This window comes from Littorina saxatilis, linkage group LG7, assembly GCF_037325665.1.
Source record: "Littorina saxatilis isolate snail1 linkage group LG7, US_GU_Lsax_2.0, whole genome shotgun sequence".
Lineage (NCBI taxonomy): Eukaryota > Metazoa > Mollusca > Gastropoda > Littorinimorpha > Littorinidae > Littorina > Littorina saxatilis.
This window is the reverse complement of record NC_090251.1, coordinates 636450-701449: the sequence shown is the minus strand read 5'-3', so window position 1 is coordinate 701449 and position 65000 is coordinate 636450. Positions and strand designations below refer to the sequence as shown.

At 43.7% G+C, this 65000-nt stretch overlaps 1 protein-coding gene across 1 annotated transcript; it reads left to right on the top strand.

The window, feature by feature from the left end:
* Window positions 1-21065: 21065 nt before the first annotated feature.
* Window positions 21066-60717, top strand: LOC138972015 (mucin-21-like). Its single transcript, XM_070344857.1, has 3 exons — window positions 21066-21075; window positions 59624-59799; window positions 59887-60717. Exons 1-3 carry the CDS (start codon window positions 21066-21068, stop codon window positions 60715-60717), a joined length of 1017 nt encoding a protein of 338 aa, XP_070200958.1.
* The last annotated feature ends 4283 nt before the right edge of the window (window positions 60718-65000 follow it).

Sequence of the window (65000 nt, the reverse complement as noted above, 5' to 3'; positions counted from 1 at the left end):
AAGTCAAGTCAAACTGTACTGACCAAAGTGTCAGATGCTCAAGTTTCAGCATTAAAGTCAAGTCAAACTGTACTGACCAAAGTGTCAGATGCTCAAGTTTCAGCATTAAAGTCAAGTCAAACTGTACTGACCAAAGTGTCAGATGCTCAAGTTTCAGCATTAAAGTCAAGTCAAACTGTACTGACCAAAGTGTCAGATGCTCAAGTTTCAGCATTAAAGTCAAGTCAAACTGTACTGACCAAAGTGTCAGATGCTCAAGTTTCAGCATTAAAGTCAAGTCAAACTGTACTGACCAAAGTGTCAGATGCTCAAGTTTCAGCATTAAAGTCAAGTCAAACTGTACTGACCAAAGTGTCAGATGCTCAAGTTTCAGCATTAAAGTCAAGTCAAACTGTACTGACCAAAGTGTCAGATGCTCAAGTTTCAGCATTAAAGTCAAGTCAAACTGCACTGACCAAAGTGTCAGATGCTTAAGTTTCAGCATTAAAGTCAAGTCAAACTGTACTGACCAAAGTGTCAGATGCTCAAGTTTCAGCATTAAAGTCAAGTCAAACTGTACTGACCAAAGTGTCAGATGCTCAAGTTTCAGCATTAAAGTCAAGTCAAACTGTACTGACCAAAGTGTCAGATGCTTAAGTTTCAGCATTAAAGTCAAGTCAAACTGTACTGACCAAAGTGTCAGATGCTTAAGTTTCAGCATCAAAGTCCTACGGTCAACCCCCCCCTCCCCCCTTGCTCTCTTCAGAGGGAAGGGCAGACAGCTGCCAATGAGCTTTGCTACGATCGATCATTGAGACAAACAGTGGGTGAAACAAGTATCCCAGACCGACACATCTATCACTGTAATACCCTCAGTTGCTTAGATAAGTGGACTTTAGAAACAGGAGACTATAGTCGTCCTGGCTGCCACGTTTCAACCAAGGGGAAAACAGAACTACATTTTGACAGCTGCATGCACGCAGAAGAATAACAATGTTTGATAATTGTACATGTCGACAAAATGATATCCGGTCACTGAGAACCTTAAGTAAATGGACAACTGTACACACTTGGACATTTTGTCTGCTGCTCATCAACACAATTGGCGACTGGGGGTCATCCTGGGGGTCATCCTGGGGGTCATCCTGACTCCAAGGGAAGGGACCAGCGGGACACGCCAAGGGAAGGGACCAGCGGGACACGCCAAGGGAAGGGACCAGCGGGACACGCCAAGGTCACTGCCGCACATCCCTGGAAAGCAACAACACTGAAAGAGGCCTTCTTGACAAATGAACCTTCTCAAACAACACTGAAAGAGGCCTTCTTGACAAATGAACCTTCTCAAACAACACTGAAAGAGGCCTTCTTGACAAATGAACCTTCTCAAACAACACTGATGCACTGTTCAAATGCCATCGGATTTTGAATACAGAAAAAGCGCAAAATGTAAATAATTAAACGCAATCCATAAGACAGAGAGCAAAACTCGATTTCGGGGGTATATGGGAGTGGAGTGGGGGGGGTGGGGGGTGGGGGGTGTGGGGAGTGGGGGGTGTGGGGAGTGGGGTGTGGGGAGTGGGGTGGGGGGAGGTAAAGCTGCTGACAAAGCACAACGTGAAATTGAAAAGAGGTGAAGTCACGTCAGACGGTACTGTAGACATGTGATAAATCAGCCAGAAGGGAACGAGGCGTCTTAATGAACAGCCAGGGTGGATGGTCTTAATGAACAGCCAGGGTGGATGGTCTTAATGAACAGCCAGGGTGGATGGTCTTAATGAACAGCCAGGGTGGATGGCATGTCAGCCAACAACACGGACACGAAGTGCTGCCCACACAATAGTCGGAGGATTGGTCAAGGGGGCGGAGGCTTGAAATAGTTCAGCAAAACGTTAAATATAAAAAAAAGTTCTGAAGAAGTGAATATGATGATGGTGGGGGTGGTGATGGTGGTGATGGTGATGGTGATGGTGATGGAGATGATGATGGTGATGGTGATGATGATGATGATGATGATGATGATGATGGTGATGATGATGATGATGATGATGATGATGATGATGGTGATGGTGATGATGATGATGATGATGATGATGATGATGATGATGGTGATGGTGGAAACGATTGGTGTACTTTGGGATACAGGGAGTGGAGGTGGGTAACACTAACATGGCGCGTGGTAACAGACTAACTCCCCAAACTTCGCTACGGGTGGTAACAGACTGCATGTGTGTGTTTGTCTTGTTAGAAATGCGATGTGGTGCCAACAGAACAATGTCCATGTTTGTGTAAAATGAAAATGGACATTAAAGTTTTCTCATCTCATCTCATCTCATCTCATCTCATCTCATCTCATCTCATCTCATCTCATCTCATCTCATCTCATCTTATCTTATCTTATCTTATCTTATGTCATCTCATCTCATCTCATCTCATCTCATCTCATCTTATCTTATCTTATCTTATCTTATCTTATGTCATCTCATCTCATCTCATCTCATCTCATCTCATCTCATCTCATCTCATCTCATCTCATCTCATCTCATCTCATCTTATCTTATCTTATCTTATCTCATCTTATCTTATCTTAAACACTGTACATAACTTGATACGGAAGGGCTGCCCCATATCTATACCTCATAGTCTTGTCGTTGAGATTGACACAGCAATTGCTTTGTTCATTTTAATTATGGAGCAATTTGTCAGAGAATTGACATTCACGTCACCAAGCATTGCCAGGACTGTTGTGATAACAAGGAATATTTGGGCATCAGGTGTGCTGAAAAGCGAGCCAAGAGAACCAGAAGACCGTTGTGACGACAAGGAATATTTGGACACCACGTGTGCTGAAGGACGAGCCAAGAGAACCAGAAGACCGTTGTGACGACAAGGAATATTTGGACATCACGTGTGCTGAAGGGCGAGCCAAGAGAACCAGAAGACCGTTGTGACGACAAGGAATATTTGGACATCACGTGTGCTGAAAAGCGAGCCAAGAGAACCAGAAGACCGTTGTGACGACAAGGAATATTTGGACATCACGTGTGCTGAAGGGCGAGCCAAGAGAACCAGAAGACCGTTGTGACGACAAAGAATATTTGGGCATCAGGTGTGCTGAAGGGCGAGCCAAGAGAAGCAGAAGACCGTTGTGACGACAAGGAATATTTGGGCATCAGGTGTGCTGAAGGGCGAGCCAAGAGAACCAGAAGACCGTTGTGACGACAAGGAATATTTGGACATCACGTGTGCTGAAGGACGAGCCAAGAGAACCAGAAGACCGTTGTGACGACAAGGAATATTTGGACATCACGTGTGCTGAAGGGCGAGCCAAAGGAACCAGAAGACCGTTGTGACGACAAGGAATATTTGGACATCACGTGTGCTGAAAAGCGAGCCAAGAGAACCAGAAGACCGTTGTGACGACAAGGAATATTTGGACATCACGTGTGCTGAAGGGCGAGCCAAGAGAACCAGAAGACCGTTGTGACGACAAGGAATATTTGGACATCACGTGTGCTGAAGGACGAGCCAAGAGAACCAGAAGACCGTTGTGACGACAAGGAATATTTGGACACCACGTGTGCTGAAGGGCGAGCCAAGAGAACCAGAAGACCGTTGTGACGACAAGGAATATTTGGACATCACGTGTGCTGAAAAGCGAGCCAAGAGAACCAGAAGACCGTTGTGACGACAAGGAATATTTGGACATCACGTGTGCTGAAGGACGAGCCAAGAGAAGCAGAATGACAAGAAGACTGGCACGGGAGGGGCAGCAGAGGAGGCACAGGGCCAAGTTAGGGGGTACATGTATTATCAAGGCAGTTGGTAGGAAATCAGTCTCCCACTCTACCGATCAGCATCCAAGTTTTGATTTGTCGACGTGAAGCGACATGCACGGTATTTTTGTTTTACTGTTTTTGGTGTGGGGTAGGGGGGTAGGGGGGTACATAACTTCTTTTTTTATAAACAACTCACTTGAAATGTTGATACAAATGTTGTTCCTTCTCCTGTATTGAGCGGATGATAATCATGAAGGGAAGCAGAGGAGAGTTCAGAATAACGGAGAACTTCATTTCTGAGTATAAAGATGACAAATAATAGCAATGAGAACCAATCGTGTCAGAGTTCAAAGCTCAATACGAGCGTATAGGTGGTGACATAGGACTTGTGCACCACGTATAGGGTGGTGACGTAGGACTTGTGCACCACGTATAGGGTGGTGATGTAGGACTTGTGCACCACGTATAGGGTGGTGATGTAGGACTTGTGCACCACGTATAGGGTGGTGATGTAGGACTTGTGCACCACGTATAGGGTGGTGACGTAGGACTTGTGCACCACGTATAGGGTGGTGACGTAGGACTTGTGCACCACGTATAGGGTGGTGACGTAGGACTTGTGCACCACGTATAGGGTGGTGACGTAGGACTTGTGCACCACGTATAGGGTGGTGACGTAGGACTTGTGCACCACGTATAGGGTGGTGACGTAGGACTTGTGCACCACGTATAGGGTGGTGATGTAGGACTTGTGCACCTCGTATAGGGTGGTGATGTAGGACTTGTGCACCACGTATAGGGTGGTGATGTAGGACTTGTGCACCACGTATAGGGTGGTGATGTAGGACTTGTGCACCACGTATAGAGTGGTGATGTAGGACTTGTGCACCAAGAATAGAACAATGAGGTAGAATAAGTGCATAAGTAGAAATTGCTTGCAGTGTCTCCCCCAGTCGTGATGAAACGTTTAGCGTTCAGAACAGGATAACAAGCCACAAAGTCGCGATGTGTGCTGACCGCCATGATCATGATGAAGACGTTTAGCGCTCAGAACAGGATAGCAAGTCGCGATGTGTGCTGACCGCCATGATCATGATGAAACGTTTAGCGCTCAGAACAGGATAGCAAGTCGCGATGTGTGCTGATCGCCATGATCATGATGAAGACGTTTAGTGCTCAGAACAGGATAGCAAGTCGCGATGTGAGCTGACCGCCATGATCATGATGAAGACGTTTAGCGCTCAGAACAGGATAGCAAGTCGCGATGTGTGCTGATCACCATGATCATGATGAAGACGTTTAGCGCTCAGAACAGGATAGCAAGTCGCGATGTGTGCTGATCGCCATGATCATGATGAAACGTTTAGTGCTCAGAACAGGATAGCAAGTCGCGATGTGTGCTGATCGCCATGATCATGATGAAACGTTTAGTGCTCAGAACAGGATAGCAAGTCGCGATGTGAACTGATCGCCATGATCATGATGAAACGTTTAGCGTTCAGAACAGGATAGCAAGTCGCGATGTGTGCTGACCGCCATGATCATGATGAAGGCGTTTAGTGCTCAGAACAGGATAGCAAGTCGCGATGTGTGCTGATCGCCATGATCATGATGAAGACGTTTAGTGCTCAGAACAGGATAGCAAGTCGCGATGTGTGCTGACCGCCATGATCATGATGAAGACGTTTAGTGCTCAGAACAGGATAGCAAGTCGCGATGTGAACTGATCGCCATGATCATGATGAAACGTTTAGCGTTCAGAACAGGATAGCAAGTCGCGATGTGTGCTGACCGCCATGATCATGATGAAGACGTTTAGTGCTCAGAACAGGATAGCAAGTCGCGATGTGTGCTGACCGCCATGATCATGATGAAGACGTTTAGTGCTCAGAACAGGATAGCAAGTCGCGATGTGTGCTGACCGCCATGATCATGATGAAGACGTTTAGTGCTCAGAACAGGATAGCAAGTCGCGATGTGTGCTGACCGCCATGATCATGATGAAGACGTTTAGTGCTCAGAACAGGATAGCAAGTCGCGATGTGTGCTGACCGCCATGATCATGATGAAGGCGTTTAGTGCTCAGAACAGGATAGCAAGTCGCGATGTGTGCTGATCGCCATGATCATGATGAAGATGTTTAGCGCTCAGAACAGGATAGCAAGTCGCGATGTGTACATGTGCTGACCGCCATGATCATGATGAAGACGTTTAGCGTTCAGAACAGGATAGCAAGTCGCGATGTGTGCTGACCGCCATGATCATGATGAAGACGTTTAGCGCTCAGAACAGGATAGCAAGTCGCGATGTGTGCTGATCGCCATGATCATGATGAAGGCGTTTAGTGCTCAGAACAGGATAGCAAGTCGCGATGTGTGCTGACCGCCATGATCATGATGAAGACGTTTAGCGCTCAGAACAGGATAGCAAGTCGCGATGTGTGCTGATCGCCATGATCATGATGAAGATGTTTAGCGCTCAGAACAGGATAGCAAGTCGCGATGTGTGCTGACCGCCATGATCATGATGAAGACGTTTAGCGCTCAGAACAGGATAGCAAGTCGCGATGTGTGCTGACCGCCATGATCATGATGAAACGTTTAGCGCTCAGAACAGGATAGCAAGTCGCGATGTGTGCTGACCGCCATGATCATGATGAAGACGTTTAGCGTTCAGAACAGGATAGCAAGTCGCGATGTGTGCTGACCGCCATGATCATGATGAAACGTTTAGCGCTCAGAACAGGATAGCAAGTCGCGATGTGTGCTGACCGCCATGATCATGATGAAGACGTTTAGCGCTCAGAACAGGATAGCAAGTCGCGATGTGTGCTGACCGCCATGATCATGATGAAACGTTTAGCGTTCAGAACAGGATAGCAAGTCGCGATGTGTGCTGACCGCCAGCCAGGGGGATTGTGCGCGGTCAGTGTTTATCTGACCATTCGCATTCCGGGCACGCGCTGCGCGAGACAGTCCCCCCACCCACACACACACGCACACACACACGCACACACACGCACACTCACACACACACGCATACACACACACACACACACACACACCCTTTCCACATCACCCCCCTCCCACCCCCACCCCCTTAATTTGAGAGCCAAACGCTGCACAAAACGTAAGAAGAAGGTTTCTTGTGATTACAGGGCGACTTGCACAACGCAGCACGGAGTCAACTCCAATCAATATGACATTAAGGGCCATCAAGACATCTACACAGGCACAGATTCGAGTGGAGAGCAATCTCCTCCTCATCGCTGCAGACGGCAAAATTAGTCCTGAGGCCTAAAAGGGGGCTCGTCTGAACTCATTTGTCATTTCGAAGATTTGAAACGACGGCATGACGAGGGCAGCGATCGGAGTGAACTCTACAGACAGCCCTCTCCCAGCGGCCAGCTGAGCGGCATGCGAGTGATCGTGCGGTGATGCCGGCAGTGGGGCTTTTACTTCTTAACGACAAGGAGGGAACTCCAAAATATCAACCGATTAGCATTTTTGCTCGCAACTATTTATTCTGACAGATTTAGATTGGGTTGTCACTATGCCCAATGTTTCTTTAGCCTGTACATACATGAATGTTGCTTCTGCTTATACATGGATGTTGCTTCTGCTTATACATGGATGTTGCTTCTGCTTATACATGGATGTTGCTTCTGCTTATACATGGATGTTTCTTCTGCTTATACATGGATGTTTCTTCTGCTTATACATGGATGTTGCTTCTGCTTATACATGGATGTTGCTTCTGCTTATACATGGATGTTGCTTCTGCTTATACATGGATGTTGCTTCTGCTTATGTATGGATGTTGCTTCTGCTTATACATGGATGTTGCTTCTGCTTATACATGGATGTTGCTTCTGCTTATACATGGATGTTGCTTCTGCTTATACATGGATGTTGCTTCTGCTTATACATGGATGTTGCTTCTGCTTATACATGGATGTTGCTTCTGCTTATACATGGATGTTGCTTCTGCTTATACATGGATGTTGCTTCTGCTTGTTGCTTCTGCTTATGTATGGATGTTGCTTCTGCTTATGTATGGATGTTGCTTCTGCTTGTTGCTTCTGCTTATACATGGATGTTGCTTCTGCTTATACATGGATGTTGCTTGATGTTGCTTCTGCTTGTTGCTTCTGCTTGTACATGGATGTTGCTTCTGCTTGTTGCTTCTGCTTATGTATGGATGTTGCTTCTGCTTATGTATGGATGTTGCTTCTGCTTGTTGCTTCTGCTTATGTATGGATGTTGCTTCTGCTTATACATGGATGTTGCTTCTGCTTATACTTGGATGTTTCTTTTGCCTGTAAATACATGGGTGTTTTTCCCGCCAGTCTCTACTGTCGTGGCAAATCATCATATCTTCTGATGAACAATACAAGCATGCATGTTTCTCGTGCCACTGTGTGTGTGTGTGTGTGTGTGTGTGAATCCACAGAGAAGGGAACCCATACATCACGTGATTTGTTGACAAACGGCCACTTGGTGTAACGGGGCCGCGCCGTGGAGGACAAAGCAAACAGCGGGAGCTTACCCTGCCAATCATTACCCTGCCAATCATTACCTGCTTTAGTTAGTGTAACCTCAAGGCTTTGCTAATGGTACGCTATTCGCGGGAATCAAAGCAGGCATCCGTCAGTGTAAAGGAAGCCCTGGGATTGCATTGTTCGCGCTCTATAATTATTGCGATCTTCCTGAACGTTTTTCGGCATAGCGGGCACTGTTTTGCTTTTCAGAAGAAGTGTTGACAAAAGAAATGGTAGGGCAATTGATGACCATTTAAACCCCCACAAAGACAATGACAATGACAACGACAAAGACAATGACAATAACCAAGACAATGACAAAGACAATGACAAAGACAATGACAATGACAATGATCAAGACAATGACAACGACAAAAAATTGACAAAGACAATGACAAAGACAATAATAATAATAATAACGATTACTTATATAGCGCGTAAACCTCGTGGTGACGAGCCCAGAGCGCTTTACACTTACATAATCATAATACAAACAAGGAAAGAGAACTAAATCCGAATAAATTCAAACATGGTCACACACACCCACACACGCACGCACACACACGCACACACACACACACACACACACACGCGCGCGCGCGCACACACACACACAATCTTTCTTTCGTCATTGTCAATGTTCAGGTAACCCGCAATGTCATTCCATGTACGCATACGTTATTCTGGTACAACACACACAGGCACATACACATCCTCATGAACGCCACACTTTAGTAGATAATACACGTGGCAGCGCCGATGACTCACCGATCATGGGATCTCCTTCAGAGGTCTAACTTAAACATGTGTGTTTTGAGGGCTGTTCTAAAGGCAGATGGTGACTGGGAATCCCTAATGCTCCGGGGGATTTTCTCCCAGACAAGAGGTCCCTGGTACTTGAAGGATCTCTCAAATCCATAGTTAGTTGATTTTCTGTTTCTTTTTGGTTTACTAAGTACATTGGTATCTGTTGCAGAGCGAAGAGAGGAGAGGTTTGAATATTTTGATAACATCTCAGAGAGATAAGCAGGTCCTGTACCATGAAAGAAAGAGAAACAAATGCATGCAATTTTGTATTGAATACGACTTCTTACAGGCAGCCAGTGAAGGGATCTCAAAACAGGTGTGATGTGGTGTCTTTTAGGGGTCTTTGTGATTAATCTAGCGGAGTTGTTCTGTACTTTCTGCAGTTTTTCAATGAGATAGTCAAATGAACCAGAAAGAAGGGCGTTTCCGTAATCTAGCCTTGAAAGAACGAGAGAGCAAATGAGGGTTTTTGTAGCATCGGAAGAAAGGCAGTGGCGGATGGAGCTAATTTTTCTCAGTTCATAGTAGGCATTTCTACAGACAGTGGAGACTTGTTGTTTGAAGCAGAGAGTTTCGTCGAAGATGACACCGAGGTTTCGTACTTGAGAAGCCAACTGAATATCAGTTCCAGCTATAGAGATTTGGGCAGGAAGGGATGGTTCTTTTTTAAGAGAAGGGGGTACAACTAGCATGATCTCGGTCTTGTCGTCATTAAGTTTCAATTTATTTTCGGTCATCCACAATTTCAAGTCAGAGATGCAGTTCTTAGTTGTCTCGATTGTGTTGGGGAGGTCAGTAATAGGGCCAGATTTTTGTAACTGAGTGTCATCAGCAAAGCTTTCATAGGAAACAGAGTGGCGAGAGATGACATTAGATATTGGTTTCGTGTACATGATGAATAGCACCGGGCCAAGTACAGATCCTTGGGGGACACCGAAAGTCAACGGGGATGGAGCAGATTGGAAGCCGTCAATGGAGACTATCTGAGAGCGGTCTGTGAGGTAGGACTTAAACCAAGCTAAGGCAGTGTGGCAAATACCAAAAGAATTGTGAAGTCTTGTCAGGAGAACGGAATGGTCAATAGTGTCAAATGCTGCCGAGAGATCTAATAGAGAAAGGACAGACACATGCTTTTGATCGAGAGCTAAGAGAAGGTCATTTGCAACTTTGATGAGAGCGGTTTCTGTTGAGTGGCCAGCCCTATACGCGGACTGATGGGGGTCGAGGAGCTTGTTCTGGGTGAGGTGCCCAATGATCTGAGAGAGAACTATCTTTTCAAGTAATTTCGAGAAAAAAGGAAGATTTGAGACGGGTCTGAAGTTTTTTAGGCAGTTAGGGTCTAGGGAAGGTTTTTTAAGCAGAGGGCGGACTACCGCCGATTTGTATACAGATGGGAAGATCCCGGTGGCCAGCGAGTCATTGACGATACCGGTAATGCATGGAACTAGCGCATCAATACACTGGTTGAGAATGCACGAGGGCAATGGGTCAAGCTCACATGTCTTACGGTTGGATTCAGCAATTTTTTCTCTGACAAAACATTCTGACACATAGTGAAAACCCGAGAAAGATGTTCCTGAGAATTTTTTCTCTGTGAATTTGCTGGTGGTAGAGGTTAGCTGAGAGTCAAGTTCTTCTCGTATTGTCTGTACTTTAATTCTAAAGTAATCGGAAAATTCACAGGGTAGACGACTTGGAGTGTATATGGTCGGGAGAGGACAGTTTTTCTCTTTACCAAGCAGACTATTTGTGACAGAATACAGCTGCTTCATAGTCTTAGCTGCGAGTACCTGGGCTGAGTTATATGCAGTTTTGGCAGCTTCAACAAAGCGATTAACCTGGTGTTTAGCTCTGTTAAAAATCTCTGTGTCGATGTACGTGCTCGACGGTCGCAGCATGCGGCGTTCAGCTCTGCGTCGCTCCTGCTTCAGTGGCCGCAGCTCATCAGCGACAGCGCTATACCATTCACATGAAGACCGCGACGACACCTTGCGACGTCTTGGCGGGGCATGCGAATCTAGAGCATCTTTGAGGTACTGGTCGAGTTGATGAGCGGCGGGATGGACGGAAGAGTTGATGGAGGCCAGCATGTCCTCTGTCAGGGCGGCAACATCAACAGCGGCGATATTCCTTCTCATGACGAAGGTAGGGCGATGTTCAGGTTTAGGGAGAAATAAGTCCAGTACAGCACAGTAGTGATCCGAGGGTAGAGTGTAATCCATAGTCAAAGACTTGATGATCGATTCATCATCTCGGCAAACAACCCAATCCAAGGTGTGTCCGTTGCGCTGTGTTGGAACGGTGATGGTTTGGGAGAGTTTGAATACGTTGAGAATATCCCACATATCCTCAGTGAGGGGATGGCGCGCATCATCGAACCAGACGTTGACGTCACCGACGATGAGCAATTTGCCCCTAAGCCCATTGCAGTACTCCAGAAAATCCGGGAACTCGTTTTTAAACTGCATATGTGTGAGCTTGTTCTTACGGCTAGGTGGGGGGCGGTAGATGACGAAGAGGTGAAGGGTGTCAGATGGAAGGACAAGAGTCAGCTCAACGAGCTCAAAAGACGGGTGGGGGAAGTTGAAGTCTGTTTTTGGTTTGATGTTAGGGAGAAGGGATTCCTTGATGATAATTGCAATCCCACCTCCTACGCGCCCTTCCCGAGAGTAAGGCAGCGTTTTGTAGCCGGGGGGTGTTAAGTCCTTGATCTTAGCGTTAGCTCCTTTATGGGGGAGCCACGATTCAGTAATGCAAAAGATATCCGTGTCGTTGTCCATTATAAAAGCGTTGATTGGGGCGCTGGTCTCTTTATTTGCTGCTGACTGAGCGTTAAAAACACAGACAGAAAGATTTTCAGATTGCTTTATGTTGCAAGGCACACGGACAAGATTGCCGTGATTTACAGTTGAATGGCGCGTATGGTAAGACGAGTGAGGGAGGAAAGGAGCATGGATGTCGTCAGTACGATTGAGAGCTGGGGCGGAAAGAGGTAGGACAGTATGACGTCTACTTTCTTTTTTGTGCTCTTCTTCTGTGTGTTTTCCTGATGACGTCAGCACCAGGATTTTCCTTTGCTTTTTTCTTCCCCCTCGGCAGCCACGCTTTTTAGGAAGATGTACGCCGATCCGTAATTCACGTAATCGCGAGGTTAACTCAGGGTCAAGCTTAGCAGATTGTGCAGATAGAAGCTGTTCGCGTGTGTAGGGTGTCGACAACTTCACAGGTTCAATTTCTGGAAAATTGTCGTGCACGGCGCGTGGATCTGCGTGAAAACCGTGAGCCTGGCGGAGTTGTGACACGCTGCGCCTGGGAAACCCGTGGGGAGAAATAACAGGAGAAAATGGAGGCTTGGTTTGGTGGCGAAAAGTCGACTGGCAAAGCAAGTTACTGACCAGAGCGACGACGGTAAATGTCCAAATTTGCTGGAAACGTGGAGGCAGCATAGTGAGGAACACTGACCAAAAGATGGCCCACATCATGACGAACACACTCGTACAAAAATCCGTCCAAGAAAGTCACAAATATCGACGAAAACAGCACAAACAAGGGAGAGACTAGTCAACGCAGCCTCCCGGCGCGAGAGCAGTTCACACTGACAATGACAATGACAAAGACAAAGACAATGACAAAGACAATGACAATGACAAAGACAATGACAAAGACAATGACAATGACAAAGACAATGACAAAGACAAAGACAATGACAAAGACAATCACAATGACAAAGACAAAGACAATGACAATGACAATGACAAAGACAAAGACAATGACAAAGACAATCACAATGACAAAGACAATGACAAAGACAATGACAAAGACAATGACAAAGACAATCACAAAGACAATCACAATGACAAAGACAATGACAAAGACAATGACAATGACAAAGACAATGACAAAGACACAGACAATGACAATGACAAAGACAATGACAAAGACAATGACAATGACAAAGACAATGACATAGACAATGACAAAGACAATGACAAAGACAATGACAATGACAAAGACAATGACAAAGACAATGACAAAGACAATGACAAAGACACAGACAATGACAATGACAAAGACAATGACAATGACAAAGACAATGACAAAGACAATGACAATGACAATGACAAAGACAATGACAAAGACAATGACAAAGACAATGACAAAGACAATGACAATGACAAAGACAATGACAATGACAATGACAAAGACAATGACAAAGACAATGACAATGACAATGACAAAGACAATGACAATGACAAAGACAATGACAAAGACAATGACAATGACAAAGACAAAGACAATGACAAAGACAAAGACAATGACAAAGACAAAGACAATGACAATGACAAAGACAAAGACAATGACAAAGACAATGACAATGACAATGACAAAGACAAAGAAAAAGACAATGACAATGACAAAGACAAAGAAAAAGACAATGACAATGACAAAGACAAAGAAAAAGACAATGACAATGACAAAGACAAAGAAAAAGACAATGACAATGACAAAGACAAAGAAAAAGACAATGACAATGACAAAGACAAAGAAAAAGACAAAGACAATGACAATGACAATGACAATGACAAAGACAAAGAAAAAGACAACGATAACTATCGATCATATCGCACTAGCCAGTGTCTGTTGAACCGGGCGTCAAGTCTTTACCGGTCCACCTGACACTTTCTATCCTCACCACGAACAATGGCGCGCTTGACACACAGCGAGGACGACACAAAGGGCGGTGCGGGCATTGTTATCCCTGTCCCGTGTGGTCTTCTTTTTGTATTGGTAGCCAAGAGCAACATCAATCAGTTCCCAGCATGCACCAGTGACCTGGGCTGAGATGCACGAAGCGAACCTAGGTGCTACGATGCCGCGGGGTTGGATTGGTTGTATTTGAGATTTGTTGTGAATTCAACCAATCAGACCTTGCGGCTGGTGGCACGTGACATAGTTAACTTTGCTGCGTGTACCTCAGCCCTGGTCGTCTGAATACTAAAGCAGCGTCTTCATGGAGAATGTCCAGGTCCCCTGAATACTAAAGCAGCATCTTCATGGAGAATGTCCAGGTCACCTGAATACTAAAGCAGCGTCTTCATGGAGAATGTCCAGGTCCCCTGAATACTAAAGCAGCGTCTTCATGGAGAATGTCCAGGTCCCCTGAATACTAAAGCAGCGTCTTCATGGAGAATGTCCAGGTCCCCTGAATACTAAAGCAGTGTCTTCATGGAGAATGTCCAGGTCCCCTGAATACTAAAGCAGCGTCTTTATAGAGAATGTCCAGGTCCCCTGAATACTAAAGCAGTGTCTTCATGGAGAATGTCCAGGTCCCCTGAATACTAAAGCAGCGTCTTTATAGAGAATGTCCAGGTCCCCTGAATACTAAAGCAGCGTCTTCATGGAGAATGTCCAGGTCCCCTGAATACTAAAGCAGCGTCTTTATAGAGAATGTCCAGGTCCCCTGAATACTAAAGCAGCGTCTTCATGGAGAATGTCCAGGTCCCCTGAATACTAAAGCAGCATTTTCATGGACAATGTCCAGGTCCCCTGAATACTAAAGCAGCGTCTTCATGGAGAATGTCCAGGTCCCCTGAATACTAAAGCAGCGTCTTCATGGAGAATGTCCAGGTCCCCTGAATACTAAAGCAGCGTCTTCATGGAGAATGTCCAGGTCCCCTGAATACTAAAGCAGCATTTTCATGGAGAATGTCCCGGTCCCCTGAATACCAAACCAGCATTTTCATGGAGAATGTCCAGGTCCGCTGAATACTAAACCAGCATTTTCATGGAGAATGTCCAGGTCCCCTGAATACTAAAGCAGCGTCTTCATGGAGAATGTCCAGGTCCCCTGAATACTAAAGCAGCATCTTCATGGAGAATGTCCAGGTCCCCTGAATACTAAAGCAGCGTCTTCATGGAGAATGTTCAGGTCCCCTGAATACTAAAGCAGCGTCTTCATGGAGAATGTCCAGGTCCCCTGAATACTAAAGCAGCGTCTTCATGGAGAATGTCCAGGTCCCCTGAATACTAAAGCAGCGTCTTCATGGAGAATGTCCAGGTCCCCTGAATACTAAAGCAGCGTCTTCATGGAGAATGTCCAGGTCCCCTGAATACTAAAGCAGCGTCTTCATGGAGAATGTCCAGGTCCCCTGAATACTAAACCAGCATTTTCATGGAGAATGTCCAGGTCCCCTGAATACTAAAGCAGCATTTTCATGGACAATGTCCAGGTCCCCTGAATACTAAAGCAGCATTTTCATGGAGAATATCCAGGTCCCCTGAATACTAAAGCAGCGTCTTCATGGAGAATGTCCAGGTCCCCTGAATACTAAATCAGCGTCTTCATGGAGAATGTCCAGGTGTGTCGTTGTTGGTCACCTGCATGCTAAAGCAGCGTCTTCATGGAGAATGTCCAGGTGTGTCGTTGTTGGTCACCTGCATGCTAAAGCAGCGTCTTCATGGAGAATGTCCAGGTGTGTCGTTGTTGGTCACCTGCATGCTAAAGCAGCGTCTTCATGGAGAATGTCCAGGTGTGTCGTTGTTGGTCACCTGCATGCTAAAGCAGCGTCTTCATGGAGAATGTCCAGGTGTGTCGTTGTTGGTCACCTGCATGCTAAAGCAGCGTCTTCATGGAGAATGTCCAGGTGTGTCGTTGTTGGTCACCTGCATGCTAAAGCAGCGTCTTCATGGAGAATGTCCAGGTGTGTCGTTGTTGGTCATCTGAATGCTAAAGCAGCGTCTTCACGGAGAATGTCCAGGTGTGTCGTTGTTGGTCATCTGAATGCTAAAGCAGCGTCTTCATGGAGAATGTCCAGGTGTGTCGTTGTTGGTCATCTGAATGCTAAAGCAGCGTCTTCATGGAGAATGTCCAGGTGTGTCGTTGTTGGTCACCTGCATGCTAAAGCAGCGTCTTCGTGGAGAATGTCCAGGTGTGTCGTTGTTGGTCACCTGCATGCATTAACCCTAGGTCACAGCGTCAATAACCAGGTCCCCTGAATACTAGAGCAGCGTCTTCGTGGTTCAACTGCATGCATTAACCCCAGGTCACAGCGTCAATAACCAGATCCCCTGAATACTAGAGCAGCGTCTTCGTGGTTCAACTGCATGCATTAACCCAAGGCCACAACAGCAATAGCCAGGTCACCTGAATACTAAAGCGGCGCCTTCGTAGGTGACCTGCATGCATTAACCCCAGTGTGGCAATGACGTCATGGCCTCAACTCTCTCTTGCACCATCTACTGTTTGCATCTTGCAGGAGTGAAACCAACGTTTTCGGATTTCTGCAAAAACACAAAGCCCAGAAAAGTGTTTCGCAGGAGCAAATCTGTAATATGCTGGCGGTTGTAGATGTGTAATATGCTGGCGGTTGTAGATGTGTAGTATGCTGGCGGTTGTAGATGTGTAATATGCTGGCGGTTGTAGATGTGTAATATGCTGGCAGTTCTAGATGTGTAATATGCTGGCGGTTGTAGATGTGTAGTATGCTGGCGGTTGTAGATGTGTAATATGCTGGCGGTTGTAGATGTGTAATATGCTGGCAGTTCTAGATGTGTAATATGCTGGCAGTTCTAGATGTGTAATATGCTGGCGGTTGTAGATGTGTAATATGCTGGCGGTTATAGATGTGTAATATGCTGGCGGTTGTAGATGTGTAATATGCTGGCGGTTATAGATGTGTAATATGCTGGCGGTTGTCTAGATGTGTAATATGCTGGCGGTTGTAGATGTGTAATATGCTGGCGGTTATAGATGTGTAGTATGCTGGCGGTTGTAGATGTGTAGTATGCTGGCGGTTATAGATGTGTAATATGCTGGCGGTTGTAGATGTGTAATATGCTGGCAGTTCTAGATGTGTAATATGCTGGCGGTTGTAGATGTGTAATATGCTGGCGGTTGTAGATGTGTAATATGCTGGCGGTTGTAGATGTGTAATATGCTGGCAGTTCTAGATGTGTAATATGCTGGCGGTTGTAGATGTGTAATATGCTGGCGGTTATAGATGTGTAATATGCTGGCGGTTGTAGATGTGTAATATGCTGGCAGTTCTAGATGTGTAATATGCTGGCAGTTCTAGATGTGTAATATGCTGGCGGTTGTAGATGTGTAATATGCTGGCGGTTATAGATGTGTAATATGCTGGCGGTTATAGATGTGTAATATGCTGGCGGTTCTAGATGTGTAATATGCTGGCAGTTCTAGATGTGTAATATGCTGGCAGTTCTAGATGTGTAATATGCTGGCAGTTCTAGATGTGTAATATGCTGGCAGTTCTAGATGTGTAATATGCTGGCGGTTCTAGATGTGTAATATGCTGGCAGTTCTAGATGTGTAATATGCTGGCAGTTCTAGATGTGTAATATGCTGGCGGTTCTAGATGTGTAATATCCTGGCAGTTGTAGATGTGTAATATGCTGGCGGTTGTAAATGTGTAATATGCTGGCAGTTCTAGATGTGTAATATGCTGGCGGTTGTAGATGTGTAATATGCTGGCAGTTCTAGATGTGTAATATGCTGGTGGTTCTAAATGTGTAATATGCTGGCGGTTCTAGATGTGTAATATGCTGGCAGTTCTAAATGTGTAATATGCTGGCAGTTGTAGATGTGTAATATGCTGGCGGTTCTAGATGTGTAATATGCTGGCGGTTCTAGATGTGTAATATGCTGGCGGTTCTAGTTGTGTAATATGCTGGCAGTTCTAGATGTGTAATATGCTGGCAGTTCTAGATGAGTAATATGCTGGCGGTTCTAGATGTGTAATATGCTGGCTGTTCTAGAAGTCCATCGATCAACTGAGATCTGGATGCAGAAGAAACGTCAGGCAGCGTCATACAGGTATGTCTTTGCGCCAGGGGCAGCAACCCAAGTAGTCCCTTGTCGGGATAGCACACCTTTAACTCACTGGTGCTTACTCTACCCTAGCTCCGTACAACACAACACAGTGACGTCCCTTATCAGGATAGCACACACTTAACTCACTGGTGCTTGCTCTACCCTAGCTCCGTACAACACAACACAGTGACGTCCCTTGTCAGGATAGCACACCCTTAACTCACTGGTGCTTGCTTTACCCTAGCTCCGTACAACACAACACAGTGACGTCCCTTGTCAGGAAAGCACACCATTAACTCACTGGTGCTTGCTCTACCCTAGCTCCGTACAACACAACACAGTGACGTCCCTTGTCAGGATAGCACACCCTTAACTCACTGGTGCTTGCTCTACCCTAGCTCCGTACAACACAACACAGTGACGTCCCTTGTCAGGAAAGCACACCATTAACTCACTGGTGCTTGCTCTACCCTAGCTCCGTACAACACAACACAGTGACGTCCCTTGTCAGGATAGCACACCCTTAACTCACTGGTGCTTGCTCTACCCTAGCTCCGTACAACACAACACAGTGACGTCCCTTGTCAGGATAGCACACCCTTAACTCACTGGTGCTTGTTCTACCCTAGCTCCGTACAACACAACACAGTGACGTCCCTTGTCAGGATAGCACACCCTTAACTCACTGGTGCTTGTTCTACCCTAGCTCCGTACAACACAACACAGTGACGTCCCTTGTCAGGATAGCACACCCTTAACTCACTGGTGCTTGCTCTACCCTAGCTCCGTACAACACAACACAGTGACGTCCCTTGTCAGGATAGCACACCCTTAACTCACTGGTGCTTGTTCTACCCTAGCTCCGTACAACACAACACAGTGACGTCCCTTGTCAGGATAGCACACCCTTAACTCACTGGTGCTTGCTCTACCCTAGCTCCGTACAACACAACACAGTGACGTCCCTTGTCAGGATAGCACACCCTTAACTCACTGGTGCTTGCTCTACCCTAGCTCCGTACAACACAACACAGTGACGTCCCTTGTCAGGATAGCACACCATTAACTCACTGGTGCTTGCTCTACCCTAGCTCCATACAAGAAAAGACTGACGCGGGATGCGCTTCGTCACACTGACAGTCGGACCACCGTTTCGTTACACTGACAGTCGGACCACAGCTTCGTCACACTGACAGTCGGACCACCGTTTCGTTACACTGACAGTCGGACCACAGCTTCGTCACACTGACAGTCGGACCACCGTTTCGTCACACTGACAGTCGGACCACAGCTTCGTCACACTGACAGTCGGACCACCGCTTCGTCACACTGACAGTCGGACCACCGTTTCGTTACACTGACAGTCGGACCACCGTTTCGTCACACTGACAGTCGGACCACCGCTTCGTTACACTGACAGTCGGACCACCGTTTCGTCACACTGACAGTCGGACCACTGTTTCGTTACACTGACAGTCGGACCACCGTTTCGTTACACTGACAGTCGGACCACCGCTTCGTCACACTGACAGTCGGACCACCGCTTCGTTACACTGACAGTCGGACCACCGTTTCGTTACACTGACAGTCGGACCACCGCTTCGTTACACTGACAGTCGGACCACCGCTTCGTTACACTGACAGTCGGACCACCGCTTCGTCACACTGACAGTCGGACCACCGCTTCGTTACACTGACAGTCGGACCACCGTTTCGTCACACTGACAGTCGGACCACCGTTTCGTCACACTGACAGTCGGACCACCGTTTCGTTACACTGACAGTCGGACCACCGCTTCGTCACACTGACAGTCGGACCACAGCTTCGTCACACTGACAGTCGGACCACCGTTTCGTTACACTGACAGTCGGACCACCGTTTCGTCACACTGACAGTCGGACCACAGCTTCGTCACACTGACAGTCGGACCACTGTTTCGTTACACTGACAGTCGGACCACAGCTAGCTTCGTCACACTGACAGTCGGACCACTGTTTCGTTACACTGACAGTCGGACCACAGCTTCGTCACACTGACAGTCGGACCACCGTTTCGTTACCTGACTGCGGTCATTCAAAAGTGGTGCTGGGGGGGGGGGGGGGGGGGGAGGGCAGCACTGTAATAGGGTACCTTCCCGAACGAAGAGGCACAGTCGCCCCACACAAATCTTTCTCGTGAAACCAGATTTCTTGGGATGAATTGCTGCATTTCACTCGTTCCACTGCAGGTGACGGTCTGTGTTCCTGGCCCGTGACACCCGCCCCAGCTCTGCACCTAGCCAAATCTATGGTTTGCACCTAGCTCTGCACCTAGCCAAATCTATGCTCTGCACCTAGCCAAATCTATGCTCTGCACCTAGACAAATCTATGCTCTGCACCTAGCCAAATCTATGCTCTACACCTAGCCAAATTTATGCTCTGCACCTAGCCAAATCTATGCTCTGCACCTAGCCAAATCTATGCTCTGCACCTAGTCAAATCTATGCTCTGCACCTAGCCAAATTTATGCTCTGCACCTAGCCAAATATATGCTCTGCACCTAGCCAAATCTATGCTCTGCACCTAGCCAAATATATGCTCTGCACCTAGCCAAATATATGCTCTGCACCTAGCCAAATTTATGCTCTGCACCTAGCCAAATTTATGCTCTGCACCTAGCCAAATTTATGCTCTGCACCTAGCCAAATATATGCTCTGCACCTAGCCAAATTTATGCTCTGCACCTAGCCAAATATATGCTCTGCACCTAGCCAAATTTATGCTCTGCACCTAGCCAAATCTATGCTCTGCATCTAGCCAAATCTATGCTCTGCACCTAGCCAAATCTATGCTCTGCACCTAGCCAAATCTATGCTCTGCACCTAGCCAAATCTATGCGGGGATGGGGGGGGGGGGGAATACGAGCGCAACGCCCTTTCATCTTGACGCCGACGCCATTGTGAGGGAAAGCTTTACGGGCCAACATGGCTGTGGTCTCTTTGAACTCGGCGAGCGTATATCGACCTACGTCAGATTTATGCCAGTTTCACCTGCACATACACCTTGCATCCTCCAAACACAAACACACCTCAAGTCCCTCTTCGCGCTTCAAGCAAGCTGAGAGCCATTTTGGCAGGGAATTATGGGGTGGTAATGTCGACAGGTGAGTGTAGGGGATGGCAGGGAATTAGCCAATTAGAAAGAAACAGGTGTGTTTGCAACGTGGCGTCATAGAAACGTGCAGCGCAATGACGTGTTTTTGTGTGTGGTGGAGGGGGGGGGGGTCATGTACATACAGCCCTGTAGGGGTATCTCTCAGCTCTTCACCCCAGCCCAGGCATGCTGAATCCGGTGTAATGGTCTCCTGTTTTGGCCCAGCATTCTAATTCGGCCTTTTTGATCTGGACTAAACTGCACACTCAATACCCCGCCTCTCTTCCAAAGTACTGGTGATCGGCCTTAACACGTACTGGTGATCGGCCTTAACACGTACTGGTGATCGGCCTTAACACGTACTGGTGATCGGCCTTAACACGTACTGGTGATCGGCCTTAACACGTACTGGTGATCGGCCTTAACACGTACTGGTGATCGGCCTTAACACGTACTGGTGATCGGCCTTAACACGTACTGGTGATCGGCCTTAACACGTACTGGTGATCGGCCTTAACACTCTAATTTTAAGTTAGATTTTTGCTTCATCACAAAATCCCTCCTTTCCGTCATTCAAGGGACGTAACTACTTGGTGCACGTTTCGAAGGAATGGAATGTTGGGGTAAACTCTGTCACCACGAATTTCACTTACTTGCAGGAAACTGATCTGCTTTTTTTTTCCTGAAATTAGTGTACCTCTTTTATTTGACACTGAAATAAGTGTACCTTTAATTTGACACTGAAATAAGTGTACCTCTTTTATTTGACACTGAAATAAGTGTACCTCTTTAATTTGACACTGAAATAAGTGTACCTCTTTAATTTTACACTGAAATAAGTGTACCTCTTTCATTTGACACTGAAATAAGTGTACCTTTAATTTGACACTGAAATAAGTGTACCTCTTTAATTTGACAGGGAAGCAACGTTTGAGTGTGGGGTATGTATCGAATGCGAAGCCTGGTCCCAGGCGAAACAAGAAATCGTTACGCCGGCCCAGGGATAGGAATTGGGTCTTTGACTTTCTCTCGAGACGTCCCACGTCCTGGATAGGGCCCCAGGTCGACTTCGCGATACTCTTTTGCAAAAACTCGCCTCCAAAGCGTCGTGCAGCCTGCTCCGTAAAGTCGACTTCACGATATTCTTTTGCAAAAATTCGCTTCCAAAGCGTCGTGCAGCCTGCTCCGTAAAGTCGACTTCGCGCAATTAATGACAGGCTACACAGGGAAGACCTCCTGGAGACGCCATATTGCCAGCATTAGCACAGCAATTAATGACAGGCTACACAGGGAAGACCTCCTGGAGACGCCATATTGCCAGCATTAGCACAGCAATTAATGACAGGCTACACAGGGAAGACCTCCTGGAGACGCCATATTGCCAGCATTAGCACAGCAATTAATGACAGGCTACACAGGGAAGACCTCCTGGAGACGCCATATTGCCAGCATTAGCACAGCAATTAATGACAGGCTACACAGGGAAGACCTCCTGGAGACGCCATATTGCCAGCATTAGCACAGACGGTTGCAGAAAAAAACCAAGTCGCGTGAAGCGATATAAAAACATTTAGTCAAGCTGTCGGCATCAAAGTAACAGATTAACACCAAAAATCAGTCATCGCCAAGACCATATTAATTAAGATAGTCTTGACTAACCACACCGAAAAACCGAAACGGGTCACGCTCATCTCCGCGTAGCGCACGAACGCAGTACTTACTTAAACCTATTTTATGTAATTCTGAGCACATTTTTATAGTAATGATGACATATGTATATGTTTATGAAATCAGTAGAAATTTGGGGATACGAAGCAATCCTTTTTGAATCTGTTAGTGAAAATTCGATTTTAATGACAACTTTCATGAGCAAACGAATTAACTAATGTTTACGCTGCGGAGCTGAAATTCAATCCCAAGGTCCGGACTTCGTCGAAGATTGCTTGACCTCAATTTCAATCAATTTGATTCAAAAATGAAGGCGTGACAGTGCGGCCTCAACTTTCACAAAAAGCAGGATATGACGTCATCAAAGACATTTATCGAAAAAAATATAAAAAAGCGTCCGGGGATATCATACCCAGAAACTCTCATGTGAAATTTCATGAAGATCGGTCCAGTTGTTTTGCATGTCTTTGAGTCTTGAGTCATATCGTCTTACGATCCTCACCTCAGCACCCCCCCCCCTCCCCACCATTCACCTCCTGCAGACTACCTGGTCCCCTTACCTGCCAAATTCTTCTGTAATAACCCTCTCCCCCCCCCCACTCTCTCACACACACAAACACACATATAAACACACACACACAAACACAAACACACCCCACCCCCACCCACACACTTAAACGCACACATACACATACACACACGCACACATAAACACACACTCACACACACTCCCCCCACACACACACACTCCCCCCCCACACACACACACACTCCCCCCCCCACACACACACACACCCCCCCCCCCCCCCATCTCCGATCCAACTACCTGCACCTCCCTCTCAGCATCGCCACGTCATTGTGAGGCCTTATCTGCAGAGCGCCCGGAGAGAGCAGGGGGGGGGGGGGGGGGTAATTGTGAACTACATTCACCACTCGCTGCGATAACACTGCTCAACTGCGAATAACTTCAGGGCGGCATGAGACAGAATTGGCAGCGAATAGACCAAGAATAGGCTTGAGATACAGAGAGATTTGAGGGGGAGAAAAGAAAACAGAAAATAGAGGAGAGAACAGAAAATTAATTAGTACAAGAAACAGATAGGTTTGAGGGGGAAGAAAAAAACAGAAAATAGAGGAGAGAACATAAAAGGAGTTGTAGCAAGAAACAGGAAGGTCAAGGTCACGTCACGACAGACGAAGAAGTTTGGAGTGACAGATACACACAAGTCTACACGCGCGCAGGAATAAACAAGTCGCGTGAAGCGATATAAAAACCGCCACAGTCTTCTCTGAACCAAACAAGCTTAGGGAAACAAAGATACAGGTAGTAATTATCGTCCAATCTCCCTCCTAAGCTGTGTTGGCAAAACACTAGAGAAATGTATACAAATTCATGTCTTTGACTACTTAACACAAAACAATATCATTACAGAGTCGCAGTCCGGTTTCATCCCTGGAGACTCAACTGTTTACCAGCTTCTTACAATATACAATGACATATGCAAATCACTCGATAATAGAATAACTACCAAAGCAATCTTCTTTGATATATCCAAAGCATTCGATAGAGTTTGGCACCGGGGCTTATTGCATAAACTCGAAGCCGCTGGAATTAATGGGCCATTATTAAACTGGTTCACAGACTATCTAACAGATCGAAAGCAAGCAGTTGTATTAAAAGGCAGTAAATCAACTTATCTTCCAGTAGTAGCGGGAGTTCCTCAAGGTTCAGTTCTTGGACCTTTGCTCTTCCTAATTTATGTAAACGACATTGTACGTGATATAGAATCTACGATTAAGCTTTTTGCTGACGACACTAGCATGTACTTGTCTTTAGCCAATCACAACATCCGTGCCGAAATTTTAAACTCAGATCTTGAAAAAATTGTAAATTGGGCAGAAACATGGAAGGTAGCATTTAACCATGCAAAACCTGAATTGGTGAACTTTTGTACACAAAGAACCCCTGATATCGCAGATCTAAACTTTGGCAATACCATCCTTGAAAGTTCCCAAAATCACAAACACTTAGGAATAATAATACAAAACAACTGTAAATGGGATGAACATATAAAATCTCTTGTTGCAAAGTGCAGAACTCTCGTAGCTTGCTTGCGTACATACAAATATAGACTGAGCCGAAAATCATTAGAAATGTTGTTTAAATCCTTCATTCTACCACACTTTGATTATTGCGACATAATATGGGACAATTGTAGCAAAACCCTAACAGATGAACTCGAAAAGTTAAACCTAGATGCAATACGAACAATCATCGGAGCTGTCCGCGGAACCAGTCACTTTAAGCTTTACGGAGAATCTGGACTCCAATCATTATCTGAAAGGCGTAACCGTCATAAACTAACAATGTTCCATAAAATTACTCACGACAAGACCCCCCCATACCTACAAGCAGCACTCCCACCTCTCGTAGCAGCCAACAACCCCTACCACAGACGCCGCCCCTTAGAACGAAGTATACCCCCACATCGAACAGAAACGTACAAAACATCCTTTTTTCCTTCGACAACAGTACTCTGGAACCAACTACCTGAACAAATACAGTTAACCGACTCCTCGGGGAATTTAAACATTACTTAACAAAAGACGACACACAAATTCCCGTTTACTTCTACAGTGGCAGTCGACAAACACAAATAATCCACACAAAAATGAGACTTAATATTAGCGATCTAAAGAAAGACTTAGTTGAGCGACACCTTGCGGAAAACAGCGTATGCGACTGTGGTGATGGAACAGAAACTGCAACACACTTCTTACTAGAATGCCGTTTACACTTAGCTGCAAGAAACAACACAATCAACAAACTAACCAACAACCTCATACACACAGATATTCTACTTCATGGAAACCCCTCCTTGCAAACAAAGATTAACAAAAAAATCTTTTTAACAGTGCAGGAATTTATTGGACAGTCCGGCCGTTTCGAACAGATAAACATGTAAAGTGAAAACAAAATCGATACGTCTACTCGTCTCTCTCTCTCTCTTTCTCTCTCTCCCTCTCTCTCTCTCTCTCTCTCTCTCTCTCTCTCTCTCTCTCTCTCTCTCTCTCTCTCTCTCTCTCTCTCCCCCTCTCTCTCTCTCTCACTCTCCCCCTATCTCTCACTTTCCCCCTCCCTCCCTCCCTCTCTCCCTCCCTATCTCTTACTCGCTAACACCATAAATATTATATATGTATTCTAAAACTGATTTTTGTTTTGATGTACAATTTTCATTCAATTTTCTTTTCATGTTTGCTTGCTTTTCATTTAAACTGTACCCTCCCCAATCACATAATTCACCTCCCCCACCTTTTAAACGGAGACAGACAGTATTCCTCAGATTTGAACAGGAAAATTTGTTCCACCGTACACTCGCTCATTAAACGTTCAGGCCGCTTTGGGTAAATCAGAATAAATGCTCTACAAGCCGGACAACAACTTTAACTTCTGCACATCTCCTACCCATCCCTCTTCTTTTATTCATCTTCTTTCCCTCCTTCCTTCCTTTACTGTCTTTCTTTATCATCATTATGCAACGTTCATTACGTTATTAATAGATTTGGTTATTGAGACACATTTTTCAGCCGTTACCGCCTTATGTTGTACTGTCATGCAGGAACACCACTATAAGCTTCTAGCTTGTTGCTGTTTCTGTGAACTTTGTATACATGTCATGATTGTAATCTTTGTTAAAATAAACTTATGTTTAAACCAAACAAGCTTAGCCTTCTTTCGAAGTATGAGTTTACCCAACGAACTTTCCGAACTCAACCTTAGTTCAAATGAGTGCATATTTATGTGTCGAACAGTTATTTCCCTTGTTCTCCCACACTGCCGTTGTTATAAAGTGTGGTTTACTTTTGTGTTCAATGGACTGAATGCCAAACAGGCTTTATTATTATTATTATTGTGATCATTTTTTATGCGCCTAATCTAGATATAGCCCTAGGCGCTTACATATTAATTTCTGCCGTTTGAAATGGAATTATTTACAGACAGACAGACAAACAGACATTTTTTACACACAATATATAACGCATTTATGCAACCAAGCATGTTATCCAGTCTATATGGAGTGTTTTTTTATTCACAATGTGTGAACAGAACGGTTTTCGAATTTGTACATTTAATTGTAACTAGATGTTTTTAATTTTTTGAGAGGAAAAAAATGTAATATTTATTTTTTACAGGAAACACATTTGAAATATCAAGATGAACAACATGTAAGAGCATGCTGGGGCTACTCAGTGTGGTTGTCTGGATGCGCCTCTAATAAAAATTGTGTTGCGGTTATGTTTAATAATAATTTTGAACATAAAGTGCACAATGTTGTTCGTGACAAGGATGGTTGTTTCATTATTATGGATGTTGAATTTTTGAAAAAGAGGTACACTATTGTAAATATATATGGACCTAGCAGTGGAGATAAAGCCTCCTTTTTTGAAAATGTAAGCGCAATGATTAGACAGATTGGAAATGATTATGTTATTATTGGTGGTGATTATGAATGTAATGTAAATCGGCCTCAGTCAAGAAAAAAGATAAGAGATATGATGGATCTCTATGATTTGATAGATGTCTGGAGGGATCTTTACCCCGATAGACGCCGTTATACATGGAGGAAATTTAATTCTCTTAAACAAGGGAGATTGGATTATTTCCTGATGTCAAATAATTTGTTGATGGAGGTAAATGGTTGTGACATTGAGTGTGGTTATAGATCTGACCACTCGCCAGTAATACTTACTTTAAAGACAGAAGATATAAAAAGAGACAGACCTTTTTGGAAATTGAATAACTCGCTGATGTTTGATAGTGAATATGTTAAAGAGTTAAAGAAACTAATTATTGATGTGAAGAAGTTTTACGCACTGCCAGTGTATAATATGGATGGTATACATTTAATACCCAATGTTAGAATTAGTGATCAGTTATTTTTTCAAACCTTGTTAATGGAAATTAGGGGAAAGACAATTGCCTACGCCTTCGAAAAAAAAAGAGAAGTAAATACTGAAAAAGAATTAATGATAAATTTACAGTTATTAGAAAATAATGTGACCAATGATTCCTTATTACAGATTGAAATGTTCAATACCCAGCTGAAAAATTTGAGGAAGAAAAAGATTGATGGTATGTTGATAAGATCAAAAGCTAGGTGGCAGTCAGCTTACCGCACGGGCCATAGCACAGAGACCGCAGTCCTTAGTATCCTCAACAACATTTTGACTTCCTTAGACGATAACAAAATTTCCCTGCTCCTCCTGTCAGATCTTTCGGCCGCTTTCGATACAATTGATCATGAAATCCTGCTGTCCCGCCTTGAGCACACTTTCGGCATCCAAAATTCAGTTCTAAATTGGTTCAGATCCTATCTCTCGGACAGAAAAAATGTTGTAATTGTAAACGACGTCCCATCCCAGGAAACCTCCCTCCTTTTTGGCGTTCCCCAGGGCTCTGTGCTCGGGCCCGTGCTGTTTATCATGTACACCTCCCCTCTGACTGACCTCGTCGACAGACATTCCGTTTCCCACGAAATGTTTGCTGACGACACTCAGCTTCAGAACTCAGCGACTCCCTCAGAATATGACCAGATGACCACCTCCCTTCAGTCTTGCATTGCTGACGTTGAACTCTGGATGTCCACTAACAAGCTTAAATTTAACTGTGACAAAACAGAGGCCATTCGTTTCACCAAATCCTCCTTTTCCTCCTCTCTCTCTCTCTCTCTCTCTCTCTCCTTGAGAAAGTGCAAGCTGCTCTATACCACTTAATTCACATCAATTAACTCGCAATCTACCTCAATGCAATGCATTTTGTGTACATATGTATAATGTGTTTTCACTTTAGTTATCTGTTAAAATGTAGAATTTTAGTTTGTTTTTTATTTTTTATTTGTTTTATCTTGTATTTTTACTTCATTGTTGTAGTTAGTCCCTCTTTAGGGCGAGGGCTGGATGTAAAAAAGCAGACCACTGCTTAATCTACTACCCTCGTTAAATAAAGAATTGTCATTGTCATTGTCATTGTCATTGTCATTGTCCCTCCTTCTATCACTTTAGGCAGCAGCACTATTGAATTCTCAGTCTCCGTCCGTGATCTTGGCATCTTTTTTGATAGCGATCTCTCCATGAAACACCATGTTATGAAAGTCTGTCAGTCCGCTTAAGAGAATAGGTTCTATCCGCTCATACCTTACCGAAGATGCCACTAAGACCCTTGTTTCCTCCTACATTCTTTCTCGATTAGACTACGGAAATTCTGTTCTCATTGGCTGTCCTCAGTCTGTCATCCATCCTTTGCAGCGCGTTCAAAATTCTGCAGCCCGGCTTGTCTGCAAAGCCCCTGGGTCCCAGTCCTGTTCCCCCTTGCTTAAGAAACTTCATTGGCTCCCTGTAGAGCTGAGAATCCAATAAAAGTGCTGCTGTATCTGCTACAAAATAATATCTGGCTCAGCCCCATCCTACCTGTCTGACCTGTTCACACTCTATACACCCTCACGATCCCTCCGCTCCTCTGTAGACACTAGAATATTCCGTCTATCTTCTTTTAGTCGCAAACAGCACCGTCAGAGAGCCTTCTCCCACTCTGCAGCCGTTGCGTGGAACTCTCTCCCTTACTCTATCCGACACTGCCAAACATTCTGTTCCTTCAAATCAAACCTTAAAACACACTTCTTCACACAGTATTTTGATTAATTTTTATTTCAATATGGTGCATTTTTGATCAGGTGTTTGAATGTTTGAATGTTTTGCCTGTGTTAGTATGCTTGCAGCTTGTATTGATGTAGTGTTTCGTTGTTCACTTGTGTGCTGAATGCTGCTGCACATGCTTTTTTGCTTTGATTCTTGACAGCCCCCTTTGTGCCTTTTGCAAAAATGAAAATGAAACAATTTCCCATATATTTTGGCACTGCCCGCTTAGTCGGAAATTCTGGACTGATTTGGAAGATTTGTTAAACAGAAGTTGTATTTACCGCGCAAATGTTCTTTTTACAGAAGAATTTATTTTGTTTGGGTGTATGAACAATGTTAACGTAGATGTGGTTTTGGATTGTATCATTTTGTTTGCAAAGTTTTATATTTATAAGAGTAAGTTACAAGAGACAAGACCACTGTTAGAAATATTTTTAAGAAATTTGAAATAGAAAAATATTTCAGTTTCATTGCTGGTAACATTACCAAATTTGTAGAATTATGGTCCTCATATGAAAAGTTGGTTAGGTAGTACGCTAGGTTGTGCAGAGATGTGATGATTTGTATATATATGTCTTTGTTGGTTAGGTAGTACGCTAGGTTGTGCAGAGATGTGATGATTTGTGTATATATATGTCTTTGTGTGTTAGGTAGTACGCTAGGTTGTGCAGAGATGTGATGATTTGTGTATATATATGTCTTTTTTGGTTAGGTAGTACGCTAGGTTGTGCAGAGATGTGATGATTTGTGTATATATATATATATATGTCTTTGTTGGTTAGGTAGTACGCTAGGGTGTGCAGAGATGTGATGATTTGTATATATATGTCTTTGTTGGTTAGGTAGTACGCTAGGTTGTGCAGAGATGTGATGATTTGTGTATATATATATATATATGTCTTTGTTGGTTAGGTAGTACGCTAGGTTGTGCAGAGATGTGATGATTTGTGTATATATATATATATGTCTTTGTTGGTTAGGTAGTACGCTAGGTTGTGCAGAGATGTGATGATTTGTGTATATATATGTCTTTGTGTGTTAGGTAGTACGCTAGGTTGTGCAGAGATGTGATGATCTGTATATATATATATATGTCTTTGTTGGTTAGGTAGTACGCTAGGTTGTGCAGAGATGTGATGATTTGTGTATATGTCTTTGTTTGTTAGGTAGTACGCTAGGTTGTGCAGAGATGTGATGATTTGTGTATATATATGTCTTTGTGTGTTAGGTAGTACGCTAGGTTGTGCAGAGATGTGATGATTTGTATATATATATATATATGTCTTTGTTGGTTTTGTCTTTATTTGTTTTTTTTGTGTGTGTTTTTTTTTGGGTTTATTTTCTTTGACTGTATTATTATTTGACTGTATTATTATTTGACTGTATTATTATTAAGCAGGTAGTACGTTCATAATGTCTTCAATGTAAGCTTGTGTTGTCTTTGTATAAAATAAATAAGTGTAAAAAATAAAAAAAATAAAAAATAAATTAAAACGCCACACGAACTAAATCTAAAATAACCGCTACACATTAAATAACCGCTACACAAACTAAAACTAAAATAACCGCTACACAAACTAAAACTAAAATAACCGCTACACAAACTAAAACTAAAATAACCGCTACACAAACTAAAACTAAAATAATCACTACACAAACTAAAACTAAAATAACCGCTACACAAACTAAAACTAAAATAACCGCTACACAAACGAAAACTAAAATAACCGCTACACATTAAATAACCGCTACACAAACTAAAACTAAAATAACCGCTACACAAACTAAAACTAAAATAATCGCTGCACAAACTAAAACTAAAATAACCGCTACACAAACTAAAACTAAAATAACCGCTACACATTAAATAACCGCTACACAAACTAAAACTAAAATAACCGCTACACAAACTAAAACTAAAATAACCGCTACACATTAAATAATCGCTACACAAACTAAAACTAAAATAACCGCTACACAAACTAAAACTAAAATAACCGCTACACAAACTAAAACTAAAATAACAGCTACACAAACTAAAACTAAAATAACCGCTACACAAACTAAAACTAAAATAACCGCTACACAAACTAAAACTAAAATAACCGCTACACGAATTAAAAACAAAATAAGTGCGACACAAAGTGAAAAACGAAAATAACCGCCACAAGAACAGAAATGGAAGCTAAGCTGTAATGACGCGAGAGCTGTGAGTGACACTTCAAAGAGAACAGCGCGTCCAAGGGCAAGCCATTGTTTGCGTTCCTCTATGGATTTGTCTCGTTACCTCCCCTTGTAACAGCTCCAGAGATGATTGGAACAGCGAGCAAAGATGACGTCATCACACAGACCGGAGTGAACGAGCTCAGCACGTGTCAACTGTTCCAGTCAAATATTATATCGCACAAACTTTAAAAGATAAAGGCCCCAAATGAAAAATTGCTTGCACCTTTGTAATCATTTTTGGTATTGCAAGGGGTCCATTGTAACTAGATGTGGTATTGCAAGGGGTCCATTGTAACTAGATGTGGTATTGCAAGGTGTCCATTGTAATCAGATGTGGTATTGTAAGGGGTCCATTGTAACTAGATGTGGTATTGCAAGGGGTCCATTGTAACTAGATGTGGTATTGCAAGGGGTCCATTGTAATCAGATGTGGTATTGCAAGGTGTCCATTGTAACTAGATGTGGTATTGCAAGGTGTCCATTGTAACTAGATGTGGTATTGCAAGGGGTCCATTGTAACTAGATGTGGTATTGTAAGGTGTCCATTGTAACTAGATGTGGTATTGTAAGGGGTCCATTGTAACTAGATGTGGTATTGCAAGGTGTCCATTGTAACTAGATGTGGTATTGTAAGGTGTCCATTGTAACTAGATGTGGTATTGTAAGGGGTCCATTGTAACTAGATGTGGTATTGCAAGGTGTCCATTGTAACTAGATGTGGTATTGCAAGGGGTCCATTGTAACTAGATGTGGTATTGTAAGGTGTCCATTGTAATCAGATGTGGTATTGTAAGGTGTCCATTGTAATCAGATGTGGTATTGCAAGGTGTCCATTGTAACTAGATGTGGTATTGTAAGGTGTCCATTGTAACTAGATGTGGTATTGCAAGGTGTCCATTGTAATCAGATGTGGTATTGCAAGGTGTCCATTGTAACTAGATGTGGTATTGTAAGGGGTCCATTGTAACCAGATGTGGTATTGCAAGGTGTCCATTGTAATCAGATGTGGTATTGCAAGGTGTCCATTGTAACTAGATGTGGTATTGCAAGGTGTCCATTGTAACCAGATGTGGTATTGCAAGGTGTCCATTGTAATCAGATGTGGTATTGCAAGGTGTCCATTGTAATCAGATGTGGTATTGCAAGGTGTCCATTGTAACTAGATGTGGTATTGCAAGGTGTCCATTGTAACTAGATGTGGTATTGTAAGGTGTCCATTGTAACTAGATGTGGTATTGCAAGGGGTCCATTGTAACTAGATGTGGTATTGCAAGGTGTCCATTGTAACTAGATGTGGTATTGTAAGGTGTCCATTGTAATCAGATGTGGTATTGCAAGGGGTCCATTGTAACTAGATGTGGTATTGTAAGGTGTCCATTGTAACTAGATGTGGTATTGCAAGGTGTCCATTGTAATCAGATGTGGTATTGTAAGGTGTCCATTGTAACTAGATGTGGTATTGCAAGGGGTCCATTGTAACTAGATGTGGTATTGTAAGGGGTCCATTGTAACTAGATGTGGTATTGCAAGGGGTCCATTGTAACTAGATGTGGTATTGCAAGGTGTCCATTGTAACTAGATGTGGTATTGTAAGGTGTCCATTGTAACTAGATGTGGTATTGTAAGGGGTCCATTGTAACTAGATGTGGTATTGCAAGGTGTCCATTGTAACTAGATGTGGTATTGCAAGGGGTCCATTGTAACTAGATGTGGTATTGCAAGGGGTCCATTGTAATCAGATGTGGTATTGCAAGGTGTCCATTGTAATCAGATGTGGTATTGCAAGGTGTCCATTGTAACTAGATGTGGTATTGTAAGGGGTCCATTGTAACTAGATGTGGTATTGCAAGGGGTCCATTGTAATCAGATGTGGTATTGCAAGGGGTCCATTGTAATCAGATGTGGTATTGCAAGGTGTCCATTGTAACTAGATGTGGTATTGCAAGGGGTCCATTGTAATCAGATGTGGTATTGCAAGGGGTCCATTGTAATCAGATGTGGTATTGCAAGGGGTCCATTGTAACTAGATGTGGTATTGCAAGGGGTCCATTGTAATCAGATGTGGTATTGCAAGGTGTCCATTGTAACTAGATGTGGTATTGCAAGGTGTCCATTGTAATCAGATGTGGTATTGCAAGGTGTCCATTGTAATCAGATGTGGTATTGCAAGGTGTCCATTGTAACTAGATGTGGTATTGTAAGGTGTCCATTGTAACTAGATGTGGTATTGTAAGGGGTCCATTGTAATCAGATGTGGTATTGTAAGGGGTCCATTGTAACTAGATGTGGTATTGCAAGGGGTCCATTGTAACTAGATGTGGTATTGCAAGGTGTCCATTGTAACTAGATGTGGTATTGTAAGGTGTCCATTGTAACTAGATGTGGTATTGTAAGGTGTCCATTGTAACTAGATGTGGTATTGTAAGGTGTCCATTGTAATCAGATGTGGTATTGCAAGGTGTCCATTGTAACTAGATGTGGTATTGCAAGGGGTCCATTGTAACTAGATGTGGTATTGCAAGGTGTCCATTGTAACTAGATGTGGTATTGTAAGGTGTCCATTGTAACTAGATGTGGTATTGCAAGGTGTCCATTGTAACTAGATGTGGTATTGTAAGGTGTCCATTGTAACTAGATGTGGTATTGTAAGGTGTCCATTGTAATCAGATGTGGTATTGTAAGGGGTCCATTGTAACTAGATGTGGTATTGTAAGGTGTCCATTGTAACTAGATGTGGTATTGTAAGGTGTCCATTGTAATCAGATGTGGTATTGCAAGGGGTCCATTGTAACTAGATGTGGTATTGTAAGGTGTCCATTGTAACTAGATGTGGTATTGTAAGGTGTCCATTGTAATCAGATGTGGTATTGCAAGGGGTCCATTGTAACTAGATGTGGTATTGCAAGGTGTCCATTGTAACTAGATGTGGTATTGTAAGGTGTCCATTGTAACTAGATGTGGTATTGCAAGGTGTCCATTGTAACTAGATGTGGTATTGTAAGGTGTCCATTGTAACTAGATGTGGTATTGTAAGGTGTCCATTGTAATCAGATGTGGTATTGTAAGGGGTCCATTGTAACTAGATGTGGTATTGTAAGGTGTCCATTGTAACTAGATGTGGTATTGTAAGGTGTCCATTGTAATCAGATGTGGTATTGTAAGGTGTCCATTGTAACTAGATGTGGTATTGTAAGGTGTCCATTGTAATCAGATGTGGTATTGTAAGGTGTCCATTGTAACTAGATGTGGTATTGTAAGGTGTCCATTGTAACTAGATGTGGTATTGCAAGGGGTCCATTGTAATCAGATGTGGTATTGTAAGGTGTCCATTGTAACTAGATGTGGTATTGTAAGGTGTCCATTGTAATCAGATGTGGTATTGTAAGGTGTCCATTGTAACTAGATGTGGTATTGTAAGGTGTCCATTGTAACTAGATGTGGTATTGTAAGGTGTCCATTGTAACTAGATGTGGTATTGTAAGGTGTCCATTGTAATCAGATGTGGTATTGTAAGGGGTCCATTGTAACTAGATGTGGTATTGTAAGGTGTCCATTGTAACTAGATGTGGTATTGTAAGGTGTCCATTGTAATCAGATGTGGTATTGCAAGGTGTCCATTGTAATCAGATGTGGTATTGCAAGGTGTCCATTGTAATCAGATGTGGTATTGCAAGGTGTCCATTGTAATCAGATGTGGTATTGCAAGGTGTCCATTGTAACTAGATGTGGTATTGCAAGGTGTCCATTGTAATCAGATGTGGTATTGTAAGGTGTCCATTGTAATCAGATGTGGTATTGTAAGGTGTCCATTGTAATCAGATGTGGTATTGCAAGGTGTCCATTGTAACTAGATGTGGTATTGCAAGGTGTCCATTGTAATCAGATGTGGTATTGTAAGGTGTCCATTGTAATCAGATGTGGTATTGTAAGGTGTCCATTGTAATCAGATGTGGTATTGCAAGGTGTCCATTGTAACTAGATGTGGTATTGTAAGGTGTCCATTGTAATCAGATGTGGTATTGCAAGGTGTCCATTGTAACTAGATGTGGTATTGTAAGGTGTCCATTGTAACTAGATGTGGTATTGTAAGGTGTCCATTGTAACTAGATGTGGTATTGCAAGGGGTCCATTGTAACTAGATGTGGTATTGTAAGGTGTCCATTGTAACTAGATGTGGTATTGCAAGGTGTCCATTGTAACTAGATGTGGTATTGTAAGGTGTCCATTGTAATCAGATGTGGTATTGCAAGGTGTCCATTGTAACTAGATGTGGTATTGTAAGGTGTCCATTGTAATCAGATGTGGTATTGTAAGGTGTCCATTGTAATCAGATGTGGTATTGTAAGGTGTCCATTGTAATCAGATGTGGTATTGTAAGGTGTCCATTGTAATCAGATGTGGTATTGCAAGGTGTCCATTGTAATCAGATGTGGTATTGTAAGGGGTCCATTGTAACTAGATGTGGTATTGTAAGGTGTCCATTGTAACTAGATGTGGTATTGTAAGGTGTCCATTGTAACTAGATGTGGTATTGCAAGGTGTCCATTGTAACTAGATGTGGTATTGTAAGGTGTCCATTGTAACTAGATGTGGTATTGTAAGGTGTCCATTGTAACTAGATGTGGTATTGTAAGGTGTCCATTGTAACTAGATGTGGTATTGTAAGGTGTCCATTGTAACTAGATGTGGTATTGCAAGGGGTCCATTGTAACTAGATGTGGTATTGTAAGGGGTCCATTGTAACTAGATGTGGTATTGCAAGGGGTCCATTGTAACTAGATGTGGTATTGCAAGGTGTCCATTGTAACTAGATGTGGTATTGTAAGGTGTCCATTGTAACCAGATGTGGTATTGTAAGGTGTCCATTGTAATCAGATGTGGTATTGTAAGGTGTCCATTGTAACTAGATGTGGTATTGTAAGGTGTCCATTGTAATCAGATGTGGTATTGCAAGGGGTCCATTGTAATCAGATGTGGTATTGTAAGGTGTCCATTGTAACTAGATGTGGTATTGCAAGGTGTCCATTGTAATCAGATGTGGTATTGTAAGGTGTCCATTGTAACTAGATGTGGTATTGCAAGGTGTCCATTGTAATCAGATGTGGTATTGTAAGGTGTCCATTGTAACTAGATGTGGTATTGCAAGGTGTCCATTGTAATCAGATGTGGTATTGCAAGGTGTCCATTGTAACTAGATGTGGTATTGCAAGGTGTCCATTGTAACTAGATGTGGTATTGTAAGGTGTCCATTGTAACTAGATGTGGTATTGCAAGGTGTCCATTGTAACTAGATGTGGTATTGTAAGGTGTCCATTGTAACTAGATGTGGTATTGCAAGGTGTCCATTGTAACTAGATGTGGTATTGCAAGGTGTCCATTGTAACTAGATGTGGTATTGCAAGGTGTCCATTGTAACTAGATGTGGTATTGCAAGGTGTCCATTGTAACTAGATGTGGTATTGCAAGGTGTCCATTGTAACTAGATGTGGTATTGCAAGGTGTCCATTGTAATCAGATGTGGTATTGCAAGGGGTCCATTGTAATCAGATGTGGTATTGCAAGGTGTCCATTGTAATCAGATGTGGTATTGCAAGGGGTCCATTGTAACTAGATGTGGTATTGCAAGGTGTCCATTGTAACTAGATGTGGTATTGCAAGGTGTCCATTGTAACTAGATGTGGTATTGCAAGGGGTCCATTGTAATCAGATGTGGTATTGCAAGGTGTCCATTGTAACTAGATGTGGTATTGCAAGGTGTCCATTGTAACTAGATGTGGTATTGCAAGGGGTCCATTGTAATCAGATGTGGTATTGCAAGGTGTCCATTGTAACTAGATGTGGTATTGCAAGGGGTCCATTGTAATCAGATGTGGTATTGTAAGGTGTCCATTGTAACTAGATGTGGTATTGCAAGGGGTCCATTGTAACTAGATGTGGTATTGCAAGGTGTCCATTGTAACTAGATGTGGTATTGCAAGGTGTCCATTGTAACTAGATGTGGTATTGTAAGGTGTCCATTGTAACTAGATGTGGTATTGCAAGGTGTCCATTGTAACTAGATGTGGTATTGCAAGGTGTCCATTGTAACTAGATGTGGTATTGCAAGGTGTCCATTGTAACTAGATGTGGTATTGCAAGGGGTCCATTGTAACTAGATGTGGTATTGTAAGGTGTCCATTGTAACTAGATGTGGTATTGTAAGGTGTCCATTGTAACTAGATGTGGTATTGTAAGGTGTCCATTGTAACTAGATGTGGTATTGTAAGGTGTCCATTGTAACTAGATGTGGTATTGTAAGGTGTCCATTGTAACTAGATGTGGTATTGTAAGGTGTCCATTGTAACTAGATGTGGTATTGCAAGGTGTCCATTGTAACTAGATGTGGTATTGTAAGGTGTCCATTGTAACTAGATGTGGTATTGTAAGGTGTCCATTGTAACCAGATGTGGTATTGCAAGGTGTCCATTGTAATCAGATGTGGTATTGCAAGGTGTCCATTGTAATCAGATGTGGTATTGCAAGGTGTCCATTGTAATCAGATGTGGTATTGTAAGGTGTCCATTGTAACTAGATGTGGTATTGCAAGGTGTCCATTGTAATCAGATGTGGTATTGCAAGGGGTCCATTGTAATCAGATGTGGTATTGTAAGGTGTCCATTGTAATCAGATGTGGTATTGCAAGGTGTCCATTGTAATCAGATGTGGTATTGTAAGGTGTCCATTGTAACTAGATGTGGTATTGTAAGGTGTCCATTGTAATCAGATGTGGTATTGTAAGGGGTCCATTGTAACTAGATGTGGTATTGCAAGGTGTCCATTGTAATCAGATGTGGTATTGCAAGGTGTCCATTGTAATCAGATGTGGTATTGCAAGGGGTCCATTGTAATCAGATGTGGTATTGCAAGGGGTCCATTGTAATCAGATGTGGTATTGTAAGGTGTCCATTGTAATCAGATGTGGTATTGCAAGGGGTCCATTGTAATCAGATGTGGTATTGTAAGGGGTCCATTGTAACTAGATGTGGTATTGTAAGGGGTCCATTGTAACTAGATGTGGTATTGCAAGGGGTCCATTGTAACTAGATGTGGTATTGCAAGGTGTCCATTGTAACTAGATGTGGTATTGTAAGGTGTCCATTGTAATCAGATGTGGTATTGTAAGGTGTCCATTGTAACTAGATGTGGTATTGTAAGGTGTCCATTGTAATCAGATGTGGTATTGCAAGGTGTCCATTGTAATCAGATGTGGTATTGCAAGGTGTCCATTGTAATCAGATGTGGTATTGTAAGGGGTCCATTGTAACTAGATGTGGTATTGTAAGGGGTCCATTGTAACTAGATGTGGTATTGCAAGGTGTCCATTGTAATCAGATGTGGTATTGTAAGGGGTCCATTGTAACTAGATGTGGTATTGCAAGGTGTCCATTGTAATCAGATGTGGTATTGCAAGGGGTCCATTGTAACTAGATGTGGTATTGCAAGGTGTCCATTGTAACTAGATGTGGTATTGTAAGGTGTCCATTGTAATCAGATGTGGTATTGCAAGGTGTCCATTGTAATCAGATGTGGTATTGTAAGGTGTCCATTGTAATCAGATGTGGTATTGCAAGGTGTCCATTGTAACTAGATGTGGTATTGTAAGGTGTCCATTGTAACTAGATGTGGTATTGCAAGGGGTCCATTGTAACTAGATGTGGTATTGCAAGGTGTCCATTGTAACTAGATGTGGTATTGCAAGGTGTCCATTGTAACTAGATGTGGTATTGCAAGGTGTCCATTGTAACTAGATGTGGTATTGTAAGGTGTCCATTGTAACTAGATGTGGTATTGTAAGGTGTCCATTGTAACTAGATGTGGTATTGTAAGGTGTCCATTGTAACTAGATGTGGTATTGTAAGGTGTCCATTGTAACTAGATGTGGTATTGCAAGGTGTCCATTGTAACTAGATGTGGTATTGTAAGGTGTCCATTGTAACTAGATGTGGTATTGTAAGGTGTCCATTGTAACTAGATGTGGTATTGTAAGGTGTCCATTGTAACTAGATGTGGTATTGCAAGGTGTCCATTGTAACTAGATGTGGTATTGTAAGGTGTCCATTGTAACTAGATGTGGTATTGCAAGGTGTCCATTGTAACTAGATGTGGTATTGCAAGGTGTCCATTGTAACTAGATGTGGTATTGCAAGGTGTCCATTGTAATCAGATGTGGTATTGCAAGGTGTCCATTGTAATCAGATGTGGTATTGCAAGGTGTCCATTGTAACTAGATGTGGTATTGTAAGGTGTCCATTGTAATCAGATGTGGTATTGCAAGGTGTCCATTGTAATCAGATGTGGTATTGTAAGGGGTCCATTGTAACTAGATGTGGTATTGCAAGGTGTCCATTGTAATCAGATGTGGTATTGCAAGGTGTCCATTGTAATCAGATGTGGTATTGTAAGGGGTCCATTGTAACTAGATGTGGTATTGCAAGGTGTCCATTGTAACTAGATGTGGTATTGCAAGGTGTCCATTGTAACTAGATGTGGTATTGCAAGGTGTCCATTGTAACTAGATGTGGTATTGTAAGGTGTCCATTGTAATCAGATGTGGTATTGCAAGGTGTCCATTGTAACTAGATGTGGTATTGTAAGGGGTCCATTGTAACTAGATGTGGTATTGTAAGGTGTCCATTGTAATCAGATGTGGTATTGCAAGGTGTCCATTGTAACTAGATGTGGTATTGTAAGGGGTCCATTGTAACTAGATGTGGTATTGTAAGGTGTCCATTGTAATCAGATGTGGTATTGTAAGGTGTCCATTGTAACTAGATGTGGTATTGTAAGGTGTCCATTGTAATCAGATGTGGTATTGTAAGGGGTCCATTGTAACTAGATGTGGTATTGTAAGGGGTCCATTGTAATCAGATGTGGTATTGCAAGGTGTCCATTGTAATCAGATGTGGTATTGCAAGGTGTCCATTGTAACTAGATGTGGTATTGTAAGGTGTCCATTGTAACTAGATGTGGTATTGTAAGGTGTCCATTGTAACTAGATGTGGTATTGTAAGGGGTCCATTGTAACTAGATGTGGTATTGCAAGGTGTCCATTGTAACTAGATGTGGTATTGTAAGGGGTCCATTGTAACTAGATGTGGTATTGCAAGGTGTCCATTGTAACTAGATGTGGTATTGTAAGGTGTCCATTGTAATCAGATGTGGTATTGTAAGGTGTCCATTGTAACTAGATGTGGTATTGTAAGGTGTCCATTGTAACTAGATGTGGTATTGCAAGGTGTCCATTGTAATCAGATGTGGTATTGTAAGGGGTCCATTGTAACTAGATGTGGTATTGCAAGGTGTCCATTGTAACTAGATGTGGTATTGTAAGGTGTCCATTGTAATCAGATGTGGTATTGCAAGGGGTCCATTGTAACTAGATGTGGTATTGCAAGGTGTCCATTGTAACTAGATGTGGTATTGTAAGGGGTCCATTGTAATCAGATGTGGTATTGCAAGGGGTCCATTGTAACTAGATGTGGTATTGCAAGGTGTCCATTGTAACTAGATGTGGTATTGTAAGGGGTCCATTGTAACTAGATGTGGTATTGTAAGGGGTCCATTGTAACTAGATGTGGTATTGCAAGGTGTCCATTGTAACTAGATGTGGTATTGCAAGGTGTCCATTGTAACTAGATGTGGTATTGTAAGGGGTCCATTGTAACTAGATGTGGTATTGCAAGGGGTCCATTGTAATCAGATGTGGTATTGCAAGGGGTCCATTAACCCTAACCCTAATCTCTCTTTTTCTCATGCTCTCTATTTATCTCTAAGTCTGATTTGTCTCTTTCTCTCTCTTTCTATCTCGCACTTTCTCTCTCTCTCTCTTTCTCTCTCTCTCTCTCTTTCTCTCTCTCTCTCTGTCTCTCTCCCTCTCTCTCATTCTCTCTCCCTCTCTTTCTCTCTCTCTCTCATTCTATCTCTCTCTCTCTCTTTCTCTCTCTCTCTCTCTCTCTCTCTCTCTTTGTATTCTTACTGGTGTGTGTAATGGGGATTTGCAGGGCTGTTTTACCTACATGTCAGAGAGGGGGAGTAGTGTTAATGATTAATTTTTGCTGTCTTATGATTTATTTGCAATTATCTGTCTTCGAGCGAACTATTGGTGGCTGACCGAATTGAGTCAGATCATATGCCAGTTGAATTTCATGTTACGTTCCCATATGATAATGTTTATCATGATATGCGTGAGAATGCAGATTGCTTTATTGAGAAGTATGTTTGGGATATCAAGAAGGCAGAAACGTATGTGAATTTGATGTGTGCACATGATATGTGTGCAAGGTTAGAGTCTGCCCAAAATATGATCGAATCTGATATGAATGGAGCTTTGGAATTATTTAACACTTGTGTTAAGGAAAGTGCTGACTGCATGAAGAAAAGAATTTATTTGAAGTCAAATAATCAATCGGATGATTGGTTCGATTAAGAGTGTAGAATAACCCGAAAAAATGTGTGGAGGTTGTTAAGCAGATGTAATCAGCCTGAATACATTCACGCTCGCAATGTTTATTGTTAAGCCAGACGGGAATATAAAAACATGTTAGAAAGAAAGAAAAGATTGCATAATGATTTGACATTACAAAAACTTATTGAATCTGTTAATGATCAACAAGAATTTTGGAATATAATGCATAAATTATCCTCAAAACGAAAACAAATAAAGAACAACATACCAGTTGATATTTGGTTTAGCATTTCAAAGTATTATTGGAAAAAGATGTAATTGAGGCTGAAGAAATTGAATATGAAGACGATGAAGGTATTTTGAATCGTCCTATTTCAAAAGAAGAAGTGTTGATTGCAATGAGAAAGTTAAATTCTCAAAAGTCTGCTGGGCCTGATGGAATAATAGGAGAACTTTTGAAAAATGTTTTTTCTCCAGGGATTGACTTTTTGGTACACTTGTTTAATTTTGTGTTTTCCAAGGGTGTATTTCCAGAAAGTTGGACAGAGTCCATTGTTATCCCTTTGTTTAAGAAAGGCGATGTGAATGATCCAAATAATTATCGTGGAATTTCGCTGTGTAATGTTAGTAGCAAGGTCTATAGTACTGTGATTAATAACAGGTTGCAAGAATGGATTGAATGTAATAACAGTACGGGTGAATATCAAGCTGGTTTTAAAAAGAATTATTCCACTATTGATCATATGTTTACACTGTTGGCCTTTGTACAGAAACAATTTTCTTTGAATCATAAGCTGTATGTTGCCTTTATAGATTTTGAGAAGGCGTTTGATTCCATCAACAGAGCTTTGCTCTGGCCAATTCTGTTAAAAAATGGTATAAAAGGGAAACTCTTTAGGTGTGTGAAGAGTATGTATGATAATGTAAAAATAAAAGTGAGATGTGGAGCAAAGTTTACGGATTATATTAATTGTACATTTGGTGTTAAACAGGGCGATGTATGTAGCCCAGTTTTATTTTCTCTCTTTATTAATGAGTTAGCACTTGAGATAATTGAGAATGGAAGACATGGTGCCACATTTACTGATGATTATTTGGAATTGTATATTCTTTTGCTTGCTGATGATTTATTGTTGTTATCAGAGACTATTGTGGGTCTACAGACTCAGTTAAATAATTTACGCAGGGCAGTGTCCTCTCTTCATTTAAAGGTAAACATGAGTAAAAGTAACATTATTGTGTTTAGGAAAGGTGGATATTTGAGTGCAAGGGAAAGATGGACATATGGGGTTGATATTTTACCTGTTGTAAACGTGTATAAGTATTTAGGAATATTGTTTTCAACTCGACTCAGTTTCACTGCTGCCTGTAGCGATCTCTCAAGCCGGGCCAACAATGCTCTGATGTGTATTATACAAAGATTATCTGTGCTTAATAATAATAGTTTGAATGTTTTTTTGAAGTTGTTTGATTCCCAAGATCAACCAATAGTACAGTATGGTGCTGAGATATGGGGATTGGATAAAGCTGCTCTGCAGTGTGAAAAAGTCCATTTATTTGCATTGAAGAAGTTCTTAGGAGTTCGTATGCGAACACCTAATGACCTGGTATATGGCGAGACAAACAGATATCCGATATATTTGAATTCTATTTTAAGATGCGTTAGCTACTGGATGAAATTGTTAAAGATGGAGGCGCACAGACTTCCTCGTAAATCATATGATATGTTGTATAAAATGGATGAGAGTGGTAAAAAGAACTGGGCCTCAAGTGTCCGTTGTAAATTGTATGAGTACGGTTTTGGTTTTGTGTGGTTGAATCAGGGCGTTGTTAATGAAAAAGAGTTTTTGCGTGTTTTTAGGGAAAGGTTGGTCGATTGCAGATGACAAGAGTGGGATTATCATATTCAAAATAGTGATAGATTTGTTGTTTATCGGACATTTTGTACGGTACATGACATTAAACCCTACCTTTTGTTGAATGTGGATAGAAATCTAAAGTTTATTATGACTAGGTTTCGATTCGGTATTTCAGAAATAAATGTGCATGCTAACCGATATAAACAGCATGATGCCGATCAGTTGATGTGTCCCCTTTGTAAAGTAAAGCAAGAAGATGAAGTCCATTTTGTTTTGTGTTGTCCATACTTAAACAGATTAAGAGAAAATTTTATCCCATTTAAATATTATAAAAACCCAAGCACTTTTAGACTCAGCTTGCTCCTGGCTTCACCTCAAGAAACTGTTGTTAGAAATGTATCCTTGTATTTGTATAAAGCCTTTAAATTAAGAGATGTTGTAACCTCTTAGTTAAATACCGTGTAATGTATGTTTTAACCTGTAGTGTTGTGCGATTATGATGTTGTACCTTTTTTACACCTGATGAGTTCAATTATTTGCAACGTTAACCATTTGTTCACACTCCTTCATAAGGGGCTATGGCCTATTGAATAAATTATCTGCGTCTGCGTCTGCGTCTGCGTCTCTCTCTCTCTCTCTCTCTCTCTCTCTCTCTCTCTCTCTCTCTCTCTCTCTCTCTCTCTCTCTCTCTCTCTCTTCTCTCTCTTTCTCCCTCTTCCTCTCTTTCTCTCTCTGTCTTTCTCTCATTCTCTATTTTCTCTCTCTCTCTCTCTCATTCTCTATTTTTCTCTCTCTCTCTCTCTCTCTCTCTTTCTCTCTCCCTCTCTCTCTCTGTCTCTGTCTTGCGCGAGAGAAAAATACGTTTTATCGGCAAGTTAGCTGCCGACTGGGGAATGTAGCAATATAGATTATCAGACTGTAGCCCCACCCCCCCACCACCCACCACCCGTCTCCATAGCGGGGAGAGGTCTTGTTCTTCGATCAACACGCAATACCGCTGTTGATCAAAACGTTAAGTTCCACGCGTGATCGCCCCTTTCACCCCCCCCCCCCCCCTGTCACACACACACACACACACACTGCTTGTCATTCTCCCCCCCACACATACACACACACTGCTTGTCATTCTCCCCCCCACACACACACACACACTGCTTGTCATTCTCCCCCCCCCACACACACACACACACTGCTTGTCATTCTCCCCCCCCCCACACACACACACTGCTTGTCATTCTTCCCCCCCCACACACACACACTGCTTGTCATTCTTCCCCCCCACACACACACACACTGCTTGTCATTCTCCCCCCCACACACACACACACTGCTTGTCATTCTCCCCCCCCCACACACACACACACTGCTTGTCATTCTCCCCCCACACACACACACACTGCTTGTCATTCTCCCCCCACACACACACACACACTGCTTGTCATTCTTCCCCCCCCACACACACACACTGCTTGTCATTCTCCCCCCACACACACACACACACTGCTTGTCATTCTCCCCCCACACACACACACACTGCTTGTCATTCTCCCCCCACACACACACACACTGCTTGTCATTCTCCCCCCCACACACACACACACTGCTTGTCATTCTCCCCCCCACACACACACACACTGCTTGTCATTCTCCCCCCCCACACACACACACTGCTTGTCATTCTCCCCCCACACACACACACACTGCTTGTCATTCTCCCCCCCACACACACACACACTGCTTGTCATTCTCCCCCCACACACACACACACTGCTTGTCATTCTCCCCCCACACACACACACACACTGCTTGTCATTCTTCCCCCCCACACACACACACACACTGCTTGTCATTCTCCCCCCCACACACACACACACACACACTTCTTGTCACACACCCCCCTCACACACGCACACTGCTTCTCTGTCGTCGCACTGCAATCGTACAGCAGGAACAAGCTCTACAACATCGTACAGCAGGAACAAGCTCTACAACATCGTACAGCAGGAACAAGCTCTACAACATCGTACAGCAGGAACAAGCTCTACAACATCGTACAACAGGAACAAGCTCTACAACATCGTACAAACGAGTACTGCTTAGTACTACATTGCTACAGAGTACAGCAGTATGAAACGAGTACTGCTTAGTACGACAGTGCTACAGAGTACAGCAGTATGAAGTGATTACTGCTTAGTACTACATTGCTACAGAGTACAGCAGTATGAAGCGAGTACTGCTTAGTACGACATTGCTACAGAGTACAACAGTATGAAACGAGTACTGCTTAGTACTACATTGCTACAGAGTACAGCAGTATGAAACGAGTACTGCTTAGTACTACATTGCTACAGAGTACAACAGCATGAAGCGATTACTGCTTAATGTGTTCCTCCGAAACCGGCGTATGGCTGCCTAAATGGCGGGGTAAAAACGGTCATACACGTAAAAGCCGTGGGAGTTTCAGCCCATGAACGAACAAACAAACAAACAAAAAACTGCTTAGCAGGGCCGGATCTGGGGGGGGGGGGGGTTCCTGGGGTTCCGGAACCCCCCCCCCCCCCCCCCCTGGCCATCCAATGTACCTCTCAGAGAAAAAAAAGTGTGGACTTTGGACCCCTGCCTTCAGTTGGAACCCCCCCCCCCCCCCTCAAACGAACTTGGTCTGGCCCTGCTTAGTACTACATTGCTACAGAGTACAACTGTATGAAGCGAGTACTGCTTAGTACTACATTGCTACAGAGTACAACAGTATGAAACGAGTACTGCTTAGTACTACATTGCTACAGAGTACAACAGTATGAAACGAGTACTGCTTAGTACTACAGTACTGTTCAGAGGCTAGTTCAAACAAAAGTGAACCTAAAAAATGAATGTGTCTGGGCATTAATCCATATATGTTAGAATAAAACAAGTACAACATTTGTCTCTACCCACCTCTTAACAGTCCCTGGGTTTCATTTACTTGTCGGGAAATCCATCAAGTTGCAATACTCAGCTCAACATGCTGACAAAAAGCTTGCCGCAGGCGGTTCTATTTTAATTGATTTTAGATGTTTTCAGACTAAAGATGATTGCACGAGTGTGCTGAGCGTTGTCAACGGTTCAAACATCACAGAAGACAAGAATAGGAATGGGACGGGGGAGGGGAGGGGGAGGGGGAGGAGGCAGTCAGGCAGAGACAAAGCAGAAATCAATAACACCCAGTCATGCAAAACCTGTCTGAAGCTTTTCAAGAGAATTTTACAGACACAAATCTCACCATAATGAGAAACTCAATGTTTTTCCGGAAGCACAAAATATATATACATGAACAGTTCTGAGCGGCGGGGCAAACAGAAAAGCGGATCACTTAGCAGAATGAAAGCTTCTTGGACCGACGTCGCTTTCACAGATGAAATCTGTTTTGATCGCATGGCGCAAAGAGCGGGGCCCGGCCCGGGGCCAATGTCGATTGTAGAAAGACTCTCAGCTCTCTGCGGATTGAACAGTCTCACGCAGTCCTCGCCACGACACACACAGCACGCATCCTCTCCCTCCTAACGAGTCTAAACGTAATACTTTGTACCACCTCACAAATATCGTATCGCTCCACCTCATGTACATCATTAAAAAACATGGTATAAGATAACGTTTTGAAAACATCACATGCCCAGTTGCTGTACAGACGTTACCAATAATACGTCACACATATCATTGTATAAAACGTTGTATGTCAAATACATATAATAATGATCACATCACATGTGTCCACTTACATTAAAGACGTTACCAATAATACGTCACACAAATCATTGTATACAACGTTGTACATGTCAAATAATAATGATCACATAACAAGCCCTGGAAGAGTTCCATGCAGGCAAGTGTCACCATCACCTTGCACGTTTCATTGGACACGCTGTGAGTGACCAGCGACCAGTCAAGTGTCACCATCACCTTGCACGTTTCATTGGACTCGCTGTGAGTGACCAGCGACCAGTCAAGTGTCACCATCACCTTGCACGTTTCCTTGGACTCGCTGTGAGTACACCAGCGACCAGTCAAGTTTAGACCCAAAATACCCCTTAACCTTTGAAATGCTAAATTTCAACAGCAGCTATGGAGGGGGGGGGAGGGGGTTAATTACCCAGACCCCCGCCTGCCCCCCCCCCTCCCTCTCATACACTAGGTCCCGCCCTCTATGAACTTCTTCCCTCTGGCCGTAGACTTCGCACGCACAAAGCTAGGACACTCAGGCTGCAAAACAGCTTCATCCCCAAATCCATCACCCTTGGCAACATGTAAACACATCCACATACCCGACTCAGCCCCTCTTCTGCCAGTGCAATCAGTAGTAATGTGCATGTATGTATTGGTTTTATGTACGTCCGTATATTTTCTGCGATATATTGTATGCTAAGATATTTTGCAATGATGTTTAGCCATAGTTCGTTATACGCGTAGGTGTGCGAGAATATGTAAGCGCAGTGCTTTAAAGATGTCCATGTGTGAATGTGTAAGTGGGCGTAGTCGAATGTCCATGTGGAATGTGTAAGTGGAGCATATAAGAATGCCCATATGTGAATGTGTAAGTGGAGTGTATAAGAATGTGTAAGTGGAGCGTAGTCGAATGTCCATGTGTGAATGGGTAAGTTGAGCGTATAAGAATGTCCATGTGTGCGATGTGTAATTGAGACATGGATGTGTTCATGTCTGAATGCGTAAGCACAATGCAAGGAATGTCCAGAGAGGTATGTGGGAGGTGTTTTGATAACCTACCCTGTTATATAGTGCTATATGTCTTATGTAAAATCAATGTCTTGTTTGTATTATTGTTATGTACCCCGCCCGAATTTCTCTATGAGATAATAAAGTATTCTTATTCTTATTCTTATTCTTACAGTGAGTGAGAACACGTGACATTGTTGGACTTACCTTCAAGGAACAGAAGTATCCCTTGACTGACTGATCAGCACTCTCTGCTATCCCGCACAACGGCTACATCCAGGCTATGATCCAGGGCACACACAATATGCAGCACAGGGCACACAGTATTCAGCACAGGGCACACAGTATGTCAGCACAGGGCACACACAGTATGTCAGCACAGGGCACACAGTATGTCAGCATAGGGCACACACAATATGCAGCACAGGGCACACAGTATTCAGCACAGGGCACACAGTATGTCAGCACAGGGCACACACAGTATGTCAGCACAGGGCACACACAGTATGTCAGCACAGGGCACACCGTATGTCAGCACAGGGCACACAGTATGTCAGCACAGGGTACACAGTATGTCAGCACAGGGCACACAGTATGTCAGCACAGGGCACACACAGTATGTCAGCACAGGGCACACCGTATGTCAGCACAGGGCACACAGTATGTCAGCACAGGGCACACACAGTATTCAGGACAGGGCACACACAATATGCAGCACAGGGCACACATAGTATTCAGCACAGGGCACACAGTATGTCAGCACAGGGCACACAGTATGTCAGCACAGGGCACACAGTATGTCAGCACAGGGCACACAGTATTCAGCACAGGGCACACACAGCACGGAGTATCAGGCGCTGGTCAACTCAGGGGTTACACAACTCGGAGGATCAACCTCTCCGCTTAGGGAACACAACTCGGAGGATCAACCTCTCCGCTTAGGGAACACAACTCGGAGGATCAACCTCTCCGCTTAGGGAACACAACTCGGAGGATCAACCTCTCCGCTTAGGGAACACAACTCGGAGGATCAACCTCTCCGCTTAGGGAACACAACTCGGAGGATCAACCTCTCCGCTTAGGGAACACAACTCGGAGGATCAACCTCTCCGCGGTGGGGGACACAAACTCAGTCCGTGGCTGCAACCAGCGCGTCATACGCTCTCTGCTAACGTCGGTCAATGTTCGTGTGGGCTTGGTGGGCTGTTGATCCCTTTTGGTAATCCCGGGATTGTCTCACCACCACCACAACAATTTGATAAAAAGGGTTGCTTCCTTCGCCAAATCTAAGTCACATCTTTACCTACTCTTCAATTCCCGTGGACCAAAGTTGGGTGAGGCAGAGAAAGAGGCTGTCAGGTTTACTGCACTGTGTAGAGCTTTCTCGAGTCAAAAGTTGGGTGAGGCAGAGCAAGAGGCTGTCAGGTTTACTGCACTGTGTAGAGCTTTCTCGAGTCACAGGTTGGGTGAGGCAGAGAAAGAGGCTGTCAGGTTTACTGCACTGTGTAGAGCTTTCTCGAGTCAAAAGTTGGGTGAGGCAGAGAAAGAGGCTGTCAGGTTTACTGCACTGTGTAGAGCTTTCTCGAGTCACAGGTTGGGTGAGGCAGAGCAAGAGGCAGTCAGGTTTACTGCACCGTGTAGAGCTTTCTCGAGTCAAAAGTTGGGTGAGGCAGAGAAAGAGGCTGTCAGGTTTACTGCACTGTGTAGAGCTTTCTCGAGTCAAAAGTTGGGTGAGGCAGAGCAAGAGGCTGTCAGGTTTACTGCACTGTGTAGAGCTTTCTCGAGTCACAGGTTGGGTGAGGCAGAGAAAGAGGCTGTCAGGTTTACTGCACTGTGTAGAGCTTTCTCGAGTCACAGGTTGGGTGAGGCAGAGCAAGAGGCTGTCAGGTTTACTGCACTGTGTAGAGCTTTCTCGAGTCACAGGTTGGGTGAGGCAGAGCAAGAGGCTGTCAGGTTTACTGCACTGTGTAGAGCTTTCTCGAGTCAAAAGTTGGGTGAGGCAGAGCAAGAGGCAGTCAGGTTTACTGCACTGTGTAGAGCTTTCTCGAGTCAAAAGTTGGGCGAGGCAGAGCAAGAGGCAGTCAGGTTTACTGCACTGTGTAGAGCTTTCTCGAGTCACAGGTTGGGTGAGGCAGAGAAAGAGGCTGTCAGGTTTACTGCACTGTGTAGAGCTTTCTCGAGTCACAGGTTGGGTGAGGCAGAGCAAGAGGCTGTCAGGTTTACTGCACTGTGTAGAGCTTTCTCGAGTCACAGGTTGGGTGAGGCAGAGAAAGAGGCTGTCAGGTTTACTGCACTGTGTAGAGCTTTCTCGAGTCACAGGTTGGGTGAGGCAGAGCAAGAGGCTGTCAGGTTTACTGCACTGTGTAGAGCTTTCTCGAGTCACAGGTTGGGTGAGGCAGAGAAAGAGGCTGTCAGGTTTACTGCACTGTGTAGAGCTTTCTCGAGTCACAGGTTGGGTGAGGCAGAGCAAGAGGCTGTCAGGTTTACTGCACTGTGTAGAGCTTTCTCGAGTCACAGGTTGGGTGAGGCAGAGCAAGAGGCTGTCAGGTTTACTGCACTGTGTAGAGCTTTCTCGAGTCACAGGTTGGGTGAGGCAGAGAAAGAGGCTGTCAGGTTTACTGCACTGTGTAGAGCTTTCTCGAGTCAAAAGTTGGGTGAGGCAGAGCAAGAGGCTGTCAGGTTTACTGCACTGTGTAGAGCTTTCTCGAGTCACAGGTTGGGTGAGGCAGAGCAAGAGGCTGTCAGGTTTACTGCACTGTGTAGAGCTTTCTCGAGTCACAGGTTGGGTGAGGCAGAGCAAGAGGCTGTCAGGTTTACTGCACTGTGTAGAGCTTTCTCGAGTCACAGGTTGGGTGAGGCAGAGCAAGAGGCTGTCAGGTTTACTGCACTGTGTAGAGCTTTCTCGAGTCACAGGTTGGGTGAGGCAGAGAAAGAGGCTGTCAGGTTTACTGCACTGTGTAGAGCTTTCTCGAGTCACAGGTTGGGTGAGGCAGAGAAAGAGGCTGTCAGGTTTACTGCACTGTGTAGAGCTTTCTCGAGTCAAAAGTTGGGTGAGGCAGAGCAAGAGGCTGTCAGGTTTACTGCACTGTGTAGAGCTTTCTCGAGTCACAGGTTGGGTGAGGCAGAGCAAGAGGCTGTCAGGTTTACTGCACTGTGTAGAGCTTTCTCGAGTCACAGGTTGGGTGAGGCAGAGCAAGAGGCTGTCAGGTTTACTGCACTGTGTAGAGCTTTCTCGAGTCACAGGTTGGGTGAGGCAGAGCAAGAGGCAGTCAGGTTTACTGCACCGTGTAGAGCTTTCTCGAGTCAAAAGTTGGGTGAGGCAGAGCAAGAGGCAGTCAGGTTTACTGCACTGTGTAGAGCTTTCTCGAGTCAAAAGTTGGGCGAGGCAGAGCAAGAGGCAGTCAGGTTTACTGCACTGTGTAGAGCTTTCTCGAGTCACAGGTTGGGTGAGGCAGAGAAAGAGGCTGTCAGGTTTACTGCACTGTGTAGAGCTTTCTCGAGTCACAGGTTGGGTGAGGCAGAGCAAGAGGCAGTCAGGTTTACTGCACCGTGTAGAGCTTTCTCGAGTCAAAAGTTGGGTGAGGCAGAGAAAGAGGCTGTCAGGTTTACTGCACTGTGTAGAGCTTTCTCGAGTCAAAAGTTGGGCGAGGCAGAGCAAGAGGCAGTCAGGTTTACTGCACTGTGTAGAGCTTTCTCGAGTCAAAAGTTGGGTGAGGCAGAGCAAGAGGCAGTCAGGTTTACCGCACTGTGTAGAGGCAGTCAGGTTTACCGCACTTTGTAGAGCTTTCTCGAGTCAAACGTTCAGACCATGGATCGACTGCCAGAATTTTTTCAGATTCATGATAACTCAGGTTTTTTTCCCTGTTTATATTTTTGGAATCTTGCTATTTTTCGGGGTGATTTGCACATATCTGGGATTTCTTCATGTAACTGGCGAGGGAAAGGGGGTGGTGCAAGAGTTCCTTACTACACGCAACTGGCGTGTTTGTTCCTGGCTGCTGCCTGGTCACCACCCTGTACTGCTTGCGTTATTACTCCACAATGCTGACGTCACTCAGCTAAGCCACTGAGCCGGCTCTCTGACGTCACCGACAGAAACTGTATTCCGTTTTTCGTTTTCCGAAGGAAACTGCTGACGTCACTGGTAGAAATGTCCAAAGTCCAGAAAGGACGGCCCTGTATACACTACTCACATCATGGAGCACAGCAGATGACGTCACGAAACGATATTGCTGGCGTCAGTGAATGACGTTGCAACACTAGGCTACTGGCTGCCACAGTTACACAAACACAACGGAGTGAAGCCTGGTTTTTAAAGCCGAACATCCGTCTCCAGGAGACCGAGCCTCATATAACGAGGAACTAGAGAGCACGGGGAAGCACGAGGAACTAGAGAGCACGGGGAACAAGAGAGCACGAGGAACTAGAGCTAGATGTGCTGCACGCCGATGCTTGTCTTTAAAGCAGACATAGAGCTCAGCTGAGATAGGCAAGAAGATGTTTGGCCCACTTGATGGAAGGCGATACAGAGGAGACAGGACAGAAGATGTTTGGCCCACTAACTCTTTATGGAAGGCGATACAAACGAGGACAGGAGGTGTTGTGGCGAAGAGTTCAGGGACACAAGACGGGTATCAGACATCGCCAGCTACATCCGGGCACACGGCATGCACGTGCTTCTCGTCTGGAACCGTGACGTCAGCACGGTCTAGAACAAGAACGAGAACAAATCAAATACTGTGTTGCCTGTCTTTACAAAAAAGACATTCGCCTTTTAGTCACCTGGCTGGCTATAGTGGGAGGGTTACTTTGGGTGGTCACATTAGATATTATGTTTTTTGGAAAGTTCGTTTTATTTGCAGCCACAGTTCGGTAAACGACAAATGGCTAAACCCAACCACCTAAGAATGAGAAGCGTTTTCGTAACATAACCCATATTCTGCAAAAATGCAGCCTTGACGCAGGGGGTAGGTTACAAAAAAACGTCATGTACCGCTTGACTGCATTTGGATATAAGCAAATTATACCTTAAACGAAAGCTAAAGATTGTTGCCATCAGACAGCAAGTAAAATGCCTAATTCGTATACACAGTTTTATTTTTAACAACATCTGTATAACATGCGGACGACAAAACAGGAAATGCCATTTTCTCAATCGATATGTATAGCCATAGACCTATAGGTCCCTGGTATAGCTAACTGACCTATAGGTCCCTGGTATAGCTAACTGACCTATAGGTCCCTGGTATAGCTAACTGACCTATAGGTCCCTGGTATAGCTATAGACCTATAGGTCCCTGGTCCCTGGTATAGCTATAGACCTATAGGTCCCTGGTATAGCTATAGACCTATAGGTCCCTGGTATAGCTATAGACCTATAGGTCCCTGGTATAGCTATAGACCTATAGGTCCCTGGTACAGCTAACCGATCGCATGGTTAAAACTGCAATCAGAAACATCTTGAAAATTGATTATTCTCACAGCTAGAATGATTTAACATCAACAATTATTAATTTACCGAGAAAAACAACAGTCATATACATTATATAATGGGTGATTCTGAATCAACTCCGAAAACCGAACCGAATCGAAGTGAAAAAGAGTTTACACATACACAGGCTTGAAAAAGGATAATTTGGTTCAATCTGTTAGATTTTTACCCATAACATTAAAGATCACCTCGTTATAAAAGGAAAGTGATCATTGTAAAAGGATTTTCCTATCGCAAAATAATTCAACTTTCCGGTTTTACCACATGACGTCAATAATGTTATCAAATTATTACATAGCGTGCATTTGTCAGAAATTATACTAAATGTTAGAAGCGATCTTAAAGTGAAAGTAACGTTTAATAAAAGTATGCGCATTTACTTATTGATTGATATATGACTGAAATAAGGGACATGTAATTGAAACGTACAAAACGACATTTTGTACACTACCTCTCTAAACAAAACGCGACTATGACCGACCGATATGTATTTGTAATTTAGGTCAATGTTAGCGATGAAAACGGGTTTTCTTTAAAAGATAACACGCAAACTGTGAAGTTCAAGCCCATAAACGATTTTAGCACGACTTCTTCAGAACATGTCTGTTTTTCACTCCACCAGTTTCAGTTTTAATAAAATATATGTATAGCTGTCATTTTCAAAAAGCCTTATCTGCAATTCACTTAACCAAATACACCATGAACCCAGAAGGTATTAAATTGAGACACTTTACAGTGAAATATGTTATGATTCCCCTTATTTCAAAATATATGCATTTCAATTGGCAGACACGATTCTCGTCGTAGGTGCGTGCCCTCTGGTGAGGCAACAGTTATCATTTTTTCCCGTAAGAATTGACATTTTTAAACATAAATCATGGAAAAAAACTCATTCTGCAAAAAGTGCAGGTTTTCTTGGTATATTCAGTTAAAGCATCTTAAAATTCAAGACATTTTGCAATTACGTGTATGTATTTGAAATGGCAGAAAATATTGGATGAAGTGATTTTTGACTGATTGAAACCCTACCCCCACTAACAAAATGGGCCCTGAGATTAGGGGTGTTAGTTGAAGATGAATGAATATTGGCTATGCTTTTCCCGGTCCCCTAAAGTATTCAAAACCTAAACATATACATCGACAGGATGTTCTACATTAACACAATTAACTTTTTAAACATATACATATGCTTAGAACACGATACTTCCGGTTTTTCTACCGGATGACTTATACATTTAGGGGGTAAACACCTTATCGTAGAAAAAGCTTCTTTTTTTTTAAAGTGCAAGTAAATATTAAAATTCATGCATAATATTTATATATTGGAGTTAGTTTTCCTTCGAAAGTCATTTGATTCAAGTGGCAGAAAATGTCAATTGGAGAGTTACATGTACGTAAAGCGTATAACTGTTGTCTGTGTTTAGTGCATTGTGGACACATTGGCACCATTTGATCCTAAATGCTAAACGATGTCGTGATCATACGACAGTTTTAGGATAATTTACATCGCATCGATTCCTAAATTGATGGTAGCATTGATTAATTCTATTTCCGGTTGCGTCAGTGCCGTTCTCCTGTTCTTTTTGTAATACGGTAATAACGAATAAACCACGTGTCACACTGCTATGCTAGTCTTCAAATGAAAATTCCAATTTTAGTCAGTTTAAATGCATACATGTATTGCGCGTTACATACATTTCTATCCCCCCCCCCCCCCCCCCCCAGGATTACAATGCAAGTAAACACATATAAAGAGATCATGGTAACTTTTTACATGGTTACACACTCAGTGGTGAACGTAACGTGTGGTTTAACAAAATAACTTGCACATACAATAGTGAACCAATGTTTAAGCCTGTCTGTGTGTCTCTGTTTGTGTGTTTGTCTCTGTCTGTCTGTGTGTTCGTCTTTCTGTCTCTCCCTCTGTCTGTCTATCAGTCTGTCTGTCTGTCTCTGTCTGTCTGTCTGTCTATCTCTGTCTCTCTCTCTCTCTCTCTCTCTCTCTCTCTGTCTCTCAGTCTCTGTCTCTGTCTCCCTGTGTCTATCTGTGTCTGTGTGTGTGTGTGTGTGTGTGTGTGTGTGTGTGTGTGTGTCTCTCTCTCTCTCTCTCTCTCTCTCTCTCTCTCTCTCTCTCTCTCTCTCTCTCTCTCTCTCTCTCTCTCTCTGCGAGGTAGCTGCACTGAAAGAGAAAAGCAATACAGAAAACACGCAGTGGTGAACGTAACGTGTGGTTTAACAAAATAACTTGCACATACAATAGTGAACCACTGCCTGTGTGTCTCTGTCTGTGTGTTTGTCTCTGTCTGTCTGTGTGTTCGTCTGTCTGTCTCTCCCTCTGTTTGTCTATCAGTCTGTCTGTCTGTTTATCTGTCTATATGTCTGCGTGCGTACGTGTGTGTGTTTGTTGTGTGTGTGTGTGTGTTTGTGTGTGTGTGTTTGTTGTGTGTGTGTCTGTTTGTGTGTGTGTAACTGTGTGTGGGTGCGTGTGTGGGTGCGTGCGTGCGTGCGTGTGTGTGTGTGTGTGTGTGTGTGTGTGTGTGTGCGTGCGTGTACGTGCGTGCGTACGTGCGTGTGTTTATGTTAAACCATGCAAAACCTTTAATTCCGCGACCCAAACGCTCTACAACCAGGCTCCCTACTATCATAGGTTTGAATTGTCTGACTTTTTCTCGACGGTAAAAGAATTATTTTGTGTTGTAACAATGTTTGTCTTACAAGCTGTCCATAAGTTTTATTCTCTAGATTAAAAATAAAGAAGAAAAAAAAGAATTAATTAATTCTAACGTGATAACAAGGCTTCCAATCTATACCTGTACGTCCATGCGAAATATATTGTTTGACAAATGCTCGTTCTCTGTGGAGAGCACGTGGGGTGTTTCCATGCGGTAAGCGTGTGTACATAAAGAAGCTATAGGTATAAGAAATCGAGTCTTGTGCGTCCAACAAATACAACCCTCAACAACAAAAAGTAAATATAACGAAGACAGAGCGAAAGGAATATAACGTTTGCCAACAGATTCTACCTTGAACCACCCCGTATATTCAAGGCTATACCGAGCGTACGCTGCCGTACCGCCGAGCGATTGTTGGCTAGGTAGGATGTGTTGATGCTGTATGGTTTTCAACGCGCGGAGTCAATTTTTTCCGATTCAGACGTTGCGGCGGTGCGCTACCACACAATTTTGACTGCTTCATCTCTTTTTGAATGTTTGCACAATACAGACCGTTTTGAATGTTGATATTTCACATTTCAACGCAGGACACATCAATGAACATAATAGTTTGGCTTGTCAGGCTATTTATTGACAAAGAGGCGTGTAAGATGGGATGAAACTGCATGGGCGAACATGCTTGAGTGAGGACAGATCTACAGCAAATCGGTTCGTATGTTCGTTAACGTGTATATTTCTCGTTGAAAAACAAACATGTACTAAATACAAACCTTACTCATTCCCACAATTATGAATTTAAGCTGTACGTAGTTTCAAAGAGACACATTTTGTTTTGAATGGGGGACACTTTCCGTGAAGTTGGCGACAACGCTTTGTTTACACCTGGCGTCAGCGCGCTATCAGTATAGCCGAATATACGGCGTTGAAACTACACACAATCAGTATAGCGGAATACACGGCGTTGAAACTGACTAGCCTACACACAATCAGTATAGCCCAATACACGGCGTTGAAACTGACTAGCCTACACACAATCAGTATAGCCGAATATACGGCGTTGAAACTGACTAGCCTACACACAATCAGTATAGCCGAATATACGGCGTTGAAACTGACTAGCCTACACACAATCAGTATAGCCGAATATACGGCGTTGAAACTGACTAGCCTACACACAATCAGTATAGCCGAATATACGGCGTTGAAACTGACTAGCCTACACACAATCAGTATAGCCGAATATACGGCGTTGAAACTGACTAGCCTACACACAATCAGTATAGCCCAATACACGGCGTTGAAACTGACTAGCCTACACACAATCAGTATAGCCCAATATACGGCGTTGAAACTGACTAGCCTACACACAATCAGTATAGCCGAATATACGGCGTTGAAACTGACTAGCCTACACACAATCAGTATAGCCGAATATACGGCGTTGAAACTGACTAGCCTACACACAATCAGTATAGCCCAATACACGGCGTTGAAACTGACTAGCCTACACACAATCAGTATAGCCCAATATACGGCGTTGAAACTGACTAGCCTACACACAATCAGTATAGCCCAATACACGGCGTTGAAACTGACTAGCCTACACACAATCAGTATAGCCCAATACACGGCGTTGAAACTGACTAGCCTACACACAATCAGTATAGCCGAATATACGGCGTTGAAACTGACTAGCCTACACACAATCAAAAGGTTTAAACCTACAAATGATATCAAGATGCTCTTTTTAATTTGCCTTACTTATTCTTTTAAATTTAACATGTGTATGTTTCATTTCTTGGAACTGTTCAAATGTTTTACACTGAAAATCAAAGCCGATTACTTGCCTCATTATGATTTTTTTTAGCCTACTGAATTACGTCAAAACTACAGGCACAAACAGATAATGACGTCATTTTAAGTATGTAAATGAATGCCTTCCCTTTCGAATGATTTACAGTTATAGAATTTCTGTCAAGCGGTTTAAGTTTTATGTCCGTTTTATGAACCCAACCCTCTAAACGAGAATATAGTAACGCCAAAGAAGGAAAACATACACACAAACCAACGTTTTTCTCACCGGTGGTTTGGATAATTGCCCCACGACTTTAGATTTAGTGTTGGGGTGTTAAAATCTATCAGAAAAATGTGTTTGCTAACGTGACGCCAAAAAGTAACCAAAACGTGTCCTTAGCCGACTGACTATTTAGTCCTGCATCACAACTTGATTACAAAAAGATATTCCTCAAGGGCATATAAAGATGAAACATCGTGCATCATACAGTATAAAAAGTCACTTCTGTCGGTTAGGTCCTAATGTTGTATGTTTTGTATACTTGCCATTTACATATTTATTATACATGTTGAAGGATGAATGAAGATACATTGTAGACGGATGCATGTTATGGATTAAAAGCCCCACGATGATGTGCTTGGCAAATACAAAAAAAAAATACAAAAATCCAGAATTGGGCATCAATTGAACAGTATGAAGTTTGACATAGAGCAGTATGAACTCCATTCTTGACGATTTGGATGTTTACGATTGATAATACACGATTAAACATTGACATCCTTCTATCCATACCAGGTAAAAATATGAACATTAAAGTTCATAAAAAAAAAATCAGTTTTGGCCTTCACATTCGAAACTGTATAAAGCAAGCTACACAAAAAAATCCATTATAACTTGGGATGCAGAATTCGTTAGCAGTTTTATGGGTTGCTTTTTTGGGGGGTTACCCTGCAAGTCTGACATGTCTCATGACTGCCACATGTGTATGATTGTTTGTTAGTTGTAGATATAGTACGAGTACGGGGTAGAGAGTTGGGCGCTGCACCCTCTGCAGCAGACAACAGTGCGGCCACACCCTCCGAGACGGTCAACACAACGGCGGGAGATGTGTCCGACACAACCTCCGAGACGGTCAACACAACGGCGGGAGATGTGTCCGACACAACCTCCGAGACGGTCAACACAACGGCGGGAGATGTGTCCGACACAACCTCCGAGACGGTCAACACAACGGCGGGAGATGTGTCCGACACAACCTCCGAGACGGTCAACACAACGGCGGGAGATGTGTCCGACACAACCTCCGAGACGGTCAACACTTCGGCGGGAGATGTGTCCGACACAACCTCCGAGACGGTCAACACTACGGCGGGAGATGTGTCCGACACAATCTCCGAGACGGTCAACACTACGACGGGAGATGTGTCCGACACAATCTCCGAGACGGTCAACACTTCGGCGGGAGATGTGTCCGACACAACCTCCGAGACAATCAACACAACGACGGGAGATGTGTCCGACAAAACCTCCGAGACGGTCAACACTACGACGGGAGATGTGTCCGACACAACCTCCGAGACGGTCAACACAACGACGGGAGATGTGTCCGACACAACCTCCGAGACGGTCAACACAACGACGGGAGATGTGTCCGACACAACCTCCGAGACGGTCAACACAACGGCGAGAGATGTGACCGACACAAACGCCGAGACAGTCAACACAACCACGGGGGATGTGTCCGACACAACCTCCGAGACAGTCAACACAACGACGGGAGATGTGTCCGACACAACCGCCGAGACGGTCAACACAACGGCGGGAGATGTGTCCGACACAACTTCCGAGACAGTCAACACAACGACGGGAGATGTGTCCGACACAACTTCCGAGACAGTCAACACAACGACCAGAGATGTGTCCGACACAACCTCCAAGACGGTCAACACAACGGCGGCTTGGATTACGACCGCACAGTTTGATGCGGTCCTGTCCGACATCATGTCCTCTGTTGGGGCCAGCTTCGCTGCCCTACAGGCTGAGAACAGGGCCCTACACTGCAGGCTGAGAACAGGGCCCTACACTGCAGGCTGAGAACAGGGCCCTACACTGCAGGCTGAGAACAGGGCCCTACACTGCAGGCTGAGAACAGGGCCCTACACTGCAGGCTGAGAACAGGGCCCTACACTGCAGGCTGAGAACAGGGCCCTACACTGCAGGCTGAGAACAGGGCCCTACACTGCAGGCTGAGAACAGGGCCCTACACTGCAGGCTGAGAACAGGGCCCTACACTGCAGAATTCTAGCGCTCGAAGGTCAAATTTCCCCTCCTGGCCCCCTCTTGCAGAAATGCCAGAGCCCACTTGTTCCGAACAAAAAACCCTCCCCTACCTCCCCTAACCCCCGGCCCTCGCAACCTGGAATTATAATAATAATAATAATAATAATAATAATAATAATGGTGATTTCTATAGCGCTTTCGAACACACAAAGCGCTTTACAAAAGCAATAACAACATCATTACCAGAATGACGCCATTGACGGAATAGAACACAATCATAAACACTTTACAACAAAAACCAAAAACAAAACATAAATGTTACAAAAATCCAGAGGCTCTTACAGGAACGAACTCCCAGTATACACAACAATTATAATGTGCACACACACACACACACACACACACACCACACACACACACACACACACACACACACACATGTCCACACACACACACACACACACACACACACACAGTAAACATTGTTCATCCGAAAGTGCACATTCACAGGGTCGCGACAACTACATCATCATAGAATGCTTCTCTGAAGAGGTGAGTCTTGAGATTTGCTTTGAAAGAAGGCAGAGATGGACTGAGACGTAGAGACAAAGGGAGTTTGTTCCAGATATGATCAGCTGCGACTGAAAGACAGCGGCCACCATGATCGTCCCTCTGATACTTAGGAGCTTTGACAAATTTATTTTGGGAGGCAGAGCGGACAACCCTGTCAGGATTGTTTTTCTGCACGAGATCGGACAGGTACTGTGGAGCCGTGCCCGCGGCAATTTGATAGAATATGCAGCAGATCTTGTATTTAATTCTTTGTTCGACTGGAAGCCAATGTAGCTGTTTGAGTAGAGGCGTGACGCTTTGTTTCATAGGTGTTCGAAACACGAGTCTAGCGGCAGCGTTCTGGACTAGTTGCAGGGGCTTGGTGACAGATTTGGGACATTCAGCAAGCAGTGAATTACAGTAGTCTAATCTAGAGAGTATGCCGGAACAGACTAGTCTTTTGGTTGCGTCTTCGGTAAGGTACTGTCGAATGGAACCTATACGCCGGATCTCCATTCGCGCTGCTTTACATGTTTGGACTACATGCTGTTTCATGCTAAGATCTTTGTCAAAAAAGACTCCGAGATCACGGGATGTATCCGAGAACTTGATGGCCCCAGACCCACATTCCCCTTCTGTCAAGTCCCCGCCCCCCTCTGCCAATCCAGTGGAAGTTATCAACTGTGTGAAGTCCCCTTCGGATCCAGCGCCTGGGTCTGAATACACCTCTCCCGGCTCTCACCCCTCCTCTTCCAAGTGCACCCCCCCTACCCAACATGACATGTCGGCTCGGCACAAGGCGACCGACTTGTCACCCACTCCAAAACATCAGAAGAATGCCGCCACGTCCCCCCAGTCAGCCAAGCGCAAAGACAGTAGTGACATTGCTAAGACCCCCGCCGACCACCTAAATAAACAATCGGTGGACAGCAAGGTGTCCATGCTCCTGATCGGGGACAGTGTCCTTAAACAAATGGACATTAGGAAGATGACGCCCCCCGGGGAAACGATGCACACAATCTGTGTCCCTGGGATGACCTGTCAGGACTTAATCAATTGGCTGCAGGTTCAAAAACCAAACCCCAAAGTAAATCTTGCAATCATTCATGTGGGAGTGAATTCAGTCCAGAGAGGCTCTGTGTCTGAAGACACGTGGTTTACACTGGTCGGGTTGTTTCGTCGGGCCTTTCCTCGGGCATCACTCCGAGCGTCCAGTATTCTCCCTTCGTGCAAGGGCACCCGCGCGTTTGACAGCAAAATTTTACATTCAAACCATTCTCTCCGTTCAGTGTGTGAGAGGACTGGGGTGTTGTTCATTAACAACTCTCAGACCTTTCACACACAGAATGGTTCACCGCGACAGGCGCTCTACCGCGACCACAAGCATCCAAGCCTTCGCGGCACAATTAGTCTGGCCTGGAATTTTAGATTTTCAGGTCAACAAAACGAACCCAGGCCGGGGGACAACACACAAACCGCACAGTCATTCGACCCGAAATCTCGCGGACACCCAGTCAAAGCTTCGGCCAATCAGTCAAACACGTCGTCTCGCTCTTATTCGGACATGGCATCACACGGTACGCATTCACACCTACATAATTTAACCAATCAGTGCGATGCTCCCGATGAAAGGCCTGTCAAAACAAACGTGTCCATGACCAGTGGTAGTGAGGCCCCGCCCCCTCCACCCCGCCTCGCGCATAGCGCCCACCCCGCTCTGCAAACTGTTGAGCACGTGACTGTCCCCTCTTCCACTGACAATCCAGCTGCTGCCCTAAAGCTCATAGCGCGACTTCTTTCTCAATTTTTGTAATTTTCCCACTGTGTATTCGGATTGTCAGTAACTTTTGTATCTACGGAATTCGAGTTGATATTCATCATAGCATTGTTGTGTGTCAACCGCATTGTTTCTTGGTTAATTAATGTTTCATTTCCAATCGCTTTGTTCAACAATTTTATTTCCAGCGTTTTGTGTGTTCTTACATTGTTCCCTGGAAGTTGAATTGAGTACTGTTTGCTACTAAATAGTATTCATCTTTTTAACATTTTTGTTTCCTTTCATGCAATTTTTGTTGTTTGCCTAATTATTTTGTTTCATTTGTGTTGTTGCTTTGCATACTTTTAACGTGATGACTAAGTTATATGACCACAATCGTTGGCCTGTGACTGAAAGCCTTCGTATAGGACACCTTAATATCAATCATATTGTAAACAAAATGTCTGATGTTTCCCAGGTTGTTCAGAACAGTGAGTCTTATGGCAGGGGGTTTCATATTGTTGGGTTCTCAGAATCTAGACTTAACTCCTGCATAGACGATAAAGAAATTTTTATCAACGGTTTTCAAACTATACGAAGGGACCCAACAAATCCTAACGAAACGGGCCTTTTAGTTTATATAAATGAACATATAACATTCAAGCGCTTACCTCAGTTTGAAAATTTTGGTGTGGAGTGCATATGGACAGAGGTGAAGTTAAAGCATGCATCTCCTATTTTGATTGGATTTCTCTATCGGAATCCAGCTGAACCAGCGAACTGGGTTGACAAGTTTGTAACCATGATGGATTTAGTTTGGTTAGAATCAAAAGAGATTCTTCTCATGGGGGACTTTAACATTGACATGACGAAATCTAATAAATCTTGGAAAGATATTACTACTGTATTTAATATGTCCCAACTGATCAATACGCCAACGCGAGTCACGCCCTCATCCAGTACCATCATTGATCACTTATACTCTACCGACTCAAAACATGTAATAGAAACCTGTGTACCTGTCATAGGCAGAAGCGACCATTTCCCTATTTGCTGTACATGGTCAAAAAAAGGTGTGAAAATTCCTAAGCTTGGTCATACTGTCCTCACGTACAGGTCATTTGCTATGTTTAATGAAGTACTTTTTCTTGAAGACCTGCGTTCTGCACCGTTTAGTGAGATATATAACAAGACCAATCCTGATGACGCTTTAAAAACATGGTATTCTACATTTCGCGAAGTTTTAGATAAACATGCACCTAAAAGGTCAAGAAGAATTAAGTATTCATATCGGCCAGGGTGGATCACTCCTGAAATTATAGAAGCCCAACATTACCGAGATTATCTATGCCGGATCGACCGCCAATCTGAAGAGTACAAAACACAGAAAGCAAAATGTCAGTATATGACTCGACAGTCAAAAAAGCAGTTCTTCGAAAACATTCTTAAGAAAGGCAAGAGTTCCAAGGAAACATGGAAAGCCATTAATCTTTTAACTAATAAATGTGTAAAGACCTCATCATGGAACGAAAACGATATTTCGCCAGATGAAATTAATAATCACTTCTGTTCAGTTGCAAGTAAAGTAATAAAAACTGACAAATTCGATGAAAACAATTTACACATTTTGCGCAAGTACTGTGACACCAAAATTAAATACGAGGCACAAGTTATACCTTTTTTGTCAGTCTCCAAAGTATATAATTCTCTAACTCACTTGAAAGAAAGTAGCACAAAGGGAACTGATGAAATAGACAGCAAAATTCTTAGATTATCAGCCCCACATATA

Bases quoted from the DNA above. Each gene is read 5' to 3' on its own strand.
- LOC138972015 (XM_070344857.1), top strand. The intron at 59,800-59,886 runs GTCAACACAACG...ACAACCTCCGAG, and splicing joins CCGACACAACCTCCGAGACG to ACGGTCAACACAACGGCGGG.